At 42.2% G+C, this 72,089-nt stretch overlaps 1 long non-coding RNA gene across 1 annotated transcript; it reads left to right on the top strand.

Moving 5' to 3' along the window:
* The first annotated feature begins 42,272 nt into the window (after window positions 1-42,272).
* On the top strand, window positions 42,273-66,488 carry LOC127675337 (uncharacterized). Its single transcript, XR_007975471.1, has 2 exons — window positions 42,273-42,388; window positions 65,954-66,488. It is a non-coding gene; the product is annotated as an uncharacterized LOC127675337 (long non-coding RNA).
* Window positions 66,489-72,089: the final 5,601 nt, after the last annotated feature.

The following is a 72,089-nucleotide window of genomic DNA, read 5'->3' as shown; positions in this document are numbered from 1 at the left end:
TGCAGCAGGTCCTCTGCATATGTATTATGGCTTCCAGTTTAGTGTTTTTATGGATCCCTGAGTTGTTCTCTGATTCTTGTACCTTCTCCTGGGCCCTTTTTCCTTTTGTTGGTTTGTGTAGTCTAACTCTGAACTAATAGTTTTGTTTTTTCTTATTAAATGTTATTTTGTCATATTTTTCTAAAATTCATGAGGGAATGAATGAAAACCTAGCCACAAGGGTAAAGGTTAACAACTGGACTACCGTTATACCTCCTAGGAGAGGGAAAACCTTTTTTTTTTTTTCAATAGAGTGACATTGGATAAGTCAACCACTCTAGGACAGGCCTCATGTTCAGGAGTAGTTGACCAACATATAATGAACTCCAGTGTGTGTGTGTGTGTGTGTGTGCACTTACTTTTTTTGGTTACAGTTTGCTGTATTATGTATTTAGTTTTTTTGTCTTTAGCAAGGCATGTTTTTTTTTGTTTTCCTAGGGTTTGTTGTTGTATTTTTGTTTATTGAGAAAAATACTTGGGTGGATAGGGAAGGAGAGAGGATCTGGAGGGACTTGGGGGAGGGAAAGAACACAATTAAAATATATTCAAATTTAAAATCTGTTTTAAATAATAAAAAATATAATAGAAAACATGTCCATACAAAAACTTGTACACAAATGTTCACAGCAGCACTATTCATGTCAGAGATGATCAGCATATCAATAAAATGTGGTATTTTATATTTATACAATGGAGAATTATGAAATGGAAATAAAGAATAATGGAGCACAGCATGTAAAGACCACATTCTTTAGCAACAGGAGATTAGGATGTGCCTAAGCCACTTGGTGTAGAGAAAGAAACAATGAGGAGTGACTGTTGATGACTCCTGATTCCCTTTAGAGGAAACCGAAATATTCCCTAATTAGGTTATGATGGTGTTCACATAACTCTGTAAATACACTAAAAGGATGGATGGATGAGTTTTATGGCGTGTAGATTATATCTTACTAAAACCACTTTTAAAAGATTATGATGGCTTGAACTCGGATGGTAGAAGTACACTGTGAAAAGAATCCATATATATTTTTCAAAGGTAGAATGAGTAGGATTTTCTAACATATTGCGTGTGGGCTGAGGGAATGCAAGGACTCAAAGATTTTTGTTCTTAGCAACTGGAATTATGGAGTCAGGAACTGAGAGAAGACTGTGGGAAGCATAGTTTCAAATGATAAGTTAAAGAGTTCAGTTTGGGCATGTTGAGTTGAGATGTCAAGCTGGTAGAAGGGAAAAGTACAGCTATCTAGCTATTTCTTGACAGTGAGTTGGACTAGCATTATAAAACTGGGAGCTAATATATGGGTAAATTTTAAAACTACGAAATGAATAAGATCACCAAGGGGGTGTGTATAGCAGGAGAAGAGATCTCTAGAAACTGAGCTCTGAGATAGTCCCAAGTCAAAATGTTGGAGGAGAAATAAGAACTAGCAAAGAAGATGGAAAGAATTAAAAACAGACACAAAGAGGGAAAATGAAGAGTGTGCAGTTCTGGAAGCCAGGTGACAAAAGTGTTTCAAAGAGGAGGCTGTGGTCAGCTGTGTCACATGCTGCCGGGAAGTCAAGGAAGATAAGAACTGAAAATTGACAGTTGCACTAAGCAACAGAGAGTCACGGGGCCTGGGAGAATGTTAATAGAGCTAAATGGAAAAGTCTGATTGATACACATTTCAGAGAGACTGTAAGGAGATCAGAGTCATGTCTATACAGCAGCAGCAAGAATCAAAAATGCAATTAAAACTACGACAGCAGTAAAAATAGAAGGTGTCAAGAATAAATCAAACAAAATATGTGCCAGAGATCCTTTGTGGAGGAAATTATAAAACTTTATCAAGATAAAGAGCTGTGTCCTGTTCAGAGGTAGAGAGACTCAATATTGTAAAGCTATCCTTTACAATCAATAGATAGTCTAAAGCAATCAATATAGCTATTGTAATTCCTATCAAAAATCTTACAGAGCCTTTCATGGAATTTGATGAGTTGCTTCTAAATTTTATATAGGTATGCAAAGAAAAGCCAAGGCATTCTTGAAGAACAGTAAGATAGGACTTCCTCTATCAGATATTACATGTTACCATACAGCTCTAGTACTTAAAACAGTGTGGTGGGGTGAGGGTAGCTTGTGGGGGAGGGGTGCCTCAGTGTAGCTGGTCATATTTGGTTGACCCAGCTATGTATGGCAATGGTAAGTTTATAGCTACATATTATTAGGCACCACAATTTACATATATGTTAAGTTTATGTGTAGAAAATTACATACAAATATGATTTATGTATATGAGGTATTTTTGCATATCAATTATATTTAAAAATGAGAACTGGAGAGGAATTCTTTTCTTCTAAGGCTTTCAGATTGGAACCCGTAAAAAATATGATGAAAACATTTGAAATCTGCTCCTCTGGCAATTTCCAAGTATACAGCGGGTCAGTGTTAAGTTGATCGTGATGCTTCTTCCTCCTACCTGACATGTATGTCCTTTTGACTAATGTCTCCTCACCGTCTCCCAACCCAGAGGATATGTTCTTTAGCTTGGTTTCTTCACTTTTTAATAATGTATATATGAAAACACCACTTCATACACTAGAAATACATACAATGCACAGGGCGGGGAGTGAGGGCAGGTTGCTGCAGATACAACCTAGGCCTCCATGAATGCTAGCCATATTGATTACTAGTGAGCCATACCTGCAGCCATTATACAGCTTTTGTTGAAATTAAGATTTTATAAAGAAAGTTTTTAAAAAGTAAGAATCAGACTTTTTTTGTTGTTGTTGTTTTGGTTTTGGTTTTTCGAGATAGGGTTTCTCTGTGTAGCCCTGGCTGTCCTGGAACTCACTCTGTAGACCAGGCTGGCCTCGAACTCAGAAATCCACCTGCCCCTGCCTCCCAAGTGCTGGGGTTAAAGGCGTGCACCACTACTGCCTGGTTAAGAATCAGACTTTTAAGCAGCTGTGTACTTTCACAGCAACTGTGTTGGTCTGGGTGCGTGGTTCTCCTATTTCCCTTCCACTGTCTATAGAAACAGGGCAGATTTCAGGAAGTTCAGTAGTACAGGAATAAGTATGCCCTGTGTAGTGGCCAAGGATGTACTCAGGCACTGAGCTTCCCAATGTTGTCACAGAATAGTGATTGAAATGGACAGGCAAAATCAGACAGACTATGTATGACATGCTGGGCGGCTTTAGAGGTCTCTAAAGGTTCAGGGCTGGAGGAGAGGCAGAAACTTTAGGCCTAAAGCACCACAGACATAGTTTTGTTTTGTTTTACTTTGTTTTCTAATGGAATTTTCCACCAGCTCATGTGACCCAAGACAACATCCAATTCTTCCAGAGTTCTCTTCAGGGTTTATCTAGGATACCCTTTGTAGTCCCTTCCAGCCTCAACAGACAATAATTCTGAAGTCCACCTGAAGGGAAAACAGCTTGCACATTTACCCTCCTGGTCTCCAGGTTGGTGAGTAATTAACCTCCTCTCTATTGATTAGAGCTCTTCAGAGTATTGCTGAGTTGGCACTCAAGAAGTGTAGAAAAACAAAGCCATGCGCATCTCCAAATGGCCATTCTTTAATCAGGAACTCCCATTTACATATTTAGTTTTGAGACTATAAATAGAAGTGTAAGTGAAACTGTCCTGCAAACCAATGCAGCCTGTCCTCACCCTCCATGCTGCTTGTGACAAGTGGCTTCTGGGCACTGTGCAGAACCCTCCTGTGTGTTGTTCCTCCTGTGTACATTTCCAGAAAGGAACACCTGCAAACATCTTTACAGATGTGTGTGCCCATCTGACTTCGCTTATCTTTATGGGTTTTTTCCCTCTGTTTCATGGCAACCACAGCAATGACCAGAAGAGACCTCTATGTGTGCAAACTGAGCTTGGTCATTGAGGGATGGACTAACGGTGATGCTAAAGGGACAGCTGGATAGATGAGTAGCGTAGCACTAGACATCATTTGTGCCAGCTGCTTCTCGTTTTTCTTCCTTTCCAATTTGGGACTGCCTTCCCTCTGCCAGGGATGCCGAGCCATGTAACTGCTCGGAGCCCTTGGATTGTTAGACAGTGAGCAGGGCCTGGGTGAACTGACTTCCTCATGTCAAAGCTCCCCTTGGACAAACCAAGCCTCCACTTTAGAACTGGAGAGGAAATCTGAAAAGTGCGAACTACTTTCATCACTTGCAGCCCATCTTCCTCCTCTCTGTGGAAATCGGCTCGTGTTGCTTCAAGCGGCTTTTGCTTTTCACCCTTGAACTATGCTTGCTCTGTTTCCACAGCACCACTTTTGAGGAACTAATTTACAGAAGGCGACAGGGACTGTGTGTTACTATGGGGGAGTCACTGGCCTATAGTCCATGCTGGGGAAAGACTTAGAGATGAACAAAAACTGCCAAGGGTGGCTTCAGTCCAGCACCCAAACGTTCACATCATCCTCCCCTCCCCCCTTTCCATTTTAGGGTGAAAGTAATCAGGGACAAGAGGGGGAAGGGATTTATGGGAATAAATAAGATACTGTCTCACAGCCAAAGCAACATTCAGATTCTCAGCTGGCAGAGGAATTCCTGAACCTGATCTGTAGTGAGCGCATGAGCAATCTGCTAAATGGAATGCAAAGAGAACCCAACATAATCTCCAATCCAGACCATCTACAAGGAGTCTGTCCCGGGCAGCCAGTACTATTCCTGGAAGGCACAGCGCTCACCCCAGTGGCCCCGCCCTGGCGTGAGAAATCCAGGGCTCTGTCAGTGCCAACTCAGGCTCTTATTTCCAATTGCTTTGGTGAAATAGGAGTGAACACTGCCTATCCATGAAAGGGCAACTCTGAAAGCGATTTATAAACTGTAAAGTACTAGGGACCGTCAGGTGGCCCTGTCACTCATGCATTTCTGTTGTATACTGCACTCCTTCAGTTGTCTTTTCTCATTATGGGACAAAAACCACAGAATTTTGTGGTAAGAGGTCAGGCCCTGCATATAATCAATCATGCACAAGTCCTACAATATAGAAGCATAAATCGGCCTTAATTCTGTATTTTCCCGTCGACACATGGAGAGCATTTGCCAGTCAGCAACCTCACAAAGACGTCACAGAATGGTCAAGAAATGACCCCAGAAAAGCTGTTGGGGGAAAGCCGTAAAGCCTTTTGAAGGCAAAACTTTCAATTCCAAAGGGCGATTATTATTTCTGCATTGAAGTAAAAGCCCTTGTGTTTATACAGCCTTTGATTCTGATGTCAAATGTCCGATGACTCCTCAAACTCTGCTCCAAAAGAAAGAGAAGGCAGTCATGCTGGGGTCGCTGTAGCTAGTGGTGGGCTCTGCCCAGAGTGGCTGGCCGGTGAGATCAAAGAGCTGAGCCTTAGCTTTGCAGGGTGGGTCACCCTAGGGCTGTATGAAAGAGCTTCCCTCTCTGGCTCGCACCTCACCCAGACTGCACATTTAGTAAATAAAGGAACTTGACGTTTATGTTAAATAAAAAATTAAGATCTTCATCATTTTATTCGTCCCTCTGCCCATTGTTTATTTTGAATGTATATTTAATAGCACTTTCCAGAGCTGAGCAAGACAAAGGGGGCTGTGATCCCAAGCCTGGCAGGCAGGGAGGAGGCATTACATTCCTTCCCTCCCGATCCTCCTTTTCCCAGAGCCCATCCAGCTGACAGGTGCCAGAAGGGAAGAAATGTTAGTAAATGTTAGTTTCCAGCTCCAAAGAAGCTGTCACAAAAGGGAGACAGAACAAGAAAGCTCATAAAATCCTTCAACTGAGGGATGTAGCGAGACCTATCTAATTACACAAGATTAGAAACGGTTTAACTTGTTGAGAATGTGCTACATGTGGAGTGAAAGAAAATGACACCTCCATCGCCCTGTAATGATACTGTATTGGGAGGAAAGCACAAAGGGTTTGTTCACGCTATCAGTAACACCAGTTTTTCTCATCCAAACAGTTTAGCCACATCTGGTTTTAATACGGTGGTCTGAGTGGAGTCAGTTAGCTTTTCACCCACTGCTCTGGCCCTCCTTCTGCTTCCTTCGCATACAGTTCCATTTGTATTGGCATTGTCCTCCTCTCGCCCATGCCTCTGCAAGCTGACCAAGGCGGGGGGGGGGGGGGGGCGGATTATGCTCAGAAACTGTGCTTATCTCTGGACTCTGGAGGGTTTTACTGTCCAATAGCATGTTGTTTTGGAAGCAAGCCCTAGTCTTTGTTTCAGCTAAATGCAACAGAATTTAGATGTGTCCTTCTACCTAATTCATTAAGCTACCAATACTAAATAAGAACTCCCTCAGTTGTGTGTGAATTGTGAAACATCCTGGGTTGTTTTTTTTTTTTTTTTTTTTTTAACAAAAAGGCAAAGATCACCCTAATTACTTTTTTTATGGTGTTAGAGATCAAACCTGTGGCTTTGCACTCGCTGAGCAAGCACACACCACTGAACTGTACCCCCAGCCCCTCATCTCAGTAACTCCCAACTAGAAGGCTTTGGGAAGTTTGGTACCCATCTAATGGGTTTCTGGCAAATAAAGGATTGATTAAGCATTGTTATACCTGTATGGGGGAAAAGGATCTTTGGTGACTGTATACCAAGAGGGCGACAAGATAAGCATATTTCTTTATAAACAAAGCAGAACTTTCAAGCTATAAAATGCATTCCAGTAGACATCCATTTGTATACAAACTGCTAGAAAAGGGGGTTTAATTCCTCACATTGTAAAAACAGTAGGCTTTTACAAATGGCTCTGATGAAAGTCCATGATTCAAAAATGATTTAGTCCCATGATATTAAATAATATTCATAAATTTGCCTTATTTAAGTTTTTATCACATAGCACCTTCATGAACAGCAAATTCACAACCCTAAGCTGTTAGGAACTATCCACTCTGAGGACAAGGCACAATCTAAATTGTATTCCATTTCGTTCTTCCTAGGGCCTTTTGCTGTGTTCTGAGTCTTGCTGGAAAGAGAGTATAAGAATGACCACCAGGTCCTCTGAAAGTTATAAAATCTTTCAGGTCACTTCTGGAATATTTTTCTCACCTGAAAGTAATAGACAAGGCACTTCTGAAGCAAAATTCCTACCCAAAGAAGTGACTGTCAGTGGACCACTTTATACCCTCTGGTAAGGCCGAGGGGTGATACTTCTAGGCACATGTCTGTGCCTGGAACATTGCAAAGACATTCATATAAGGCTGGTGCCTGCTACCATGGTACCATAGAGAAGGGCCAGCCAGGAGTCTTGTGTCGCCTTGACTTAAGAGAAATGGCATATTTACTACACTCGAAGCCAGCAGCCTTTACTGAGCACATACTATGTGCAAGGCCATGTTAGCTTACTCTGGCATGCTCTGTAACATATTCATAGATATCTTTTTCATGTTGACCAGACAGCTTCAACAATCCTTTATAGACTACTACTACCCACAGGCATTGTGTTGGGGATCCCAAGATAAGTCAGAGGTTTGCCCTTATCTATAGACTCTAGCTCAGATAAAGGGTAAGAAACTACAGGTAGTATGTGAGTAGAGAATCCATGCGAGGAGCTTCCCGTTTAAAAGAGAATAATTAATTTTCTTAGAGGAGTGTCAGAAGGGTTCACAAAGGAAATGTTATTTGAACTCTATCTGAAAGGGGTAGGTAGGATTTCAAGAGGCAGACAGGAGAAAGGGAAAGGAATTCGAAGCCAGTGGAACAGTGTGGCAAATACTAAAGTGTGCACTTCTTTTTATCATCACTGGGAGAAGACAAATATAAGTTGCACTAGTGTCGAGTTTGGATTTGCTTGTCATGATTACATTGTCATTTTAAAATACACGACCTGATATTTTAAGGCAATGACAAGAAAAGGCCTGGTGGATTTGAAAGTTCTCCTTATTAAGCTGTGATGCTTATCTAGTGTCTTGCACATAGCAGGCCTCAATAAATGCTTGCTGAATGATGAGACCCATATCTCTTTCCATTTATAAATTACTGCTCTGTCAAGGATCAGCTTACAAAGCCAAACTTCCGCCTGGGAGGTAGGAACGGGTGTTCACAGTTCTGCTCTCTGTCACCCCTGCCTTCCCTGCTCTCAAGAAGAGTGACTGCCACTGGAGCCTAGCTGTGCTGTGAGAAGCAGGGGAAGCCGCCCATGCTCTCAGTCCTCACTGACACTTTCTATTTGGAGGGCCTGGAGATGCTTGGATTCTAAAAACAAAATGCCATTTGAGTGGGGCCAGTTGTAGTGTGGATGACATAAAGCTTGGTGCCCTAAGAATGTCAGTCATTTTAGCTAATATGGATAAGGAGAGCTCACATTTTAAGTTTTATAGTAGAGCCTAAATATGATTGATCAAACATTTTATATGGCAATAATAAAGATATGAGTTGTCTGCACTGAGCAGCCTTGACAGTGAAATGCAGTAATGCTTAGCCTCTTTTTAAGAAGAAGAAGATAAATTTTTATTATTTTTATAAATTATGCAATAACCTTTAGAGAAGTAATAAATTTTTTGCCTTGAAAATCACCAGGGAATAGATGACAGAGAATGTAATTTAACATAAACCATTTGCAAATGATATGCAGGTCCACTTGTAACCCTTTTATTGGGTGTCTGAATTGACTCTTTGGGAAAATTCCTATCAGAGAATCTTAACATTTCAGACTCTGAAATGTATTAAAAATGTACTTCTTCAGTTTCAAACCTTAGCAGCTCTGTGACTGGTGCTTTCAGGCCTAATCTCTATAGCTACACCTTTCTAGTGACCACAATACCAAGCCATAGAATAGAAGTTGTTCAGCCCTGGAGATACCCTGAGTAAGTTCATCCCACAGAGTCATTGGGTGCCTTCTGGAGTTGGGCATGGTGCAGATTGCTAAGAATGTAGCAATAAATAGTGATATATCCCTGCCCTCTATTGCACCCTTAGCCCAATGAAATAGTGTGTTGTCTCTTGGGTCAAGGTCCCCTCTAAAAAGCTTGTTCCAACTGGCCTTCCATTACTTAAGCATTAAGGCATTAGCTTCTTGTTTTCCCAAAGAAAGGCAAGAACTTTTGTCCCTGGTGCATGGAGACATCCTTTTAAGTTTCATATAGTGGGCTGGAAAGACGGCTCAGCGGTTAAGAGCACTGGTTGCTCTTCAGAGGTCCTGAGTTTAATTCCCAGCAGCCACATGGTTGCTCACAACTATCTGTAATGGGATCTGATACCTTCTTCTGATGTGTCTAAGGACAGCTACAATGTACTTGTACATAAAAAAAATAAATAAATGATTTTTTTTAAAAAAAAAGTTTCATATAGAAAGTTAATCTTTCTAGATCAGTGGTTCTCAACCTTCCTAATGCTGCAACCTTTTAATACAGTTCCTTGTGTTGTGATGACAACCCCTAACCAAAAAAATATTTTCATTTCTACCTCATAACTATAATTATGATACTGTTATGAATTGTAATATAGATACTTTAGAAGATGGGTCACGAGCCACAGGTTGAGAACCACTGTTCTAGATGCTAAGGTTTATACTCTTTGGGGGCCTGTGAATGGCCCAAGGAACATGAAGTTTTGTTAAAGCTGAATCATCTTGGGCTCTTTAACTAGCAAGATGACCTCGGGTCATTTCTCCAGACTCCTAGAAGCTCACTTTCTTCATTCTAAAGTCAATTCTCCTCAGAGTCACTTGGCAGGTGGTTATGATAAGCGTGTACACCATGCCAAGTCAGTGATGCCAAGTCAGTGAGGGCAACCAGGCTTAGGAAGTGACACATCTAGATTTTGAGCCCAGGTCCTTCTGAATCAAAATTGTCTAGGTAGCTTCTCTGCTTCCTTACAAAGGCTATGGAAGTCCTGGATTCCATTCTATCGTAGCTAAGACTCTATAAGGGATAAAGAAACAATGCAGCTGAAGAAACAAATGGACAGAAAGGAAGAAATGTGCTAATTTGTTTAGAGACACTTAGGACTTCTGTGACAGCTAGCACCAACTCCAGGCCCAGTACCCTTTTGTTACTGTGGACATTCATCATATTTCCTGTGAGGTTGCAGCTAGTTTTTCTGGAAGGGTTTGCTGACCACCACTGTGGCCTCAACTTGGACACAGGTGCTTCTTGTTAGCTAAAAGCCATGATCCATGACTTGGAGGAGCTTATGGCTTAGTAGAAAGTAGAAGCTGCACCAGACAACCAATTAGGGGAAATGGCACAATAGTACATAAACAACTATCCATAATGGAGCTAAAACTAAGTGTATTATCTCCAGCTGCCAAAACTAAACCCCATAAGATGCAAAGCCATAAACAACAGGAATTTGTTTTCTTGCAGTTCTGAGGACTGGTAGGCGAAGATGAAGGTGCCGGCATAGTGAGCTTGTTCAATGGCTCGCAGACGTGTTCCCATGGCCTCTTCTCAGTGCTATGTGACACAAAGTTTAGGAATCCTCTCTGGTCTCTCTTCTTATAAGGACACTCATTTGTTTTTTAAGACAGGGTCTTACCCATGCTGGCCCTGAACTCACAAATCCACCTGCCTTTTCCTATTGAATGCTGGGATTAAAGGTGTCTGGCATTCTCAAATCACACACCCCTTATTAACCCCATTAGCCCTCCTTACTTTCTTGCTCTAAATATAGACACAAAGGAATTAAGTCTCAACATGTCAGTTCAGCAGTCATGTACATGAGGCTACAAATACCAGGGTTTACACATGTACACATACACACATTCCCAAAGCTCACAGGTTCAGAATATTTCCAAAAATCAAACAAAAAAACACATCCTCTATATTTGTACACTATCTGTTTTTCCTGCTATACTAACCCTATGTCTGTCCTGAACCACAGTTCCAGACATGCCTTTAACCAAGACAATTCCTTCTGGGAACAGCCTTCCTTGTACTGGGTTGCTCAGTGAAATTCTACTCTTCCTTCCCTTTAGGCTCCAATTCCCACGTCCTCTGTAATATCCTTCCTGGACACCCAGCAAGTCAGTAGTCCATCACACTTTTCTCGGAGATCTTCCAGTTACTGACACAAAAAGAGACCTTGTCCTATTGCCATGTAATCCACATATTTACGTTTCTCCACAGTCATAGATGGAAAGACAATTGTCTGATACTTCCCTCCACCCCCAGCCCCAGCCCGTTCTTTCAGAGAGCAGTGTCTGAGAACAAGGAGGTTCTCTCCGGAAGCATCATGGAGGCATTGCTATATGCCTGGCATTCTTCGGGGCATTTTAAATAAATTTACTCATCTGGATCCTCATAGCAACTGTTGTTATCCCCATTTCACAGATGGCTTGCCCAAGTTAACAAAATAAATAAGTGGCACAGTCAGGATTCAAACTGGAAGAGCAGCCAGTGTTTTTAACTGCTGGGCCACCTCTCCTGCCTCTGGTGGTGTTTTTGAGATCTATTCATATCGATCTAGTTCTGTTTGTCCCACTGCTTGGTAATCTCTCATTATAAGCCTGTTCTGTGTTTTATTTTTCTCTTCTCATCTTTGTGGACCTTTGGACTAGTCCTGATTTTTGCCACTACAGTCCATCACAGTAAGCATTCATCTCTGTGCCACTCTTCGTGCATGCACATTTCTGAAGAGCACAGGTTTGCTAATGAATTGCAGAGGATCCATGTCTTTCCTGTTTTGCTAGAATCAAAACATTGGCAGGGGCAAGGGAGTACAGTGTGTAAGAGCAGGATTTGATATAACCAATTCAAATCCCTAGAGTGTTAGGACTCTAAAAACTTGTTTTGCCTTGTTTTCCCTACCTGTAAAATGAGAGGAGCAATAAATGCCTAATACGGTCAATTTGTGAATTAAATAGGATTAAATATTTCACATGAATAAGTATCCTAAATATGTTAAGATTCATTCATTCATTCATTCATTCATTCATTGAGATAATGTCTCACTATGTAGCCTTGGATAACACAACTTACTCTGTAGACCAGGCTAGTCTCAAACTTAGAGCCATCCACCTGCTTCTACCTCCCAAGTATGGAGATTAAAGATGCGTACTACCATGACTAGCCTATTTTTTTCACTATATTTTATTGCATAGTTCTCCCAGAAATGTAAAAATAGGCTGTATTCAAAATATAGATATATAAATATGAAAAAAATACCATGAGCAGTCACTAAACTGCTAACCATTGTTTGAAATGTAAATGATCATTTTTCCTTTGTATTTTTAAAATATTTCCCCAGTTCTTTACAAATGGAATGTATTACTTTTATAATTAGAAAACAAGAGTAATAAGTATAATTTTTAATAAAAAGAAAATAAAGAAACAGGTTTTCTAAAAGCAAAAAATAATGAATTTTCCTTCTGGTGGTCAGGGACACTACAAGAATAGTAAGAGGTTATTACAGCAGCATTATAAAAGTTTAAAAACAGCCTACATGCTTGTTCACTAGGAGAGGATTGATTAAATCAAATACATTGTGAAAGGATCTCCAAGATAATGTGGTGAAATGAAAAAGGCAAATACGGGATGCTGTAATAGAGCATGTTACAATATTGTGTTAAAATGTTATCTTTCTGCTTACATATACAGGCTATTTCTCCAAACGGGGTAGGGAGAAAGCTGCTAAAAAGAATTGGGTATCTAGGGCATAACAGACTCATTCCCTTACTAAATATCATTTTCTTCTATGGATTTTTTTTTACTTACATGACTATTTTAAATGAAGTAATTTTAAAGAATCTTATGCTAAAAAAATAATGGCTTTTTTATGACTGTCAATCGCTCTACAGTAATTAATCCGGCTTCTAAAGTCAGAGGAGGCAGGCTAACTTGGGGCCCTGACTCCCCCTGGCATCTGGACCTTGAGCCTGTGTGTGTCTCAGTTCTGCTGACCCCAGTCCCAGTGCAAGCATGACTCACATAGACCAGGCCCAGAAGGGTGGAAAATGATTCTAGGAGAGTATAATAACCCAAGTGGGGAAGTGTGTGTGGGTGTCCTTCTGTGCAACTGAAAACAATCTATCATCTGAAGACAGGTGGGTGGAGGGTGTGAAGGTCCAGCTAGAGTGTGTGTGGAAGCTGGCTGAGAAGCCAGCCTAGGATGAGTCATGCTAAGGAGCTTAGACCCTGCTGTCAAAGATGTGCTGTCACTAAGAGGTTTACTGGAGGAGAATGGCAAGCTCTAATTTGTAGTTTTGAGCATTTCCTCAGCTGCAGCATAAGGATGAATTGGAGAGGGAGGGAGGGAGGGACTAAAGACAGGAAGAGTTCCTCCAACACCGTTAGTAGATGGTCGCCTCAATCAAACATGTGAGCTAGGATTTGAGGTCAGGCCTGCCTAGCTCCAAAGATCAAATGTTATTTCTCTGTCCAACACACTGTCTGAAGAAATTAACAATGGATCTCCTGTGTACAGCTTTCCCCACAGTAATACTAGAAGTCCTACCAGCAGATATGTGTCTTCATCTGCACTGGGATGAAATGACACCTCCTAATAAAGCCTATGGATTCACAGACATGATGCCATTCTAAGGTATAGGCTCTTACCTTTCTGCTGTGGTTATTTTTGTCAAGAATTCTTGCTTGCAACACCTTGGGGAAGGAAGAGATTTGCATCTTTCCTTGCTCTTTAAATATTTATTGGTAGTATAAATTACCCAGTAGACTTTTTACTTTAAATATTCAAACATTTAGAAAACTATATGATCTATGAATTCCCAGTTTCAAAAAAAGATTTGGAATATGAGTAATACAAACATTATAATTCCTACCTTTCAACCTGGGAGGATCCAGCAGGCAATTCGTGTGTCAAGAATGTGTCAGAGTCAATGTTAAGAGCATTACATTCACAAGCTTCTAGTAGAAAGAGCAGAGTTTACTCACGCTGTTTTCGCCAGTAGCTACCCACAAATGGATGAACAGATGGGGTGCAAAAGACTATTGCAGAATTCCAGTTAGACTCTTCTGGTCCTGTGACATTCCTGGTACCAGCTTGCATGCTTGTCTTTCCCCTTTTTCTCCTATAAGTAACATCCAGAATAGCAAAGCTGAGGAGAGTGTTCTGTAAGTATGTCTCGGAGTTTTTTTTTTTTTTTTAAATCATTTAATGACCCTGTGTTTGGCTGTATTGGAAAGGAGTGCAGAGCTGGGATTGGAGCCTTGTGCTTGCTAGGCAAGCACTCTGTCACTAACCTACACCCCCTCTTTTAGTTTTTTTTTAACAGTATTATTAAGATACAATTCTTGTTCCATACAAGCAAATCATTGAAAATGTGAAATCACAAGGCATAATGGTACACGCCTCTAGTTCCAGCATTCAGGAGGATGAGGTAAGAGACTCAGGAAGCTAGCTTGGGTTACACAGCAAGTTCAAGGCCAGCCTCGGCTATAGAATGAGACCCTATATTGGGGTTGAGAAGAGAGAGAAACAGAATTTTCCACACAAAATTTTTGCAACCATTCCCACTACCTAATTTCAGTCCATTGCCCCCTAGAAGAAATCCCAACCCCCTAGCAGCTGAGCTCCTCTCATCCAACTAGTCTGTATGCTACCTCTCTAAACTTGTCTATTCAGAAGTTTACTATAAATGGAACTGCACAGTGGTCTTTTATTGCTGGTCATTTTCACTTAATATGTATGTGTGTGTATGTGTGTGTGTGTGTGTGTGTGTATGTGTGTGTGTGTGTGTAATCTGTGTTCATTCCTTTTATTATTGTATAGGAGCTTTTTGAACCAGTAATTCATGGTTTAGGTTATCACACTGTTTTGTATATTTTGGACAACTGAAGGAAGTCATCTGAAACTGAGAAGAAGCCAACATGAATGCAACCCAGAATGAATGATATCGTAGCCATTCTCATCTTTGGCACTCATATAATTACCCCAAGCCAAAGAACTGTCTTACTAGGATGCAAGCCCAGGTTGTATTCTGTGACCTTCTGTTGGCACTAGGCTCATCAAGAAGAGCTCGTGGGTGCTGGCATAACTGGGTGAGGCAAGTGTCCTGTAGCTTATGTCTCTGGCTCAGGCAGAGCTTGGGTGCAATTCCTCATCTTCAGACGTCTGAGAAAAGTATGTCGGGGATCTCCTGGTTCCATTTGTTCTGTTTGCCAGTGGGCAGAGCACACCACACTGTGCAGACAGGTTAGACAGTTTATTGTAGGCTGGTGAAAGCAGATTAAAAAACCATCAGCTTGGTGGGAACCTTGCTAAGAATCCAATCCAAATGTCAGATGAAATATTTACACAGCCAGGAGATAAACCAAGGGAAACAGTGTGCCCTTTGTGTGTGCCTCTGAGTGTTGCAGGCACACACAGAGCCACTGACCATTTGTCAACTTCCAAGATTTATTCTGCTGCTTCTGGCAAGGGGCAGCCTAATGATTTAATAGCTTGTCAACACCTACACAGAGAAACAAGGACTGGCACTTCCTCATTTCTTATTTTCTTTGCTTTAAATAGGAATTCCTATTCTAAGTCATTGGAACCTGGAAATCAGACTGTCAGGTTTCCCTTAACTTGAGTGCACAGTTCCTGAATATGAGCATGATGAATGTTATAACTTTCCTGTTATACAAACACAGGGTCGGCACCCTTTTAGAACAGCCATTGAGTTCATGTCCTAAAAGCTTGAGTGTTTGCTTCAGACCGTTGCCATGAGCCAGTTTCAAATGGAGTGCAACTATTTTGTTTCTGTCCCGTGAACCTCTTGAGTTGAAAGCTGCTTGATCTAAGTCTAGCGCCTGGTTGCCACATTCACATCTGAGATGCACCACTATGTAAAGAATTTTAGTAGGGAAGGAGACTAGATCTCATATACTGGGTAGTGTTCTCTAGGCATCCTTGAACCAAACGAAAGTTCCCTGAAAGCAGGGACCTCGGGGCTCTTTAGCTCAGCAGATCCCACTGTGTCTAGTTCAGCATATGGCCCACTGTCACTTTAATTCATGTTCTGACAATTCAGCTATTCTCTATGAAGAGAATGACAAATTAACCAAACAGTTATATATTCAAACAGTACCTTAGGTGCCCTTGGCCTTTATCCCCCAAACAGATACAACTGCATGTCTCAATATATGTGTGCTTTTAATATATACCCCATTGACTTATTTAATGTAAATTCTGATTCATTAAGGTTGGAACCTGAGATGGTATGCACAGGTTGGTAGATGGTAGATGGCTGATATTAAGCATTTGATATATGCCTAATGCACTTCAGATTTCAAAACCTTAGTAAAAATATCAAATACTCAATTTGTCATTTGTCACAATATATGTTAAATTGATAATAATTTTATTGTACTAAATAAGATATATTTTTGGTCAGGGGTGGTAGCACATGTCTTTAATCCTAGCATTTGGGAGGCAAAAGCAGGAGAATGAATATCAGAGTTCAAGGGCCAACCTGATCTACATAACAAGTTCCAAGCCAGCTACTTACATGGTGTGAAACCACTTTCACAGAAAAAGATATAGTCTTAAAATTAATTGCACTTGCACATTTTTTAATGTGGTTACCCAATACACTTTGATTACATATATAATTCACATTCTAATCCCGTGGAAGAGCTGGTGATGCACCTTGGTTTGGTAGAATGCTGCTGTCTTACATACATGAAGCCTTGGGATTGATTCACAACACCACATAAATAAGGTATCATGGCATGTGCCTTTAATTTTAGCACTCAGAAAGTAGAGAGGCAAGAGGATCACAAGTTCAAGGCCATCTTCAGCTACATATCAAGATGCAGGCCAGCCTGGGTTATATGAGACCTTGTCTCAAAAAAACAAATTGTACTAAACAGCACTGGCTTAGAGCAGGAGTAAGCACATGCTTTCAATAAAGGAACATATTACAAAAATAAGGATTTTCAAACCCTATGGTCTCTATTTTAACTACTCATCTCCAAGGTTATAGCACAAAAGCAGCTATAGAATACATGTATATGAATTATGGTTGTGTTCCAATAAAACTTTAATTACAAGAACAGGTAGAGGCTAGGAGTATTTGCAAGTTCCATAGTCCCAGCACTTAGGAGGCTGAAGCAGGGAATATCTTATGTCCAGGAGTTCTAGACTAGCATGAAGAACATAGAGAAACACTATCTAAAAAACAAAAGTGAGATTGTAACCTTAAAACTAAATGGCCTACAATCATGGTGAAAACCAATAGCCTTATAACTACCAGAAAGGGAAAAAAGCATGAGAATCCTTTGCAGCTTCATTCTCAAATAATTACTTGGCCTTTCTAGTGGTTCCTTCAAAGGCCTCAATTACGAGAATTTCTTTATTAGCCTAACTCAAAAGCACACAGAGTAGGAAAATGATTTGCTTGTAACAGTTGTCAAAACCAATGAGAGAAGGCATGTGAGATGGCTCATCAGGTAGACACCTGCTGCCAAACTTCATGACCTGAGTTCAAACCCCAAGATCCACATAATAGCAAAAGAGAACCAACTCCCAAAAGTCCTCTGACCTCCACACATGTACAGTAGAAAGCATACACACACATGTACAATTTCTAAATACTGAGACTCTTACTAATCCTAAGAATTACACACACACATGCATATATATGTATATATGTATATATGCGCGCACGTGTGTGTGTGTGTGTGTGTGTGTGTGTGTGTGTGTGTGTGTATACAGTGACTTCAAGCAATGACTTCAGCAAACACTAGAATTACGGCCATAAAAAAAAAAAAACTGTCCCAGTAAACATACAAACATTTAACTTAGTAGTCAAAACTTTAAATTGAATAATGTAAAGATTTATTCTTATTATTTTATATGTATGTAACTGAATATGTTTGTGTAGTGCATGCATGCAAATGACTCTTGAAACTAGAGGGTGTCAGATTCCATGGAGCTGGAGTTATAGGGAGATATGGGTGCTGTGAAATGAACCCAGGTCCTCTGCAAGAATAACAAGTGCACTTAACTTCTGAGCAATATCTCCAGCCCATAAATTAGGTATCTAAATATGTGCAAGAAAATGAAAGTATAAGAAATATGTCTTACTAAAAATAAGACTATCACCAGGGACAGAGATTGCTTTTTAAAATAACCACATAATAGCAATTCTACAGTCAAAAAATTCTACACTGTACTTGTAATCAAAATTCACTAGAATGACTCAGCAATTTTGAGCAGGCAGAAGCGAATCAGCAAACTGGAATGGGTCGGTTTACATTATTCAGTCTAAGTTACCTAAATAAAAAGCATAAAATATTAGGGACCCATAGGACAAACACAGCATTGAAATCCTGGGACAAAGGGAGAAGAGAAGGTAGAAAGAATATTTGGAGACATAATGGCCTAGAAGTCTCCAAAGCTAGTAAAACATGTGCAGATAATGAAAAAGCCGGTAATCTGAATATGAACATCTCAGAGATGTCCACATTAGACAGGTCATAAAGTGACAACACCAGAGAACTCAAAAGAAGAGGAAGAATCAGTGTGTGCATGCAGCTCTCAGTAAGATAGTGACTTCTGATAACAAACCTTGGGTGCCAGGAAGCTCTGAGATGACTTATTCAGAGTGCAAAAGCAAGGAAACACTATACAAAAACTCTTTATGTGGCAAACGTACTCATCAGTAATGAAAGAGAAATTAAAGCATCAACAGATCAACACTGGGAGATTCTGATGGTATAAGAAATACTAAAACTGCTCAATAAGAAAATACTAGGAGCCAGGCGTGGTGGTGCACACCTTTAATCCCAGCACTTGGGAGGCAGAGGCAGGAGTTCAAGGCCAGCCTGGTCTACAGAGTGAGTTACACAGAGCTACACAGAGAAACCCTGTCTCAAAATACAAACAAAAAAAAAAAGGAAGAAAGAAAGAAAAGACTAGGAGATGGGGCTGTAGCTTATTGGTAGAATGGATGTAGCATGTGTTAGATCAGAGGTTCCATCCACAATACCAAAGGTGAAGGCAGAATTAAAGCAATTTCTTATATCATTTCAGTCCTAATACTAAGCAGTCATTTGAATCCATGGGAGGAAATAAAGATGCCAGAAAAGATGAGTACATACATACATGCATACATACATGCATGCATACATACATGCATACATACATACAAACAAATGTAAACATGTAAGCGAGGCATGGTGGGATTATGAATTCAAGACTGGGCTACAGAGTGACACTCTGACTCAAGAAAAGAAAAGAAAAGAAAAGAAAAGAAAAGAAAAGAAAAGAAAATGGCATTTGCCTTTGTAGCTATTTTTGTCGTATAATTTAAAAGATAGATACCCAAATAAGAATTAAAATCTGAATTTTTAATCTTAGCCATTCTGACTGGTGTAAGATGAAATCTTAGGGTTGTTTTGATTTGCATTTCCCTAATGACTAATGAAGTTGAGCATTTTTTAAGATGCTTCTCCGCCATCCGAAGTTCTTCAGGTGAGAATTCTTTGTTTAACTCTGTACCCCATTTTTTAATAGGGTTGTTTGGTTTTCTGGAGTCTAACTTCTTGAGTTCTTTATATATATTGGATATTAGCCCTCTATCTGATGTAGGATTGGTGAAGATCTTTTCCCAATTTGTTGGTTGCCGATTTGTCCTCTTGATGGTGTCCTTTGCCTTACAGAAACTTTGTAATTTTATGAGGTCCCATTTGTCAATTCTTGCTCTTAGAGCATACGCTATTGGTGTTCTGTTCAGAAACTTTCTCCCTGTACCGATGTCCTCAAGGGTCTTCCCCAGTTTTTTTTCTATTAGCTTCAGAGTGTCTGGCTTTATGTGGAGGTCCTTGATCCATTTGGATTTGAGCTTAGTACAAGGAGACAAGGATGGATCAATTCGCATTCTTCTGCATGCTGACCTCCAGTTGAACCAGCACCATTTGTTGAAAAGGCTATCTTTTTTCCATTGGATGTTTTCAGCCTCTTTGTCGAGGATCAAGTGGCCATAGGTGTGTGGGTTCATTTCTGGATCTTCAATCCTGTTCCATTGATCCTCCTGTCTGTCACTGTACCAATACCATGCAGTTTTTAACACTATTGTGTTGGAGAGGGTGTGGAGAAAGAGGAACACTCCTCCACTGCTGGTGGGGTTGCAAATTGGTACAACCACTCTGGAAATCAGTCTGGCGGTTCCTCCGAAAACTGGGCACCTTACTTCCAGAAGATCCTGCTATACCACTCCTGGGCATATACCCAGAAGACTCCCCACCATGTAATAAGGATACATGTTCTACTATGTTCATAGCAGCCCTATTTGTAATTGCCAGATGCTGGAAAGAACCCAGGTATCCCTCAACAGAAGAGTGGATGCAAAAAATGTGGTATATCTACACAATGGAGTACTATTCAGCCATTAGAAACAATGAATTCATGAAATTCTTAGGCAAATGGATGGAGCTAGAGAATATCATACTAAGTGAGGTAACCCAGACTCAAAAGGTGAATCATGGTATGCACTCACTAATAAGTGGATATTAACCTAGAAAACTGGAATACCCAAAACATAATCCACACATCAAATGAGGTACAAGAAGAAAGGAGGAGTGGCCCCTGGTTCTGGAAAGACTCAGTGAAACAGTATTCAGCAAAACCAGAACGGGGAAGTGGGAAGGGGTGGGTGGGAGGACAGGGGAAGAGAAGGGGGCTTGCGGGACTTTCGGGGAGTGGGGGGGCTAGAAAAGGGGAAATCATTTGAAATGTAAATAAATTATATCGAATAATAAAAAAAAAAAGAAAAAAAAAAAGAATTAAAATCTGCTTTGATATATATAAAAGAAGTAAAGGTATGGTTTGTATGTCAATAGCAACACAAAGGAGGGGTGAGGAAGTGGAGCTATATAGGAGCAAAGTGTGTCCATGTTATTGAAATTAAACAACTAGCATGAATCCAAATGGTAATGATAAAAGTTAAGGTAAGCCAGAGCTACACAGTGAGACCCTATCTCAAGAACACAAGGTGGGGAGGTAAGGTACTAATTGTAATCCCTAGGCAATTGCTAAAACAATTAAACATGTGTATGTGTGTGTGTGTGTGTGTGTGTGTGTGGTGTGTGTACACATACAGTTGCACACTTACATATGTATAATACATATATTTCAATTAACAAGAGAACTTAAATGGTATGCTAGAAGATAACTAATTAAAAAGTAGACTGAAATGGGAGAATAGAGAAAAAACTCTAAACCTTAAGAAAATGAATTGTAACTATGGCTTATGTACGAGTAGTTAATATTAAGTACAAATGAGTAAGTATTATCTTTCAAACTAGAGACTGATGGGGCTAGGTTGGTAGCGTGCTTATCTAGACCCCATTAAATCCTGGGTTCAATGCCCAAAGCCTCATAACCTAGGTATGCTAGTTCACAGCTGCAATCCCAAGCATTGTTAAAAGATGCAGACAGGAGGATCATCCAAGGTCATCATCATAGTGAGTTCATGCTCACCACATACATAGTGAGTTCAAGGCTATACTTAGCTACATATGACCCAGTCTCGAAAGAAGAAGTCAGAGATTGGCAAGATGGGTTTTTAAGTGATCCAACTATGTACTGTTTTTAAGAAAAATGCTTTAGACTCAAAAATGCATATGAGTTAAAAGTAAAGGGATAGTGAAAGAAACATCAGGTGTAACCAAATCAATAACTATTATTAATATAGTTACATTGATAGTTACATTAATAAAAAAATCATGTCTATATGCACATAGCAACAAGACAACAAAATATATTAAATTGAAGCTAGAACTGAATAAATAAACAATACAGTAATAATAGCTGGAAATATCTATACCCTATTTTCAATAATGTATTGAATAACTAGACAGACAATAAGTAAGAAAATAGCTTTTTAGCAAAATGAGAAGACAACCAGGGAATTCTCTTTAAGTACATATAGACAATTTTCCAGGATATGACATTGTCAGACCACAAAACTAGATCTAAAAGGATTGAAATCATATAATTGTGCCTTGGAGTTAAATTATATAGAAAAGAATTAGATGTGGTGGACACAGTTTTAATCTCAGCATTTGAGGTGGGCAGTGGGTGGCGCATGCCTGTAATCCCAGCACTTGGGAGGCAGAGGCAGGCAGATTTCTGAGTTCGAGGCCAGCCTGGTCTACAGAGTGAGTTCCAGGGCTACACAGAGAAATCGTATCTCGGAAAAAAAAAAAACTCAGCATTTGGAGACAGAGGCAGGTAGAGCTGTGTGAGTTCTAGGCCAGCCTGCTCTATGTAGTGGGTTCCTTTCAAGCTAGCCAGAGCTACAGAGTAAGAGCCTGTCCATGAGTGAGTGAGTGAGTGAGTGAGTGAGTGAGTGAGTGAGATGAAAAAGGATAACATTAGAAATCCATAGATAAAAGGAAATCTGTGGAATTCATTCACAAATATGTATAAATTAAACATTATGCTTCTCAATAATACATAGACTGAATGGGGAAATTGTATTTGTTAAGGTCCTCCAGAAAGAGAAGACACTTGTATGTCTATGGTATGGATATATATTCCAGTCTGAGGACAGAAGAGGACTCATTTCACAGTGCAGCAGTCAGGCTATAGAAAAACAGGCAAATATGGTTAGAGAAGAAATCTCATAGAAAGTTGTAAAATAATTTGGTATTGAAGATAATTTGTCAAAGCTTATATAATACAACACATAATGCATAAAGAATTTATGGAATACAGTGAAATCAATAATTTGAGGGGAATTTATAGCTGCAAATGCCTATTTAACAACAACAACAAAAGGTGTACCCCAATTTGAAACCTAACCTTCCATCTTAAGAAAATGGAGTGCTGGGGTGCATCAAAAAAAAGCAAGCAAAAGAAATACTAAAAATTTTACCAAAAATAAATAAAATATGAGGGTGGACAGATTGCCCAGTGGTTAAGACTACTGACTGCTTTTCCAGGGAACCAGGTTCAATTCCCAACACCCACACGGCAGCTCACAATTGTATATAATGCCAGTTCCAGGGAATCTGAAACTTTTTTCCTGTTTGCATGTATGTTTGTCTTACAAGGACACTGGTCACATACACAGTACACAGACATAAATACAGGCAAAACACTTATACATAAAAATAAATAAATACAAAAACAAAAGGTATGGCAGCAGTGTAAGACGGGGTCTCCCCTGTAGCTCTGCCTGTCTGAGAACTCACTCTGTAGACCAGACTGACCTCAAACTGCAAGAGATCCGTCTGTCTCAGCCTCAGGACTGCTGGGATTAAAAGTATGTGCCACCACACACAGCTCCAGAAAAAATATTTTTTAATTAATAAAACCAAAAATTATTTGAAATTTTTATCAAAATTGATTGAAGTTTAAATAAACTCATCAAGGAAAACAGAAAATCAGGTGACTCAAATCAGGTGACTAGGTCACAAAAATGCCCAGGAACTTAGTTAAACATTTCTGGTTGTATCTGAAAACATTTTTTTGGTAAGAGATTAGCTTTTGGGTCAGTAGACTGAGAAAAGGGGATTTTCCTTGAGAAGAGTAAGTGAACATCATCCAGCTCGTTGGGGATCTGAATAAAAGAAAAATTCAAAGGAAGAACTCTCTCTCCCTTTCTAACCCTTGGCCTCTCCCTTTCCATCCTTACTGCTCAGCTAGGTTAGTCTCCTGCCCTCAGACTGAATATGCATGCTTATTTTTTTCATTTCTCTGTGGAAGTCTAACACATACAACGGGCCAACACATTCTGAGTCAAATATTACTCTGATACCAAACCCAGCTATGAACAACAGCAAAAATAACAAAAAAAAAGCATACACTATGGATGTAGCTTAGGTATAGAGCACCTGGTTAACATGAATCTACACCCCTGCATTTGATCCCTAGCATCACAAAAGACGAGAAAGCTTCTTCATAGCTGACTGTGGTAGCACACAATTGGAATCTCAGTGCTCTGGAGGTACACCCATATATATACAGGAACATGGATGTACACACATGTTATATACAATAGCAAATGTTCTCCTTAAGCCTGTTGCAAAAATAAAATCAGCATGGATTGCTAATGGGAACCTAAAATATTGCTGCCACTTTAGAAATTGGTCTGGAAGTCTCTTAAAAGTTAAAATTATCAAGTAACCTAGGAATTCTTCTCTAAGGTATATAACCACAAATGTTCCCATGAAAACTATACATAGATTTTCATAGCAACATTATTTTTTTAAGATTTACTTATTTTTTATTTATATGAGTACACTGTAGCTGTCTTCAGATACACCAGAAGAGGGCATCAGATCCCATTACAGACAGTTGTGAGCCACCGTGTGGTTGCTGGGAATTGAAGTCAGGACCTCCAGAAGAGCAGTCGGTGCTCTTAACTGCTGAGCCATCTTTCCAGCCTGCAACATTAGTCTTAATAGCTTAAAGCAAAATAACACAGCCAGGCAGTGGTGGAGCACTTCTGTAATCCCAGCACTCTGGGAGGCAGAGGCAGGCAGATTTCTGAGTTTGAGGCCAGCCTGGTCTACCGAGTGAGTTCCAGGATAGCCAGGGCTATACAGAGAAACCTTGTCTCGAAAAAAAACCAAATCCAAAAAACAAAAGAAAACAAAAAGCAAAATAGCACAAAATGCTCATCAACTAGTATGTAGACAAACAAAAAGTATATTTAAAGATGCATACACACATACAGGCACATCCCTTGCTATCCTTGGTGGATTGGTTCCAAGACCCTCAGGATACCAGAATCTTAGGATATTCAAGTCACCTCTATAAAATGGTTTAGTATTCAGATATAGCCTTTTGTACATCCTCCTGTATACTTTAAATAGTATCTATTTTACCAAAGCTAACAAAGTGTAAGCACTGTACAAACAGTTGTCATATAGTGTTTTATAGACAGTAGTAACAAAAGGCTATATGTGTTCATTGTAGTTTTTTTCTGAATATTTGTAATCCATTTAGTTGAAACTGCAGATGTAAAACCATTGGATGGATGGAAGGAAGGAAGGAAGAAGGAAGGAAAGATCTAGAGGACATTAAAAGGCAATTGTGGGGGTATAGATTTATCTATCATTTAAACTATCTTTGGGCTCTTATGAGCATAAACATAAACATAAATAAAATACTGATACAACATAGGTATCAGTAACTTAAATATGTATACCAAATGGGGAAATGGCACAAAAGGCATTTATATGACTTGTTCAGAATCTGCATATCCATAGAAACAAAAAGCAGATTCATGGTTGCCAGGAGCCAAGGAAGCGGAAGTGAAGGCCTGATGGGCATGGAGCTTCCTTCTGGAGTCATGAAAATGATATAGAACTAGATACGGGCTGCACAGCCATGTAAATAGACTTCTTGTAAACATACTAAATTGTGTACTGTAAAAAAAGTGAATTATATTTCAAAGAAAAGGGACAGAGGGAAAGATTCAACACATGGACTTTTATTTGCTGATGCTGGATCTAAAACACTGGCTTTCGAATCCCACAGACCAGAGATGGGAGTCTAACTTTCAACCTGCAAGCTCTGTGGCCTTGGACAAGTTACTTAATAGCTTTAAGCCTCACTGCTTTATATAATGGGACTATGTCCAGTACCTCCCTCTTATTGTGTGAGGATAAAGTTGAGTCAAATATAAACTCTATGAAGTTAGTCTTATCTCCAAGGCCTTGAGCTGGCAAGCTTTCAGTGCATGTGAGTGAATACAGGACCTAGCTCTGTCACTGATTCAGGAAAACAACAGCAGCAGGCTTTTTTAGACACACTTATTGTCTGTCTATCCATGCACTCATGTATTCATCAACATGTACAAGATGCCCTATCATGTGCAGAAATAGAAAGACACACTCTATCCTCCAAGAGCTTCATCTATCAGGTAGTGAATCATAATCCACAATGGTCTACACTTTAGTAGAGACTGTATGCAAAGGTGCTATGGAACATGACAAGACCCAGAGATGACATGCAGTTAGGAAGGAAGAAGGACCTGTCATCACTCCCTGGAGGAAGCAGCAGCTGGAGATTTCAAAAGAGCCATGTGAATTACTCAGGTCAGAATGAAATCAGGAATGAGGTTCAAGTATATATACACACTAAAAGGCTCAGGCTGGCTTGGTAAAATGCAGAGAATATGGCCCAAAACCTGGTTACAGGAGACAGAGGATGATATCTGAAAGCTCATAAAGGCCCAAGTATCATGCAAGTTTGGTCCTGAACAACTAATTCGACAGCAGTCCCTGTCCCTTGTCCCCTACTTATCGCTATCTGCTGTATGCTATACCTGTTTGCAATTTACTGCATGTCTCCTCCCACCAGAACAGTGTTTCTCAACCTGAGGGTCACAACCCCTTTGGGGGTTGAATGACCCTGTCACAAGGGTAGCCTAAGACCATCGGATAACACAGATATTTACATTACAGTTCATAACAGTAACAAATGACAGTTGTGAAATAGCAACGAAATAATTTTTTTTTTGGTTGAGGGCCACACACCATGAAGAACTGTGTTAAAGGGTCGCAGCATTAGGAAGGTTGAGAACCACTAGAATGGGAGTTCCCTGTGCTATACCCCATATGTACCCATTGGCCTTGCCAAGCTAAAGACACTTAATACATATTTTTTAGTAAATGAATGAGGAAATAAATACACTAATTCATATTTAGGAAATCTCAGAATAACAGAGTGAACAAACAGCCCAATGTCTGGGAGCCTACAGGCCAACAACAGACCAAGAGGACTGACAGGGACACCTATTCTGTGCTCTCTCCTCTCCTTGGTCACTTTCTGACTTCTCTTCCAGAACTTTTGCACTGTCTTGTAACCATTGAAAATCCCCCCATTTACTTACACATATTTCTCTATGCCAGGCAAGGTTACGGCTTTCTAAAAGTGCTTCATGTTCCAACATACACCTACCCACCTACCCAAGTCTCCCCAAGCAAAAACCCATTCTCAGAATCTCCTGTATGTACTAGATAATAGTAACATGACCACATTAATTTTTGCAATGTGTGAATCCATGCCAGAGAAGACTGTGATGTATAATTTTTAGATTTTATTATGTAAATGTTTAAGCATATATAAAGGAGAGGACAAAACAAACAGTGGACTACTATGTAACCACCTCCTCCCAGCTTCAGCAATTATTAACACCCACCATTTTTATTCTGTCCTCCATTGTTTCTGAAAGGGGCCAGTAAATATGTGTTTCTAGTAGATAAGGGACTAAGGTATGCTAGGAATTGAACCCAGGTCCTCAAGAGTGCTAAACATGCACTGTACCACCAAGCTACATTCGCATCCCAATAATGACCTTTCCTTAATATAATCACAATAAAATTATCAAACAGCCAAATTAATTTCATCATCTAATATTAGTGTCTGTCACATTTTACCCAATCACCTAAAACAACATTTTAATATAGATTTGTTCTAATTGGAATATAAACAAGACCAAAATATTCAGGTTCAAGGATGGTTGGTAGAATTTCAGGCCTCATGGAAAATGACACTATTCATTTTGAAGCCTCTGTGAACATTCCAGATTCTCTAGCCCCAGGGGACAGCCACCCCTTGGCCAGAGAAAACAGCAATTCAAGATCCACACTCCTGTTCAAATATATCTTCTATTCCCTAATAAGGGGTAAAGGAATAGTCTGAGGAGAGAAAAGGGAGCCAGAGGAACACCATGCCTCGTGTGCACCCAACCTCAGTCCCGACCCCCAACCGGCTGGCCTCAGACATCTCTGGTTTAGCTATATAAAAATAAATTATAATCACACTCATCCCCAAGAGTTGTTTACCATTATGCCTAATTACACTATAGCACAATAATAATTATGCATATCATTAAATATGTGTCAGATTGACTTTGTCATGAGTTTTATTCAATTTCAATATTAAAGTGCTCTGGGAGGCACAGCTTTCAGAACTTGTAGTTTGTGGTCTCTCTTGGGAAGCAGGAGACACAGCTGAGCATCTCTTTCTGTATTTTGAGTCTAGTTGCCTGCTATGTGTGCCCACTTTGGGCAGCCTGGGTCAGAGGTGCTGGTCTGTCCTTCCTCCCCAGAGACTGTCCATCTGGGCTTGAGGCATAGTGACCCACACAGACAGCAATGGCCAGAATAGCAAAAACCTACAGATTCCACCAACATCAACTGTGGTTTCTCTTATCCACAGGACTGGAAATCAAGTTTTTTATTTGTCCCATGCCACAATTTCATATTCTTCTCATTTTGGAATGTGATATGAACTAGTAAGTCCAAAGCCATCGAGTTCATAGTTAGCAGAGGCAGAGGAAGAAGCCAAAGTCGAGGGGGATGATCCACAGGCCAGTCAGACTCCATCCACAAAGCATTCCTCTGTGGTAATAGATAACATTTTCAATTTTCAAATTCAAGTCTTAAGAAGCTAGCATGGGAGAGTTGAGCTGAGGGCTGGAGTGGGGAGCAGTGCCTTCCAGCTCACATTTGTTAACTTGGAAAACTTCAGTTGAGGCCTGCACCAGGAGGAGGTCCAAGACTGAACCTCCTCACATATTTCCCAGCCACTCTGGCAAAAGACATTTCACTGTGTACTGGCACTGAGGTAGTTACTAATCAGGTACCTCCAGTTTTAAAGCAGGAAGCCTGAAGAGACATCCCCCTGGGCTATGTGCAAACTCAGTGAGCCAGTTCAGGCTATCTCTGTGTCCTGCTCTGTGCTAAGAGAGCATCTTTGGGCCATGTGGTTCTGGCTCCTAAGAGCAGTGCTCCTGGCCCAGTGGGGAAGAAATGCCACGAAACCCCTTGTGGGGCCCCCAAAGGAGTGAAGAAGGAATTCTGCCTATGGAGACTCAGTGAAGTCTTCAAGGAGGTTACATTTGAGCTAGGTCTTTAAAAATGAGTGGTGATGGTTTAGGTTGAGAAGGGAGGTCTGAGAATTCTTTGCAAAGGTGATGGCAAGCTAAAAGGCAGGAAGGTGGGATGAAGCACGGAGGGACCCAGGATCCTTTTGTAGTTGTAGAGTAAAAAAGTGGTCATTAATGCATCTCGTGGCCTTAAAGTAGCTGAAAGTCAGATTTAAAGGTAGACTGATCTCTCCTGTTATCTATGACCTTTGCTCCCCACCACACACTTTGCTTTTTGTGACTGTTGTCATTTTAGCAGTAAATGTAACTCCAAACGGTAATCTAAAAGATCCATTTCATCGTGATGACCCTAAATTGTGTGACATTATACTGGCCCCCTGAATGGCTTAGCTCTGTGCTAGTCCAGCTTCTTGAAGCAGCTAAAGGACTTGTCCCCCTGAGAGTCAAACCCAAGAAATCCCAGCCTGCTGTGGAAAACAAAGGAACAAAATCTCTGTAGCCCCTGGACTCTGAGCTAGGACTCTGGCTGCCTGTGTCTGTTGACCAAATGCTGTATTTGTTTAGCTGCTAACTGTCATCTTCATTTGAAGGATGTTAAAACTCTGTTGGTTTGAGTGTGACAAGGCAATGAATCATCCTTGTGTCGACTCTTAAATAAACCTAGGGAACAAAACTAAATGTACCTTTGCTAATCAGTGGATGAGCAGTGGTACAGAACCTTGAAGGGGCTGGACAGCCAGACCTATGTTAGAGCTTTTTGTCATGGAAGCCAAAGCCCTTCATTCAGTTAACCCCTAGAGCTTTGCTCTAGGTCTCTTCCTTTGATTTTCAGAAACAGCTCTTGAAGGATGACAGGGGTAGAGATTCTTGTCCCCATTTTATCAGTGAAGAGACCAACCCTTGAAGGATTAGGTGATAGCGAGTAGCTCCCCTTTGGAAACCAAGCTCTTGGTGACAGTGCTGAGGGGCTTTCCAGCAATGGGTGGGCCACGGCTGTACTGACACCTTTACAGGACAACCTGCCTCATGAAGGCAACATCTGTGGACCCAATTCTGCATGCTCTTCACAGGGAGCTCTTCTTAAGTGGTACCTCCAGATGTTTGCCATGTTTGTCCCTAAGCAAGGAGACAAGGAGTGATGAAGAGCCGCCTTGGCAAGCAAATCCCCCTCCAAGACATGAGCCACTCACTCCCTTCTCACCAGCGCGATCAAGTTCAACCTGTATAAATCTATTTTAGTGTGTTTTAATTGCTTGTAAACCGAGTGTTTCCTGGATATGCCACTGACCATGAATAATTAGAGTCATTTCCATGACTGGGTTTTCAAAAGTGGATGGGCCAGCAGACAAAAACGGCTGCTCAGAAGTGAGAGTCGCTTGGTACAGCCTGAGTGGGGGCATTTGTCCCAGCCTTCTCTGGTTTTGTTTTGTTTTTGTCATGATGTCACTAGAGCCGCATGCTTTTCAGCTACGCTGGCTGCCCTTTCTTTCTTTCTTTCTTTCTTTCTTTCTTTCTTTCTTTCTTTCTTTCTTTCTTTCTTTCTTTCTTGCTTGCTTTCTTTTATGCAGCTCTCATGTTAAGTAATGCCAGCTGTTGACAACAGCCAGGCCCAACTGGCCACATGTCAGAGTCATTCATTCACCCAGCAAAACTGTATGGAGAACCAGACTGGTACAGATGTCAGAAATAAGAAAAAAGATAGGGCCCAGCCCCCACTGTATGTTTGACACTGTCCAGTAAAAGAAAGATACACATAAACAATTGTTGCACTCAATGTGATAAGTATAGAACGCTGGCCAGTCAACTGTGGGGTTATGGGAGGAACTTGGTCTATCTTGGAACCTGGAACCATGTAGCAGAGATCCAACCTTCAGCAAAGGCTCAGGGGAGATAGTGTTGTTGACCAGATAAAAGAGTGGGGGAGATGCTACAGCTCAATGGGTCCACAGAGAGAGGGCCTCAGACTAGCCTTGGTATAAGATAAGGCTGGAAAAGTCTGTTGGCTGGAACTGACTGAAAGCCTTTGTGTTTCTTGCTTTTGCACTGGACTTGACCTTGAAAAAGTTGGGGAGCCTACCACAGTTCTTAAGCAAGGGGAATGACATGGGCAGTTCTGAATTTCTGACAGAAAACTCAAAGCTGGTAGGAAAATAGAGGCTAACTCCAAGTGTATGACTTTATTTGGCTTCATCTTCCCTATGGCCTACAGGAGCCCTTTGCTGGCACCCCTGTGGTGGCACTTCTTAGACTACAGCAATTGATCATTTCCAGAGCTGGCTCTCCATTCACTCAAGAGAACAAGAACTGAGTCTCTCATTCATCTATTCCAGGCCATGTCTGGCATGCAGACATGCTCAGGAATCATGTGTATCAACTGAATCAGTAAGCAAATGAATCAATAGGTCCTAGAAAGTGCAAGCCCAGTTTGTGCTGAAGTAATCTATCTGATGGATGTGTCAGTGAGAAATCCCACGATGATGGAGTATCTGGTCCATCCACTGCTTTGCCCTCTCTCTACCACACCAGTCAATCTGTCAGCAGTCAGCACAAAAGGAAAATGTGCTATTTGGAGAAGAAAGTTACCCAGAGGTCTGTACTGGTACTGATTTTGACCCAGTCATCTGTCCTTGCTCTGTAATGAATTTCTTGGAGATAGTATCTCATGATGTAACCTAGGCTGATGCTAAACCCATGATCCACTCACCATCTTCCTGTTGTAGCCTCCTGAGTCTGTGAATTAATGTTTGTTAACATGTTTGACTATGTTTCCATTGTCATCACTATTTCTTCTACCCTTCTTACCTTCTCTTCCTTCTATTTAGACTTTCTCATCCTTTACGACAGCCCTATTGCTTCCCATCATCTCTTGAAGCCTTATCTATTGTCCATCCTGTACCCTCACAATCCCCAATTCCTACTTCAGAATTCCCATCATCCCAGACAGTCAAGTACTCTTTGCTTTGCCATTCTCTTCATGTAGGTATTCCTGCCCATGTCTATATTCCCTACTAGATAAGCCCGTCAAGGCCTGAGGCCTTCACCATTGTCTCATAGCACCTAGCACACTGCACCCTGCCAAGAGATAAAGCATCCAGTGCTTTTATACTTTACAAAATACCTCAAGAGAGAGTGCCCTGGACCTCATTCTATCTCATTGCACATAGTAAGATAAAAGAGATTTATTATATTTGGCTTTTGAAAAAAGTCATTGCTCATCAAACAATGGGAAGATCTTCTGAATGCACAAAACCTACTGCCTCCAAACAAGGCACAAGGACACTAACCTGGTCAGAGTCATAAATTCAGATCTTTACTAAGGGGCTTTATTGTATGGTGGGACTCACCCATGGTACAGAGAAAACAAAGGTGTGCATTCTCTATGAAGGAAGTCACACTGGATTAGGTCTACTTGGAACACATGAAGCTTTGAAGGCCAAGAATTCAAGTTTTCCAGGTGGGAATGTTCTGCAGATGATTTGAAATGCAAGTCAAAGAAGGGGACAAATTTCATCGGGGTCCATACGTGCAGGGCCCCTGCAGAGATTAATCAAAATGGTAACAGAAAATGTGTGCTCTTGCAGAGAGAAAGAGAGGCTGAAGATGTGACAGAGAATTGTACTTCAGACACAGATGAAATGGGAGGGTCCGTCCTAAGAAGGATTGGGGAAGCAATGGTAGAATGGGAATTGGGAAGATATAAGGGGGACCAGAGCTTGGCATGTGATGATAGATGATCAAATATGATGAATGGTAACTGAGTAGAAAACATTATATTGGGCAATCCGGGGGTCGATATTGGTCCTTGATCTCTCCGTGTACCCTACCCCACCCCTGGCAGAAGAACTAGAGCCCATGCTCATGCTAGGAAAGCACTTTACCACTGAGCTACACTCCCAGTCCTTTTAAACATGATTTTGAGATAGGATCTCACTAAGTTGTCCAGGCTAACCTGGACCTCATTCTGTAGCCCAGGAAAATGCTGAACTTGCAGTCATCTTGCCTCAGCATCCTGAGATTACAAGCTTTCCCTACCAGGCCTGGCTAACTTTTAGTTTCCTAATACGGCAATAGCAAATAAAGATCAAACACAGCTGACTTAAGCTCTGCCCTCCCTGCCACCCAAGTACTCTCCGTACACTGGAAATTGAGTATGATACATTTTCTTGCTGAGTCTAGAACCCAGCCTCGGAAACTTCCTTAACATAGTGCCCCCAGCAGTTACTTCCAAGGAAATGAGAGCTGTCACTAAACTGAAGTTTCTTGGGGTGTGGGGCAGAAGCAAAACTGCATTGTGATGAAGTGTCTGAGAAATGAAGGGATCAAGGCGATGAAGACAGCATGCCAGGCAGCTTAGGGGTCTAGAAAGGGCAGTTGCTTGGCATAGTATAAGGATCCACCAAGGTAATGGTTACTTCTCCTCCAGCAGAATACATTTCCAAAATCATCTTAATACTTGTCCAGCAAACAAGCCGGATAAAGCAATACCCCTGTATAATCCCATCCTTTATCCCCATCCTTGGCCAAAGAAAAGCTGAATGTTTAAAAAAAAAAAAAAAACCTTCATGTGTAGGCTTGTTTCCAAATTTTCATTTCATCAACAGAGACATATGGTATAACCAGAGTTGGCCCAGCATGTATTTATGAAGAAATTCTCTCTAATAGTGGAAACTTGAGTATCCATAGTGATGTGGGGGAAGGTATTGGTCTTGGCCAGGGCTCTTCCACTAAAACCCCACCCTGAAGGAAAATTTTGGTTTTCAGGGAAAACCCTAGAGAGGTGGAAACTCTGACCCTTGTCTTTCCTGCCTCTTCCTCGAGGTCCTGAGCATTTGCTGTAGGCCAAGCACTGTCCACGCTTTATATGAATTAACTCGTTGTCCTCCTTTCCTCCCACCACTTCCAGCTCTGCACCCCTCCTGCCCATTTTTCTTAGCCATTTCCACTTGATCCTTCTCTTGCTCTGCCACTCTTTCTGATTTCAGAGTTCTTAGAGACAGACAAAGTTCTCCTAAACTCACCACCCACTTTGATGAGACTAGACATCTGTACAGAAATTGATTTTACTCACTGTCCATTACATTCAGAGTCCTATTTCTTTGTATAGTTGATAAAGCCTAAGAAGAAGGAAGAGTATTTAGCACTAAATAATGATGTTTGTTGAGCACTTACTATAAGACAGGTACTATCCCAAGTACTTCCTGTGAGCTGCCACATTTATATTGTTGCAACAACCTTATAAACTAGGTTCTGTTATTTTTCCCCCTTTACAAACAAGAAAGCCAAGAGATTAATAGCGAAGATTTTTCTAAGGTCACACAGCTAGTAAAGGGCATAATTGCGGTTAAAGGTTCATCACACATGACTCCAGAAGTCCTTGTCTTTAGCTAATTCATGACTTAGTGAAAAACCCACCCCGTTCAAATGCACAGCTGTGATGATTTTAATAGTATTATCATTAGGATATTGGACAAGCCACCTAACTGGTCGAGTGATGCACACACACTGAACCAATACATTTATTATATTTTTGCAGTTTTTCCTGCTTCTAGTATATTGTTCTCTATGTTTTTATCCTGGGAACTTTTACTAAACCTGTTTTGTTTTTGTTTATCCCACTTTTCTAGGGGGTCTAAAATGATACTTAGCACCCAACAGAATGTATGCTCATGTGTATATGTAGTGCTATGCATTGACTAGTTCAGGAACCTCACTAAATAGGTTAATTAGGTAAACAGGCTATAGATATATGCACAAGTTACTTCTAAGTTCATTGGCTAATGAAATAAGACTTGTTAATATTGGGCACATTCTCCGATTAAATGTAATTGGTGCTCAAGTAAGATAACATTTCTGGATTTACCTTGTTATTTTGCTTAATAGACTTTTTTCAATAGCAAATGTTTTAAAAATTATAATAAAAAAAGAAAAATGACTGTAAACCATCAATCAGAATAAGGGCTGGAGTTCAGCTCAGGGTAGAAGGCATATTTTGCATGTGCATGGTTCTGGGTTCCATCCTTAGCAGCATAAGAAAAAGTGCCTAATAATAAAACTATGTCCATAACTTATTCATTCATTCATTCATTCAAACACACAGTTCTTGGTTTAGTTATACTCTTGGGTATGGGCCTCCCCCATTAAGCAGTTCATATATACTGAGGAGTGCAGGTAGGATATACCTGAAGTTGAGACAGTAGCCAGGTTTCTATTCTAGCAACTAACAATCTGCCTTTTCTTCTACCCTCTTGTCCACCTAACATCTTCTCTACAATAGCATATATCACCCTGCCCTCTGGGTCATGCTCTGGCCTAGTCCTACCTTCCATCCTCTGCCTGCCAGCAACTGCCTTTGATGTTCTGTTTCCTGCTGGTTCAGTCCAGCAACTAATGGAGTTATTATTTTTGTTTGTTTATGTTGTAAAGCCATGGCAATAAAATTTACTCCCAATAATACCACTGCAATTTTATGTCCTTAAAATGTACCATCAATGACATATGTAATAACTGAATTTCCTGTAGACAGAAATGTTTTTCTGGGAAAAAAGAGGGCTTTTTCGTTTCCATCATGGTTGGACCAAGGTTCTTTGATGGAATAATTGGAGATACGGGAAAGTTTGAGATGCATCATGTGAGATGATATTAGGGTTCAGAGTGCTGGTATTATGTTATTCTGGTTATGATGAGTTCTGCTCACAAGGTGATTGGAGGACAAGAAGTGCTCTTCCTGGCCAGGGCCCAGGTTACAGTCAGAGACACAATGTTCCCAAATAGCCACAGAGAAAAGCCTCAGGTCTGTAAGAAAGATTGGCACTAACCTTGGACTTGTCCTGGTAGAATTAAATGTAATTTTTAGAAAAGGGAGGAATTTGAGTTAACAATGAGAAGTTTGAGAGTCACTCAGAGTATTCCAGGAAGAGAGCTGGACAGAAGCAGTACCATTATATCCCCAGCAAGATGGGAGATGGGGAGGCAGCTCTACCCCAGGGATGAGTTGGCGGCATGAGAAGCTATAGCCCTCTAAGTATCTTTATTGATTCTCATCTGAGATGACAAGAAGCTTCTGTTCACTGTCCCCCTCTTTTTTGTCCTACTGTTTGCTGCAATTCTTATCCCCCAAATATCCTTCCAACTATCATCCTTTTTCCAGTGGTATACCTTGGTCCTTTGTCATGACTTCATTCATGACACAGATGCCCTATTGTCATGCCAAATCCAACTGACAGCAAGCCCATCTTCCATTGGTCAGTCTCACACCATCTAATTTACCTCAGTAAATCCATTCCTAGTGGTGGCCCTGAGATCCTCCAACTCATCCTGATTCAAAATCCCTTTTGTTCACAGCTAACAACAAACTGCCAAATCCTGTTGAGTTTCCCTTTAGGGTATCCTGTCTACTCTACTCTACTGTATGGTTCAAGTCCTCACTGCTTCTCCCTGAATACCACTGTGTTAGCCTTCACATTAGTCACTAGCCTTTCTGTGCTTGAGCCTGCCCCGATGCCTACCATGGAAAGTCTGTCTCCTCAACCTGAAGCCAAGGCTCTCCTTTTCCAGCTCTGGCTACCTCATTAGCACTTGGTAGTCTCCACATACATCTTGATTCCAATTAACAAACCCCTACCAAGCCGGGCAGTGGTGGCACACGCCTTTAATTCCAGCACTTGGGAAGCAGAGGCAGGTGGATTTCTGAGTTCAAGGCCAGCATGGTCTACTGAGTGAGTTCCAGGACAGCTGGGGCTATACTGAGAAATCCTGTCTCGAAAAACAAAAACAAAAACAAACAAAAACAAAAACAAAACAAAAACAAAACCCCTACCACATACAACTCACCACTGCCTGTCTGCCATCGCCCCCATCCTTCAAGATCCTAATTTTTCCACTGGATGTGGACCACTGTGAAATCCCAATCACACTTTATCTTCTTCATGCACCAAATATGAATTGAGCACCTGTTTTCCAGGCCTTGTACTAAGAACCATGGGTAATATAAAGATGCATAAAACATTACTTTGGTTCTGCGAGTCTTTCTCAGGCTGTTCTTACCTCCATGTTGTAGACTCCTTCCCCAGTGCCTGTAAATATACTCACGACGCTCCCATTTGAAATCCTCCCTACAGCCCCATACCAGACCAAACTCCTTTAAAATAAGGTACTGTTATCTGAATTCTCCTCTCTACTTCTTCCTGGCTAAATCCTTGCCCTTCTCTGAGCAAGCCTCTGTTCACACCCTCCTTCCTGTGGGTACAGGAGGGAGACAGTTTAGACCTCATCTCACTTAAAGTCTCTAGAAGGGTCTGGAGAGATGGTTCAGCAATTAAGAGCTCTTGATGCTCTTGCAGAGGACCCAGGTTCAATTTCCAGCACACACATGGAAGATCAAAACTGTCTGTAACTCCAGTATTCCTCGGGATCCAGTGCCCTCATCTGGCCTCCGAGAGTACTAGGCACACATGTGGTGCACAGACACACATGCAGGCAAAACGCACATGTACATAAAATCAAAGTGAAATCCTTAAACTCTCTGAGAGATTTCAACTTAGTTGTCAGAACTGCTTCCACTCCCTCTGCCCAGCCCAGAAGTGTTCTGGTTCTCCATGATTTCTTCCCATGACTCTCCTCCCCCCCCCGCCCCCCCCCCCCCCCCCCCGTCGCAGGCCCTCCACCCTGCTGACCAAGGCTCTTATCTGCTTCCTTAGCTTTGTTGTCATTGGTAATTCCCAAATCTATAACACATGTGCTGTGAGAGGCCCCGCCTCCCCTTTCACAGGGCCTACTCTCACATAAACCATTGCCACTAGGATCCTGACTTTGTGTGTGCTCCCCATTAGAATCGTCCCCATACCTGGGTCCACAGGCTGGATCCTCTCACTGTTCCTCCTGCAAGGCGAGCCATCTTTACTCTTTCCCTTATTCCCCCATCCAAGTTATTGCACCATCCTGTCGATACTATCTTTTGCAGGTTTTCCTTTTCCATTACGCCCGCAATTGTCCCTTTCCCAGTTCTGTGAGTAGCCCTCAGGGCTGTAGCACCAGCTTCCTAACAGGTTACCCTATTCACATTCATTCCTCAAATTCCAACCGACTCCACATGGGAGCCAGCGATCACTCTCTTATACAGAGATAGCCCATTCACTTCCTGTATCTCCTCCAAGCTTCGCTTCCACTCATTATCCCACAAGTATTTACCACCTACGAAGAGCAAGTATGTTTTGAGAAACAGCAATATGGCAGTGAACAAAATAGTGTTCTGCCTTTATGGGAACAAAGGTAAGGCATGCCTGCGGTAAAGGCATGCTTTGGCAGGGCCCAGCACAAACTTCTTGCTTTCCCCCCCACAGTCTGCTCAGCTACAGCTACTTATCCCTAACTTGGTACTCTCCTGCTTCAGGCACTTCCTTGCCTTTGCCTGGGCTCTTCTGGAAATGCCTTTCCCCACCTCCCTCCTCCCTTGGCCAGACCTCTACATTCAGTTCCTCTGGTGTACTTTACAGAACTGATCTCTAGGATAACATAGTTTTAGGGTTTAGCTTTGTGCCTAATCTATGCTTCAGATCCCCACCTTCAAATGGAAACAATGATACGCACCATAGAGGTTGGTTGTGAGAATTAAGTTCAATCCATAAAATATGCTTGGATACTTTAGGTACATGACAACTAATAAGCCTGTAATAAACGTTAGCAGTCACCGCTTTTAGTTTAGCACTGTCACCTTTATAATGTTACTGTGCAGCTCACCTCACTGCCCGGCAGTTGTCTAGGCTATTAAGCATACCGTATTGTCTTTGTACCCTTGTGACTAATCTAGTCCAGCACATAGTAGGGGGTTATTAAGTGTTGGGGGAAAGAGAAAAATCCGCTGATTTAGGTCTCTGCCTGGGCTCTACCCTGACTAAGCAGGATGATGGAGAAATAACAACAACCTCAAAGGCTTCCCCTGCTATCTTTTTGACCAGGTATCCAATTGTGTGCTGTTTTCATTGTGTGCACAAGAGCTGCAAAGGATTGAGCAAGAATGGAGAATTAAGTTAGGCTGAACTAAACTGGAGACAACTATTTACATTCCTTTATTCATTGACTCGTGGGGTCAAGACTCGGACCCTGCAATGACTACCCCAAAGCAGCCATTACCTTCAACCCCCAGCCCTTTGCCCCACTGCATACCTTCCATTTGCCCTGCCCCACAGGACTGTGTTCCCCTAAAAAGTGTTTCAACTGAAGCCCAGGAAGCAAAAGGAGTGCTGCAGAGAAAGGGGAAGGGGTGGAGAGGGGTTAGCACCTCCCTTCTTCCTTTGCTGAGATCAAAGCCAGTATGTTCCCTTGAAGGCCGGCTAGCCCCTTTCATCTCCTGCCCCACCTGCCTGGATGGGACTGCAGTGTGCCCATTTCCTTTCCTCCTGGAGCTGGAGGGCAGTTCCAGGGTGGAGCCATGGGCTATTTCTAGTGCTAGAAAAATCCCTCCACCTCAACATCTTCTTTGCATACCATGGACCATGATCATGTTTCCTCTCCACCTCAATGATCACTAACAGGTCTCAAGACCCTAGGATCAGAAACTATGAGAAAAGTCAATTTCTCAGCTGGCCCTAAGCTCACCAAAGGTCAGAAGGCTTCGTCTGGAAGAAGGAACATGCTCTTCTTTCTACATCTCAGTCCTGAGCACTCACCCAACATTCCTCATAATAGAGAGGGGACAGGGTTAAGCAAGGGCCTCTTGCCCTCAGGAGAGAAGAATTCACATCTCTCAGAATCCTACCATATCCCAGGCTCCACATTAGGTTCTTTGATAGATATTATCTCCTGGCATCCCAAACAGGTCAGCATTTATCATGCCTGGGGTGGAAATGGTGAAACCAAGATTACCAAGCTTATCCCAGGCACACAGCTAAATCCAGGTGCCAAATTCCAGCTTTCCCTGACACCAGTGCTCTTTTCACTCTGCCTCCAAAGCTCAGGAAAGCTGTTTGTGCTGAGGGACCCTGAATTACTCCACACAATTTACCAGACACCTAGCTAAACCCTTAGCACATTAACTTCATTCAACATATATTTAAGGGAAAACTGTGACGACTTCGGTTGGACTCTGTGCAGAGAGAACATGACAGAATTTGTGGTTTAACAGAGTGGATATACCTGCTATGCATTACTGGCTTCCAATATAGGGACTTTTCTTAAACATTTGAGTGCCTCTCCACCCCCCACCCCTGCCACCACCCAGGACTTGAGAAAAAGAGTATTTGATTGGCAAAGGTGGAGAGAAGCTTGGGAGCCCAGACTTGGCTGTTACTTGTAGTCAGTCTGCTTCAGCAAAGAATGGGTCATCAATGACTTTGCCCAATGTGTGGCTCAATCAGTTAAAGCCAGGTGCAAATGAAGCCAGGATAAGAGGCTTAATCCTTGTAGAGCCACTAGGCCACATTCTGGCCCCAACTGACCAATGTGCTTAGCACCTTGTACTTATTGTCAAAAGGGGACTAAAGTAGGAAAGTGTAGGTAACCACATAGTAGGCAGTCAAGTGAGAACATGCTGTTCCAAACTCTTGGCCCCAGACAAGCTGCTTATAGCATGCCTTGATGACCAAGGACCCACAGTGTCAGCTCAGCACGTGGAGACATCAGTCACTCCTTTTATATCTCGGCTAGGCACCCTGCCTCATATTTTTATAGAACTCTAATTCCAAGGGTGTGGGTCTCCCCCAAAGAGCTACTTTGATGCAGCTGCCTGTGTTCTATAGCTCTAAGCATGTCTTTCCATTCCCATGAGATGAATATGTCAGTTGACACATCTCAGGAGAAGAGGCCGCCACACCTGTTTGAAGCCTTCTCTTCTACCACTTGAACTGATGGGCCCTCCTCAGCTAAAAATAATTGCTTCTCAAGTTACTCCAGCCATGATGGCGAGGTAGTTTATAGATGTGTGCCCCACCCCAGGTAACCTTGCTTTTCTGCTTGATATAGGGATTTGGTAATCTTTACTCAAGGTAACTTCCATTTCCAAAATTTGGAGTACCAAGAATCACAAAGTGATATCTCTGGCGATGACTAAGTACCCCTCCCTTTCTAGGTCATTTCACATACATAGCATGAGAAACACTGGCACAATCTTGGATAATTAAATGTGTAGGATTTTCTTTTATGGTACACAAAAGCTATCTCTCCATGAAATTAATCTCATGGATTCTGCAAAAACACTGTTAAAACCTCTAGAAATTGTTCTAAAGCATCCTCCATGGGCCCAGATGTGCATCCAGACTCCCAATAAGGATACTGTAAGTGACAGTGGCAATAACTTAGGATTCTTTGGCATCAGAGTCACGGCATAGCAAGATCCCTGTTTTCATGCATGCAATAGTGTTTGAGGTTTTGTTTTTATTTTGTTTTGGGGGAATTTGGATTCCCTGGTTTACTTACCACCTAACAATGTCACTATTGAAACACATCACATTAAAGACCATATGCTCTGTCTCCAGAGAGCACACACAAATACTATTTCTGTTTTTTTTTTAAAAAAAAAAAAAACTAAACAGAAATCGTAGCTTTGCATATTTCTCATTCAAAGACTGATCCCATTTGAATGATTCCTTTGTCGCAGAAAGCTTTTCCCCAAGTGGACCCTCACAGAAGCTAAATTAGATATCATGGCTTACAAAAGATCACGAGGAGTCATCTAGTGAACTAGAAATAGAATCCACAAGCCTTTATTTTGAGTCCTCAAATTTAAAAACAGAAACTTTACTATAGAGAAAGAAAAACTGAAGTGGTCTTAGTAGACTCACTTGCCATTCCTGGAGCAGGGACTCCAAGACAACAAAAGCTAATGGACTGTGAGGCCAGGAGATAAATAAAGCGCAGGAACTGCCTGCCTTCAGAGAGCTCCTGTCCAGTGGGGAAAGGAGATGGTAGTCACTGTTGAGAATTTCTATCCAGTGCTCATGCACACCAAGAGGACCCTCAAGAGATGCTAACGCATCTTCACACCCTCCACACAACTGGTACTATGACCTGCATGTCATTCAGAAGCAAGCACTCTCTATCTGAATAGTGGTCATAAGAGAGGCACCAGCATAGTGCTGTGGAGGTTGGCAGAGGACGAAGGACAGCTTTGTGAAGGAGGTGACATTTGAGCTGTGTCTGGAAGATGGGGAGGTTCCCTCCCCCCCCCCCCCCGCAGGCAGCATGAATTGGGGGGGAGGGTGCAAGAAAGCAATGAGTTCTAAGGAAGAACAGTGTCGAGAGCACAGTGGGCCAGCATGCTAGAGCACAGGGAGCAGGAAGAGCTATGACCCAAGCAGAGGGACCCTTGACAGCAAGCTCCCAAATTTCACAGTGGCTGTCACTGAAGGACTGAACAAGTGTGCATAGTGATGCCACCAGGGTAGAGCTTCCTGCCACTTCATGCCACTCTGTCCTTTGAGGCTGCCCTGGCCCTGTCAGGAATGGTGAACTTCTTTTGATTGCCCTGTTTGTATGTGGTTTGGTTTGGAGGTTTTATGTGGTTTTGTTTGTTTTTTGGCCTTTCCCTTTTCCTTACAGTTTTTCACAGCATATGGTCCTGATTATGTGCTGGAAATCACGCCAAGCTGCCGGCCAGACCGCAATGAGCCCCACCGAATCCAGCAAATCCTCAACTACATCAAAGGTGAGCGCCACCCTCCAGCCCTGCCCTCCTTATTCCACCCAGTGTGTGGTGGCCTGCCGCTGGGGGCTTCCTCAAATACCATTTGTCTTTTGGCAGCTAATCATTCCACTGACTTGGAAAGGAAGCCTCGTTTCAGCCTGACATCTCATAGCCGGAATTCTACACAAGCCACTCTGGTTGAGATTGTCACTTGGCTGGCTAATGTCACCTTCAAAAGAACAAAAGGTTCAGCTTTAAGGCACTTCCAAGGGAAAATGAGTTATAAAATATTCTGAGAGCCTTTTTCTTTGAAAAGGCCAACAGTAAAACCATCTTTAAGGGTTAGGGTATGTGTCTCAGTGGTAGAGCATTTGCCTACCACTCCATCTCCAATGCTGTGAAAAAGCAAAACAGAAAAACTCCTTTTTAAATTGAAGGAAGTTCAAGGGAATTTAGACCTGAGGCATTACGATATGGAAGGAACTCCTCCCCAAACACTCTTGAAGCATGGTCTAAGAGAGAGCCCTGCAAATCTATGGAGGTCTGGTGAGCCATCAGGGAATTTGATGTTCTTGGAGGGGGTTCCAGCCTTGCTCTTAGAACCTAAGAGTACAGCTACTGCCCTCTACCCCTCCCCCCAAGTTATTTTGTCCCCAGGATAGAGAGGAATAGTAGTTATGGCAATATAGTCCACTAGATTATTGGGAAGGTCTTTGCTCTTAGCTTTCCATTAGAACTACCCCCAAAAAACCTCTCAGCTGCTCCCCCCTTTTTAAAAGACTTATCTATCATTTAGGTGTTTAAAACAATCATTTTCCTGGTGTGTGTGTGTGTGTGTGTGTGTGTGTGTGTGTGTGTACATGCACTTGAATCCTATTTGCAGAGTTCTGAGGCCCTAAGATATCATATTCCCTGCCCCAAAGAGTGAAATTCTCTTGTTAATTCATAAAATGACACAGAGTGCCAATACCTACTTTTGACTCCTTCCCTGGAGTGCAATCCTGTGTGAAAAGAGGCCTGCTCAAAGCTGGGGTTCATCTAAGGGGACATGCAGTATTCTGAGGGTCTTTGCTGAAAGCTGTGCTCAGAAGCAGAGTGAGCTCGATGCCCAGGGCAAAGCCCTTGGTAAGGACCATGCTTCTGGGGCTCCTTTGACCTGAGAAGATTTTCTGTGCTAATGAGTCTCAGAGTTCACAGGTCTACTCACAGCTCATCGCCCCTTGTAAGGTCCTGTAACCCAGAGCTTCTTCTGCCCCTAAAGTTTCAAATCACCTTCCTCTGATCTCCTAGTCGCTTCCCACTCTACAAGTCCTCACTTTCTAACATGTCTTCCTCCCGTCTCAAATCTTTAAGACCTTCATAATCCTTCTGTTGCTGGCCCTTCTTGCTGTGCTACAATCTGAACAAACACTAGAGATTTGCACCCTTCCCCCAGCTTCCCTCCACTCCTCTCTGCTCTAAAACACAGTCCCTTTTTTCCTTGAGATTGATTCTAAACCAGTTTCACTGGTTCATGCTCATCACTCCTTCTCCTTCCTTGCCATTTTCCCTCCCGGGCTCTAAATTCTGGTGGTGCCCAAAGCACTAAAACCAGACAGCAGGCACACACCTCTGCAGGACCCTGCTCATACCTCTTGTGTGCACAAGCATGGATGCCCTTGCCTCTCTGTACACATTCCCAGGCCCATCACTCCAGACAGTGGCGCCTTTTGCTCTTGGGGAAATGAAATGGTGAAGAGGGGAAGCTGTGAGGGAGATGATGCAGAGAGGTGAGCTAGAAGAGAAACCTAAGGGAGGAGCAAGCAAGGGTGACTCAAGGTAAAAGGCAGTGCTGAAGGTTAGTTACAACAAAAAGAGGACACCCCAGAAGACATGGCAGTCAAACTTTTTGAAGTGTATTAGCAGATAGAGGCACTATTCAGATAGTAACACAATGAATTTGAGCAGGGAGAAAAACATATGAACCAGGAACTGGATTCTCGAAAGAGACTTCTACAAAGCAAAATGAGATGTGGCTTAACAGCATTTCTTCTAAAAGAGAATTAGAGATGGTAGTTGACACAAAGTTCAGTATGAGTCACCGGGTCGAGGTGGCCTCCAGAGATGCTAATGCAGTATCGACCTCACTATTTAAAAGGGCTCTAGACAAATAGGAACATGTTGCAGGAGGTCAGCCAGTCTGGGGAAAGCACTGGAGCCCAAGCTCCAAGAGGTCTGCTTAGAAGAGCTGGGGCTTTCTGGGGAAGAGAAAACTCAGGCTGGGGTGGGGGGAAGGGAGGGAGGACATGAGCTCTGCCTCTTTTCTCTGGGAGGCTGTCAGAGAGCAGGTGAACAGGGTCTATGTGTAGCTATAGGGCACAGGGGTGGAATTTCGGATGGGTGTCATAAAAGGACTGATTTCTATTCACTAGGAGGAATTTATAACAATTAGAGCTATCTGAAGTGGAACAGGGTGGCCAGAAGACAATGAGGACTGTCACTAGAGTCGGAAGGTGAGGAGGAGAAGGTCACTTGATTAGAAGAGCTCCTGCCTGGGGAGAGGATTCCTTCCAACTCTGAGATTCCAGACATTATACACAGCAGGGAGAACACAGGGAGAATGAGAAGGATCTGGTGAGAGCTTAGGTTGGCTGATGAGTCACCCTGTGTTGGGTGGGGACGCACTGCTGAGTAAAGGAAAGAACTGATATGGAGACAAAGGGAAGCGAAGTCAATGAGAATAGGTGACAAGAAGCCAGGAGGGTGGGCGGCAAGGACAGTAAGTAGGGACTAGGAGAAATGTTCGGATTTTCCATTAACTGCCTCGTTTACAGAGTCTTTGTGCCCCTAGCCAAGCAAACTAACAAAGCACCTGAGTCCGGAACTGAAAAAAGAAAACTCAGAGCAGCCTAGAAGATTTGAGGCTAGAAAGAAGTCCAAACGCTGCTCAAAATGGCCAAGCTAACCTGCTATACTGAAACTGTGCCCCTCAGCCTAGTGACGCAGGCTGCCATCAGATAGTGTGTTGCCATGACAATGGTCAGTGTGGAAAGGCTTTTTGAGGTTTCTGTATTCTGAAAGATGTCCTTAACCAGTCTTCAAGACTGTCATTTGCTCTTGTATATAAAAACCTCCGTGACACTGGCTGCTCCACACCATGTGTGCCCATACTATCAAAACCTAGAGCAGGGCACAGGTCACAGGTTGTTTAGGGAAAGTGAGGTGGCATGGAGAGGAGAGATGGACTCAGCCCCTGTGCAAGGGAGTTTATCCCCAGTATGTCTATCCACTTGAGTTTGTTCAGCCTTGGAGTTTTGGGGTTTTGTGATTTTGTTTCTGTTTTAGGTTTTGTTTTTTGCTTTAGTTGTTGTTTGTTTGTTTCTGTTTTCTCACCAAACACCTTAGAAACATAAACAATAAAATTTTAGCCTATTGGAAATGAAACCCCAGAAGGTTTGTCTTATAGAGATGCAGGTACTTGCCCCAGGACAACTAAAGGCAGAGGCGAATGTAAACTGCACCTAACCCATCTGTTCTGCCCATCAGTCTTTTTTAAAAAGAGACAAAATTTAAAACACAGAGAGTCAGGCAGAGAGATGTTCAAGTCACAGCACCCACATGGCAGCTCACAACTGTCTGTAACTCCTGTTCCAGAGGATCTAATGTCCTCACACAGACATATATACAGGCAGGCAAAACACCCATGCACATAAAATAGAAAACAAAAACAACACCACCAAAACCCACAAAGACTTAACTAAAGCTACTCACTTCAGACACAGATAAGGTCTGTTTTCTTTTTCACAAACTGTCCTTCTTGTCCCAGTAAGCTACCCTAAGTGTACACTTCATTGCCCCCAAGAAAGTCCACATTTCAGAGTGCATGACTGAACACAGCTCATGACTACAAATGTGAAGTCATCCCTGCCCCATCTCCACATGCTTGGAGTTGTTTGCCTTTCCTCTGGTTAACATACTCCAGAGGAATTAGCTCATAGTGAACCTTCCAGACTTGGAACAGTGCTGATGTGATCAATCCCCAGAGGGGCCCTGCTAGCTCTGCGTAGGGAAATGGGGTAGAGGTGGGAGGTTTGCTGCTCTGCAGTACCTATGGCATTTAAAGCAAGTAGGGGTCACCTGGGGCTCCGAGCTTCATGTTTCAGCCAAACCTAACCCTCTGAAAAGAGGGGAGGGTGCACTATGAGGTTGTGACTATGTGGTAGAATTAACACTGGAGATTTCAACACATGCTTAAGGGTTCCCATAACTATATTCCAAACTTGTCTTGGGATACAGAAAGAAGACCATAGGATAAAGAGAAAAGGAGAAAGAAGGGGAGAGGAAGAGGGTGCAAGAGGGAAGAAAGAGGCCCTAGGGGGTACACCTGCCTTTCCAGTCCATGCTAAAGAAAGCTGACTGTGTAGCATCCTGTACTGGGCAGGCTAAGGAGAGACCAACAGATTGCTGTTATCATGGGGAGAGAAAGCACTGGTGAAGAAAGAGGAATAGCTACTATGTCTCTTCTAAACAAAGAAACTAAGGCTCAGAAAGAATAAGTGACTTAACCAAAGTCCTCTTCCTTCGTTCAGCAAGTACTTACTAACCACTTCCAGTGTGATTGACAGTATGCTGTGAGGGGTAGTGCAGACATTTGAACCCAGGTCTGTCTCGGTGGGAACTTTACAGTCAGGCTCTTTGGCCTTTTTGGTTCCCCCACCTCTCCTTGGCAGCAAGCATTGCCTGTCAAATCTACTCACCATCTCTATGTGCTTTATCCAACAGCCCCGCCCCCAGTAAGCCCATCTTACCCCCACACTGTACACTCTGCTCCTTCCATGTAGCTGATCCAAAGCACCTGAAATCCTGGAAACCCCTGGAAACAAGAGGAAAATGTCCATGAGCAACTCCTAAAGTTCTGGCCCCAAGCCATGCCTTTTAGTGCTCTGTCAGCTCCCACACAGCTGAAACCTGGAGCTTTGAACTCCTCCATTCAGAGCTAAGACACTAAGAACAAGGGAACAAGGGGCTAGCTCCATAGCTCCTGCCACCTCCAGTGTGCTATGGCCACCAGCTCCAGCCTGCTGTTTACAGTTCCGCAGCCCCATGCTGAGACCCTTTGCACATCTGCTGCTAATATTCTTGAGAGAACTGTTGTGTGGGGGATGGGGAAAGAAGCACCCCCCCCCCCACCAATTGCAGCCTGAAGTCTGAAGGTAGTATCATTCTAGAGGTTGGCAGTGGGGCTCAGACTTCAAGGGCTGCTGGAGCCTTAAACTCAAAGCAGTTCTGCCTGAAGAGACACTACTCCAAAGAATTGAGGTTTACCCGCCCCCCCCCACACACACACACCCTCTTACTGTCTTGAGAAGCATGAAAAGGAGTTAGGAAGCGGGGTTGACCCCAAGGACAAACCAACCATTTGCTTTCCGATTTCTTGGAAGGACTTTGGAGCAGGATTGTGGTGAAAATCCCGAACTAGTTTGCTCGGCTTTAAGTAAAGATCTCTATGACGTCTCTCCCTTATCTCCCCTTCCTGTTCTCTGCCCTCTCAGCATCCCTCCCCCACCCCCCAGCAAACCCCAGGAGCCGGCCGGCCACCTGCTTGCACTTTCCCACTGATCAGACTCCTGTCTTTGCTTCACTAAAAGCATAAGGAATGGAAAGGTTTGTTGTGGTTATTGTTGCCAAATAAGTTACAAAAATGGCACGCTACAGTTTTTACAAATTCGAAAAAAAAACATTTGGGGGCTTGTTCCCCTAAAGTTGTGATAAATCAATCGGTAGCTTAAATTTAATATACCATGAGATGAAGGCCATTGACAGATCACTTATGAAAACTAGATTATTCTTCCTAAAACTATGAGGTAAAAACTAACCGCAAGTGTACCACACAGTCATTGTGCTCAGGCCTTCACATAAACTATCTCATGTATGTCCTTATGCGGTAGGAGAGTGGTAACCACAGGCACAGCGCACCGCACTTACAGTCACGTAACACCAAATAGTGAACTACAGATTTGAATTCAGGCCTGGTAGCTAGCCTCTACATGGTAGCACTGACTTGCATGTGTCTACTAATCATCTCTCACCTGTTTTACCCCATCACTCTTTGTATTCCATTCCTGCCCTTCATAGGCTCCCAAAAATGCATTCTGAATCAGTTACATTTTAAAAGGTATGGTCCTGTCTTCTTGTTAAATATCAACTCAATCAAGTTGTTTTTGAACCTCCAATGTGTTTGTGGTCATGAGCACTAAAAGTGGCTGAAGACATGACCTCTGCCTCTAGGGAATAATTGAAGTGAGCCCCTGTGGATGGAGGGGGATATCACAGGGACTGACGCTGCACAGAGCCTGAGGGAGATTACTTTCCGAAGGTTGGAGGATCTGAAGAGAGCAGAGTACAGATGTGACAGACAGAAAGGAAATCTCAGAAGCATAGGGACAAAGCTGGCTGACTGGATTGAATTTCAAGTTGAATAGTCCAGATCACATACCAAAAAAAAAAAAAAAAAAAAAAAAAAAGTGGAAGCCATTCTCGGTTCTACAGTGAGGAATGACATGATAGAGCAGTGCTTGGGGTGGATTATGACAGTGTAGTCTGGATGCATCTGGACTAAAGCTGAGAAAGAAATAGTGTGTAAAGAGTGTCACCAGGCCTTGCGGGTAGGTCATTTATAGAGATTCAAGGATAAGGGAAGAAGGAAGGTCAGTCTGGGGTTTCCTGGATGGGTACCAGTGGGACTGGGAAGCTACCAGTGGAGGCGGCCTCGCTTTACACACTCATGCTTAAAATACCTTATTCTGTTCATATTCTGTTTTGATATACTGGGTTTAAGACATAATGATAATTCCATCTAGTATTTTTATATGAAAAAATTTGTTGCAGCCAACTACAAAGATTTTTGGAAATACTCGGGTGAGACAAGTATTATATGATAAGTAAAAAAAAAAATCACAAAATGGTTTAATGCCATCAACTCTCAATTTTCTAAATGTATATATGTGTGAATATGTGGCTATGCACAGAAAAACATTCAAAAGAAATGATAGCAGTGGTATCTTCTGTGATAATGGTTGTTTGAGGCAGTGTTTCACTGCATAGCCCTGGCTAACCTCAAACTCATGATCCTCCTGCCTCAGCCTCTCCAAAGCTAGGATTGTAGGCAAGTGCCACCATATCCATCTATCTTCAATAATACTTTGCCAAAGTACTTTAACAGTTGTCATCTATATTAAAATTATGAGTAATTTTTCTTTCCTCTTTTATATATTTTTTAAAGTTTCTAGCATGAATATATATTGTTTCACAGAAAAAAAACTAATGTATGTTTTTTGTTTAAAGAAAAAGTCAGTAAGAACTAATGTTGTAGCTCAATAGTAGAGCAGCTATAGAGCCTAGCGAAAAGACCTAAGCTTTAATCCTTAGTTTTAAATCTTATTTTACACTTATACATCATAAATATGACCACCAGACCTACAGACCATTTCAAAAATGGATTTGGAGTGAGTATTTTAAAAGTTTCAGGTGCCATTTCCTCTAGATACCTTAGCGATACTAGGGTATTCCATTTATCTTGAAATTTAGATAATACTTTGTTGAAAATATAAACCCTCTTTTGTCCTACAAAAGGGCAGAAAGTCCAAATGTTTCCTTTTCCACATGCCCATACATTCTAAGGTAACTCTTTCAGTCTCTCTAGGTTTTGTCTTCTGCTCCACTGATCTATAAATCTGTCCATTCCTTCATGGTCATTAGTACCGTGGCTATATAATAAATCCTAGAATGAGAATGATTCCTCATAGTTTACTTTTTTCAAAATCATTTTAGGTAAAGGATGCTGAAATCCCAGCATTCGTGAGGCTGAGGCAGGAGTATTGACAATACAGTGCCAGCCATGTGCTACAGAGTAAGACCCTGTCTCAAAAAAGAAGTTAGTTAGGGCTGCTCAAGTGTTTCAGCAGGTTAAGATTCTTGCCACTAAGCCTAATGACCTAAGTTCAATCCCTGTGACCCATGTGGTCTCGTGGTACAAAGGGAGGACCCATTCTTCAAGTAATTCTCTGACCTACATGCACACAAACATACACATGAATACGCATACTAGATAAATACATGTAAAACAAAATTAAACTGAACAGCTTCTTTGTCTTTCCATATGAACTTTAGAATAGCGTTGTCTAGTACTATAAAGTAATTTTGATGTAATTTAGAAAGGACTTGTGTTAAGCCTATACTTGTTTTGGATATAATTGTTATCTTTATTATACTGAGTCTTCCAGCCTATAAATATGGCAATATTCAACTTTTAGATTTAAATACTATTGATGTTGTTGTTGTTAATTTTACTAGGGCTTTATGTGTGCTAGAGCAACCACTATACCCACGAGCTACATTTTCAGCCATTTTCACTTTTATTTTGAGACAGATTCTTGCTAGGTTGTCCAAGCAGGTCTTAAGCTTCAATCCCCCTGCCTCAGTCTCCCACATACCTGGGATTACAGGCTTAAGCTACAATACACAACTAGATTTTTAGTTTCTTCATTAACATATTTAACATGTAATAAAAGTATCACTCTACAAAGATACAGCAATCCAAAAAATGTGTATGCCTCACACATCAGTGTCTTGAAATACATGAAGAAAAGGAAATAGAAGATCTGTCATTAAGGCTGGGCAGATAGCCCAGCAGCCAAGTGCTTGCCTAGCCCATGTAAGGTCTTGGTTCAACCCACATTTCAGAAAAGAAAATAAAGAAAATCCATGATCAGAGTTAGAGACTTCAGCATTCCCTTCTCATCAACCAGTTTAGCAGACAGAAAAGAGCCAGGGTGCAGAAGAACTCAGCAGTGCTATCCATTAATAGGCTCAAACTGACATTTATAGGTTATTCCAAACAACAATACAATACATATTTTTTAAGTTCTAAAGGAACATATACCAAGATAGGAACAATACTGATCCATAAAACTAATTTCAAAGAATTGAAAATAACTGAGATTATACAGAATATCTTTTCTAATCATAATAGCATCAACATAGAAATTACAAACCTCTTGCAAAAGAAAACTCAAGGCCCAGATAGCTTCACTAGAGAATTCTAATTCTACTGAAATAATTAGCATCAAATTTATATTATCTCTTACATAAAATAGAATAGAAAATGTTTGCTGTTGCCACTGTTGTTGTTTGTGCTCTTTATGGAAAGTGCTTTGTCTCTCTCACACACACACATAGACGGAGTCTTGTGTACATGGTTATGTATGTGACGACAGGCACATATGCAGCAGTATACATATGGAGGTCAGGGGACGCCTTGAGTAGTCCTAGCCTTCCTTCTTGTTTGAGAGAGGGTTCCTGGTGTGCACTTCCACCTATGCCAGTCTATCTGGCCTTTGAGTTTCCAGGAATTGTGTCTCTATTTCCCATCTCACAGTAGGGGTCCTAAGATCACAGATGTATAGTGTGCAGATTCCAGGAATCTGAATTGGAGTTCTCATAAGTTGTAAGTGCTTTTCCACACTGAGCCTTCTCTCCAGCCCAAAACAGGTTCTTGCCATGTAGTCTTGGCTGCCCTAGAACTCTTCCTACAGTTTAGACTGACCTGGAATTTGTGGTAATCATAATGCTTCTCATGAGCATTTAGATTACAGGCATTAATACCACTGTATCTCTCTGCCTCTACCTGACAGAAGAAAATGTTTAAAAAAGAGAACAAAAACAAACAAAACTTGCATCTACAAAAAAAAAAATGTACTGCTATGTGATACTGAATGATGAAATAGATGCTTTCCCTTCTAAGTTCTAGAGCAAGACAAGGATATCTAATCTTGCCACTCTTATTCAAGATAGTACTGGCATTCCTAGCCAATGCAATAAGGCAAGAAAAGGAACTTAAAAATAGAGAGATCAGAAAGGGAAAAAAACATTGCCTCTATTTTGTTATGAATTATTTTTATGCCAAAAATCTAAAGGAATTTATATAAAAAATAGAACTAAAAAATTAGTTCAAGAGCTAGGAATAAAACCCCATGGCAGAGCGCCTGTCCAGTACGCATGAAGCTTAGTTGCAATAACAAGTCCTACCACGGAAATTAACAGAAAAAATGTCCAACAAGGTTATTAAAAATGCTTAAAATCAATTATATTCTCTATACTAACATGTGGAAACAAAATTAAGTTAAAAAATATAACTCTAATCAGTCACTTGAATCAGAAAAAAAAAATAAAGAAGAAGAAAATCTGAGCCAACCATGGTGGCTCACCCTTGTAAGCCCAGACACTAAAGCAGGATTCCTGGTTTGAGGCTTGCCTAGATAGCTTAGTGAAACTCTCAGTATTTAAAAAAAAAAAAAGGCAGGGGGTGGAGGATGGGCATCAAGATGGCTTTGCCACCAAGCCTGATAATTTGAGTTTAATTCCCCAGATTCCACATTGTAGAAGGAGAATCGTTGACTCCTGAAAGTTGTCCTCTGGCCTACACACACACACTTTCTCTCTCTCCCCCCCCTGCTCTCCCCCCCCCCCTCTCTCTCTCTCTCTCTCACTCTCTCTCTCTCTCTCTCTCACACACACACACACACACAATGTATAAGGAAATGTTAAAAGAAGCAAAAGAAAACCTTCTAAAAATGAAAAGGAGGCCATTAATTATTTTATATGGCACTAAAGGCTGAAGCTAAGGCTTCATGTTATGCAATTGATCTACCACTGAGTGAGCTATAGCTCCAGACTTTCTTTTCACTTTTTTTAAAAATAGGATCTGTATTAGAGTTCCCTAGAGGAACAGAACTTATAGAATGATTATATATACATAATTATATAATATGTATTATATAACATATAAATTAATGTATATACCCACATTATGTCTATAGTAAAGGGATTATTAGAATGGCTTAGAGGCTATGGTCCAACTAGTGCAACAATGGCTGTCTACCAATGGAAAGTCAAACAGTCTAACAGTTCAGTCCAAGCAGGCAAAGCTTCTGTCTTCTCTATCATTTATATAGGCTGCCAGCAGAAGGTGTGATCCAGATTAATGGTGGATCTTCTTACCTCAAAATACCTGGATTAAAGGTGTATCTTCCCACCTCAAAAGATCCACATTAGAAGGGGGTCTTCACATTTCAAAAGATGTAATTAAAAAAAATTCCTAACAGGTGTGTTCAGTCATTTGACTTTTAGTTAATTCCAGGTATAGTCAAGTCAATAACCAAGAATGACCATCACAGGGCCATGTTAAATTGCCCAAGCTAATCTTGAACTTCCTATGTAGCCCTAGCAGGCCTTGATTTTACAGTCCCTGCCTCAACCTGCACCAGTACTAGGATTACAGCCCTGTGCCACCAAAGCATAGCTTCTACTGAAATATGTTTAGGTCTATTTCCCTAAAAATAAAACATCTGGGCTCCATAGTGGGACAACGGCATTGGTAATTTAAGAACAAAAGGGAAGCAGCTCATTGCTGCTTAGCAGGAGTACAAACTCATGCTCCCATTAGACCTCCATTGGTAGTACACTTTGGCAGGGATGGAAGTGGTGCGCTTTTTTAGACAGTGCCTCCCTGTGTAGCCCAGGCTGGCCTCAAACTCACAACTTTTCGCCTCTGCCTCTGCCTCTTCAGTTCTTAGGATTACAGACATACCTGCACCACCACATTTAACTTTATGGTAGGTCTTTTTTTTTAACTGTTACCCATAGGACCTCTACTGATGTAGCAGTGGGTGGGTCTACTTGGTATTCAATAGAAGTGAAAGAGGAGCAGGATATTGCTACACTAATTTTCTATTTCAACCTTTCATTTATCAGTAAATATATATTAGGTGTTAATCTGTGCCAAAAGCTGCCCTAGGCACTAGAGATATGGGCTAGGAAAAATTCTTTGCCTATCCTAGAACTTGTAGTTTATTGAAACAGATAAGCTATGAACAAATAAACAAATACTTAGTGCTGATTACTGATTCATTCAAAAGAGTACCATTTTAGACAGTAGTCAGTAAAAAGTCTTCCTAAGGAAATAATGTTTGAGAATCTGCAAGTTTTAATAAAGTGAGTGAAGTTTTACAAGAACCAGGTAAAGACTATTCTAGAAGAAAGACAAAGCATGGTTAAAGACCCATGGAAGAAATGGTTTTACTGTGTCTATTGTGTGTGTGTTTTAATGTATATTAGAAGTACACATGCCACATGAAACTTTCAAGAAAAAACTTTTATGTTTTATTTAATTGTGCGCGCGCATGCGCGCGCGCGCACACACACACACACACACACGTATCACAGTGCATATATGTAGTTCCAAGGACAACTTTAGGGAATCAGTTCTCTCTTCCCATCATTATGGGTCCTGGAGATCAAAATCAGGTTGTCTTATTGAGCCATCTCACCAGCTTCAAACTTTAGAATTGCACAAATATTGTTGCTTATGATGAACTGTTTAAAAATAAGTTTACATAAGAAAGGTTTCTGTGGGTAAATATGGTAAAACTCTTAGAAGTATTGAAGTTTTTAGGATGCACAACTGAAGTATTTATTAGTTCCCTTTAATAGGCTACGAAAGCAAGGCTTTCAGGGGTTAATAGCTTTGTAAAGGCCACATAAGTGGAAAGTGTGGGGGGGGGGCAGGGGTTAGGATTCCACCTGGGAAGGTGAAGATTGCACTCAAACTTAGATGAGGAAATACACATCTTTTTTTTCTTCTGCCTGGCGAAGCTGATTATTGCACAAAACAAATGAAAAAATTTCCAAGAGCAGCCGGCAGCCCCAATATGTTTAAACATTCTCTGTTTGTTTTCCTCACCATGCCTAAAGCAATGGTACCTCACTCATCTTCCTTCAGCTCTTAGTGTGAAAATGATTGAGGGTAAGAGGAAGGTAGGCAATTATTAGGGGAAATAAGGTAAGTGTCTCAGGGTTCTGGAATGTCTAAACTGTTGATGCCTTTTGGGCTACACAGAGACTCTTTAACCATCTGAGGTTGGGAGCTCTGTAGAGTCCAGCAGCAGCACTGAGGGTCTTTGATTGCAAAGGAAGCAGGCCACTAACACACACACACACACACACCTCCACTTTACCTAGATGGTGACATTCCCACACCACAGTCACCAAAATGTCCCAACCTTTCAAGAAAGGGAAGTGTGTTCATGGCCCCTCCTTTGCCCACGCCCTTCTGCCCCTTTACAGATCCAAGCATTATTTTGGAGGGGGGATTTCATAAAGATTTCTAAATTGAGTTAGAATTTCAAGTCTATTGTGACATGCAAATTAGTCCTGCTTGCCTGTTGGCAGCAAAGCCGCTGAAGTGCCTAGAGACGGCCGTAAAATGAAAACACCAAAGTGATTAAATGTGCCCGAAGAGCATAATTGAGTGCATGAATAAGAGAAAATAAAACAAATTGATTTTCTCCAGTGCCAGAAAAACAGAATAATTGAGAACAAAATAATAGACTTTGAAGTAATCAAAGTGAGGAATGCACCATGGTGACACAGAAACAGCCAGTTGTGGGAGAGATTTATTGTGTTTCTGTTATCATTTTTACAGCTTTAATTTCATTAGCTAATAAATACAAATCAATTGAAAAATCAGTCAACCAGAGAGGAAGCCGTCCCAAGCCAAGGTTTTTATTCACACCTCTAAAACAGACTAAGGTGGTGATCCTTAATCCACTCTCTCGCATGTGTGCGCTGCGCATGCTCACGTGGGCACATGCCACCGCCGCTACACAATACACAGGAATGTGCGCATGTACGCGCGCGCACTACAAGCAGGACAAGTTCTAGAAAGCCTCATTTGGAGATGGTGACCAGCAGCTGCCTAATCTGCTGGTCACTTGCCACATACAGTTTACTGATTCAGCCATCAAAGTGGTAACTTTTATATTCCACTGAGATCTCCATCAGAAAAAAATTGCCTGAGTATAAGCATCCTGGTTAACAAAGATGACACTGACCACATCTGTGAGCTTGCCCTGGATCCTGTAACTTCATCGGTTGATGGTGACGGCAGTGGTGGCAGCTATGAACACAACAGCGGGAACACCTGCCACTCTTGTAGTACTGCTGAGACTATGTGGCTTGCTCCATTCTCCCCCTCCCCCCAAAAATAGTGACACTGAACTATAATCTAAAATTGAGAGGACCAGGCAAGACTATTGCCACCCCTTTGGCATCCAGTTCGGTGTCTCTGATGCTAGGCAAAGACCAAGGCTGGAAAGCGAGATTGGAGGTAAGACTTCTCATGTTGAATCTGACAGTAGAGCATCAGGGACAGCAAGTCATGCTGGAACCAGGTGCTAGAAGATCACAGAGTAAACATGAGACTGCTTGGAAACTATTTTTATGGCTCCTCCAAGAAAAGAATCCCTCCACCCCACTCCTCAGCTGTTCATAGCTCAGTGGCCCTTCCCTTCAAGGTCCACAGCACTGGCTAATGGGACCTGAATGGAGGATTTTCCTTAATAGAGGCCTTTGAGCTACTCTGGCAGTAGGTGGGACTTCCAGATGTTCATGACACACCCTATCTTCAGGGCTCCATAGTTGTGGCCTTGCCTTTGGCTGTAGTAAAGGTTTTGGGACCGCTGGGACTGTAAAGCAGGGTGTACAAAAAGAGCTGGCAATGCTGAGACTGGCACTACTTGCTGGCTCCTTGGGATGGCACAGATAAGAAACTGTGTCTGCCAGACCATTTTTGTCCCCTTGAATCCATCTTCTAAGAAGCACCAAGATGGTGAGGGCAGTCTCAGACCTTCTAGTGACATGCAAGGCCCAACTGAAATATGCCTTGAAATGAATAGTAGATATTAATATTTTGTACAAAACAACAAGAGTTTGTCTCTAGTTCAAGCTGAAGTTCTCAGCTTCCATTTCCCACTGGTGTTTGGGTGGAGCAAATCATTTTGAAACTCTAAAGCATTATACAGATGTAAAACTGAATTATCCTCCCTGCCTCTGCTATTCCCATTATCCTTGGTTTCCCAGCACAGAATTTTTGTCTGAAAAAGCAATGTGGAGCAGGAACATTGACAAAAAGAACCTGAGAGCTGTGACTCCCAAATGCCTGGAGGCGATCACCCAACCCAAAAGATCGCCAACCGCTGCGGCCAGCTCCACTGGCTGCCCGGCGGGCACACAGCCCACTCCTGTGATGTCACCTCTACACTTACTTATGCCTATCCCTCCACAAGGAGCCAGCAGATTTAGGCACCGAGGGGGGAGAAAAAATGAATCATAGGCTATTTTAGAAATTGCTTCGATTCCATTTGAGCCTGCAGCGGTGCCTTGGAAGCTGAGCAGAGCACCCTAAGTCACGGGGTAATGTGTTTTAAGTGCTGATAGCCTGGAAGTGCCAGAAGCCTGGTGGGGTTAATCCACAACCCCAGGTTCTAATTCAGGTGAGAGGAAGATAAATGTTAATTAGAGGCTCTTCAGAATTGTCACTGAAAGGCTTTTTGAAGACGGCAAAGATTGACATTCTGAAGCAAGCAATACAGTTGGCAATCGCCAGCTAAAAATTAAATCAGCCATCTATGTCAGCAACATGCCCAGGGCTGGAGAGAATTCCTTTGGACTGAGCCAGGTGTGGTGGCTCTCATCCCAGCACTCAGGAGGCTGAGACAAGAAGATTACGCAAATTCAAGGCCAGTCTCAATACTCTGTAGTCCAGGGCAGCTTGGGCTGAGAGAGATGGTGTATCAGAAGAGGTCTGGAGAGATGACAGCAGTAATAAATAATTTTCTTTTATTTTTTTAAAAGAACGGTTAGACTGCCATTGCCCCCAGTTAAAAGGGGGACCCTTAGAGAGTCAGCTATTAGAGCGCTCATTCTATATCATACAAGGTCCCCTCTTGCCCCCAAAATCCCAGCTACCTCAGTCCTCCCTGCCCCTCATCCTGACTTCTGGTCACAAAACCCTTGTGGCTGTCTTTATACTTAGTACTATATCCCTGATGCCTGCAACCGTTTCCCCTTCAAGATGCCACGTGCTATGAAGCCTTCTGTGCCCTTTCTACCCTTAGCACTATAGCTACAGGTATTGGGTAGCCCAGCTGCGTGGATGTCCTACCCACATGTGTTGTCTTCACACGTCTTCCTCACTGCACCAGAGCTTCTAAAAGGCAAGAAATGTGCCTTGTTTTTCTCTCTGTGACCCTGAAACTGATCACAGAGCAGTGGTCCACAGTGGCCTGAGGGAGCTGTGGGTAAGGCTAGGAGATTCCCAGTGGCTGCACAACAGCCTGGATAGCAACTCCCCTGGAAGCATCTATAGGATTTCTCCCAGGTGCCTTGTGCTCCTCTATAGGAGGGATGAGCGCCAAGACATTTTTTGTCATCATCTTTTAATGTATGCCTAAGATGTAATACACACAGCAAGTCTGTTTCTGTTTTTATACTTTTGTTGCCCCTTTGAATAGATAACACCAAAATAGCTATTAAAGTTTTAAAAGTGAACGGAGATACAGAAAAATACTAGACGGCTATTGGTAGAGAGGTTAAGTGGAGCTCTGGATGTGGTGGTGCCTGCAGGGCATCCCAGCAGGGGGGGGGAGGGCTGAAGTGGGAGGAACTGCAGTTTGACCCTGCCTCAAAGTGAAAGAGGTGTTAGATAGATAGAGCACATTCCTGAGGGACTGCTCATCTGGCAGCAGTTGGAGAAACAATCCTAAATTCACTTTCCTATTTCTCTGAGGAACCATTGAATGTCCAGGGCTTCCAGGGTCACTCTGGCACTCCTCCAACCTGCTATGATACTGTCTTCAGAACTCATTCGTTGCGGGAGGGAGCAGAAAAGGGCAATGAGTGTGAATGCAATCCCAGTCCATTCTATTCACATGTGAGTGTGTCACAATGAAGCTGGGAACAACAGTGTACACCTTTAGTGCCAGCCCCAGGAGGCAGAAACAGGTGGGTCTTTGACAGTTCAGGCCAGCCTGATCTACATAGTGAGTTCCATGGCTACAAAGTAAAAGTTCCTGAAGCCCCCCCAAACAGAAAAAGTGTCACAATGAAACCCATTCTTTTGTACAGTTAATATGTACTAATTTGAAGGGGGGGGGACTAAAATCCCATTGGTCATTTCTTGGCATGCGTTAGTTTCCCTCAAGGAATGGGCCAAGTTTCTACTCCTGGGTTGAGCAAGTAAGTACTCAGTCAGAGGCAGGTATTGGTTCCTTTAGTGACTGGATCTTGAGCCCCTGTTGTGTGCCAGGCTCTGTGAAGGATGCTGATGACAGAACAGTAAGAATGATGACCATGGCCTGTGAGGAGAGACAGGATAGCAGGAAGTGAAAAAGCCCTGATGCTTCCAGTGTGCTGAGTGCATCAATGAAAGTACAAAAGGATCATAGGGCAAAAAAAGTGACCAGGGTGGCTGTTTAACTCCAGTGTTCCTAAAGCCTCTCAGAAGCACTTTTGATTTGAAACCTGTAGACTCAAGGTGACAAAAGTAATGAAATGAGTCAAAAATTAGACTATCCAAGGGCAGAGTCATCCAGGGAAGAATGGGTGGCAAGTCTGTAGGAAGGGGACACCTAACAAGGGGAAAGAGACTCCTGTTCACACCACACAAAGGAGCCCCGTGTGGCTGAAGTCAGGGAACAGGCCAGAGGCAAGAATTCCGAGATTTGATTCTAGTTATGAGCAGCAGATCCTCTGATGACAGGAGGGATGAGGTCTGGCCTGAGCACCAACACGCCCTGCCTGATACATAGTTGAATATAAGGGACCAGGAAAGATTCAAGGAGCCAACTTCCAAGTTATGAGAGTGTCGCATGCAAAGAGCTATAGTGATGGGACAGTAGTGAGTGGGGGGAGGGGCATGGATTTGTCATCTGTTTTGGAATTAGAACTCATGGGACTCGAGAGTGGATTAAAGAGGAGGATTGTAAACAGAAGAAGAAGTAGGCCCCCCTGGTCAGCACCATGACAGAAAGACAAAAGGACCAGGGATCTGTTTTATATCCTAAGTGCTCACGCCTCATTGAGTGGCACAGATGCAGAACAGTTCCCCTTCCGAGAAAGCTCTTTTCAACAGCACTAGTCTATATATATTAAAAAGACTAAATAATCATAGAAGAAAAGTCTCAGACTGGAGAAATATCCACACTCTATGAAGAATTAGCTCAACACTAAGAAAAGAAAAGAACCCAACTTGGGAATGTCAAAAGATAAGAAAAGAGCTCATGAAACATATACAGATGACAAGAAATTGTATGGATAGATGTCCAACATCGTATGCCACAAAGAAACTGCAAATTAGCCAGGCGTTGGTGGCACACACCTGTAATCCCAGCACTTGGGAGGCAGTGGCAGGCAGATTTCTGAGTTTGAGGCCAGCCTGGTCTACAGAGTGAGTTCCAGGACAGCCAGGGCTACACAGAGAAACCCCGACTCGGGGAAAAAAAAAAAAGAAGAAGAAGAAAGAAACTGCAAATTGAAGTAACAGGATAGCACTACACATCTACTAGAACAGATGCTTCCAACACCAAGTACTAGAGGGGACATGGAATAATGGAACGAACTCTCAGTCTCTGTTGGTGGGAATGTAAAATTGAACAGCCATTTGGGAAGACAGTTTACCAGTTTGTGCCAAAGCTAAGCAGTCTGACTATATGATCCAGCAGTTGCTTTCCTTAGTCTCTACCCAAATGAGTTAAAACTCATGCCCATGAGCTTTATTATATGTATTTATTATGAGCTTTATTCATAATTGTCCAAACATGGAAGTAACCAAGTTGACTTAGGTGAGTGGATCAGCTGTGTTATTAGGAAGTACAGAAAGCACTAATATATTCCTTTCCTCCTCTAAACATCTTACATTAGTTGAGTACTTCCTGCTCAGTCTTTCTGCCAACCTGAAACTTCTCTAAGTCTATTAATTGAAAAAAAGAAAGACTAAGGTAAATGTTCATTGGCACCTAGCAAGGCACATAACACAAGGGAACTACTACATAAATGTTAGTCAAAAAACTGGATAAGTGATAAGTCCATCGGTGGCAGTACATCCTGTAATCAATCCCAAGACCCCAGAGCCTGAGGTAGGAAGATCATCGGTTTGAGGCCAATCTGGGCTACATGGCAAGACTTTGTCTCAAAAGAGCAAAAGGAGTCAACCAGTGAATTCAAAGAACTCAGGCTTCCTGAGTGCTGGTTCAGAAGGTCTTGTATATCAGAAGTGAAGTCTTGGTGCAATTAATTACCCAAAGCAGAATGCTGAGAAGAAAATGGGGTGTCCTGTATGTAAACTAGAAGTTATAGAGAGGCCACAAGCTACAGTTTGCTTCTAAAAGTGATTTGCCTATTCATATTCTTTAAACTTTTCAGTCTCCGGCATTTAACACTGGAAACTTTGCATTCAAATATATATATATATATTTTACTTCATTTGGGAAATGAGAAAAATAGACACATGCAGGGCCTATATGCCTTCTAGTGGTGAATGGCTAGATCCATTTGGCAAACATGTGCATCTTGTTTGCCACAAACTCTATGCATTTTACTCTAGTCAAACATGGCTTTCCATTCACACTGTTTTAAACAGTGTCTTTACTTTTACAGTAGTTGAATAAAAAGGAAACTTTGCAAAATGGTCTAGTTGCCCTGGAACTCACTATGTAGACCAGGCTAGCCTCAAATGGGAAGGTCTGCCTGCATTTGATCCCAAGTGTTAGGGTGAAAGGTGTGTACCACCACAACCACTGAGAATCTATTTATTATACTAGTCATGATTCAAGGTGGTAAAAAGATAAAAGAAACGGGAGATCCATGTCTTGCCCTAGTTGGATTCTGCTCACATGGATTCTTTGGCTCTCTTGGCATTTATGTTGGCCCCCTCTGACCTGAAGCCTAAGTACAAGATGTCTAAGTTCTGTTTGCTCCTTTCTCTTGCACTGTCTCCCAAGCCTCAGACTGTGTTGGCCTTTAGAATTTTCTCAGGCTACCACCCACTGCTAGAAAAGCTGGACATCAGAAGAGAAACAATGGGCATTATTTAAGCTTACATGTTTATGGTTACCCAGATTCAACATTGCTCACCATCAGCTTTTGGTGGAAATTATTCCTGTTGTTTTGGTTAATTGCCTCCAAATGTAACTATAGAGTAAGTCAGGCGCAACAGAATCCAGCACCCACCTTTCCTCTCTGTGGTCATATGTCACTAAACCATAATGACACAGAGTCTTATTCTTGCACATATTCATTTCTTCCCCAAGCACTGGCCGTGCTTACAGATGATTGTTGCTTCAGGACATCAGCCTGTGGGCTACCCTCAGCGGGGGCCCATGGACAGGGCCCTGTCTAGGAGAAAGCTTAAGGCTTTACTTCCAGATGGTCAGGGGAGACTGGAATTTCTTGGCTCAGGGAAGAGTGTGACCAGAGCTGGCAGTGACCAAGAAGTGGCCCTATGGTCAAAAGCACCAGTGAAGAGGCTAAGCCACGCAAGAGATGTAATAAAGGTTAAGAAAGTACCAAGAGAAAGAAGACGGAACACAGAGACATCTTGAAGTTAAATTCCGGAACCCATAAGAAATAAAGGGGCATGAAGAATCAGGCATGGCCCAAGAAGCATTTTGAGTTTGTTTCAAACACCAAAAGCATGATCCAAAACAGATGAAAAAAAAAAAAACCTGCTAAATTTGGCCTCATCAAAATTAACTTTTGCTTTGCAAAAGATGTGTTAGTAGAATGAAGAGATAACAAATGTACTGAGATAAAATATTTGCAAGTCATATACCCAACAACAGATTTGTATCTAAAACATACAAAGAGCTCTCCAAACTCAACAGTAGAAAAAAATCAAATTAAAAAATGGGCATAAGGCATAAAAAAGAATATACTGATAGCAAATTTAGCGCATAAAAGATGTTTAACAGCATTCGCTATTTAGGCGAGCTGAGCACTGGCAAAGATGTGGGAAAAGCAGCTTCCTACCACATCCCTGGTACGAGTGTAAGTGCCACAGAAACACTGGAAAACACGTCAGCAGTTTCTTATAAAAACTAAATGTATACTGCGTTCACAGGAAACCTTGTATGAGTGTGTTCATAGAAGCTTTATTCATAATAACCAAAAGCTCAGTTGTCCTTTAGTGTGTATTAGGTAGATAGACCATGCCACATACCCCAGTATTTCATGCATACAACAACTTGGATGGGTGTTTTTTTTTTACATTAATGTATATTAATTGTACAAAATAATGTGTTCCATTGGCATTTTCATACATGTGTATCATATATACTGATCATATTCACCCTTATCACCTTCTCTCTCCCCCTTTTGGATCTTAAGAGCAGTACACTGAATGAAAATGCCAGTTGCAAACGTTTACATAGTCCACATATATAACATTCTAAATGGGAAACTGTTTTAGAGATGAAAAACATTAATGGTTGTCAGATCATAGAGAAGGTAAAGGGGGAGGGGTGGCAGTGATTAGATTTTCACAATTGGAATAAAGATTACATGAATCTACACTTATGATAAAATTGCATAGAGCTGGATACTTATTAACACACAAGTACATGTCAGACTCGTGAAATACAAATAATATCTATGAATGATGGCAATGTCGACTTCCTAGTTGTGATATGAATACCAATCATACAAAATGCTAATTGGAAAAAGCTGCTGAAGGCCCAAGGGGCTGTACCAACCTGGGTTTTGCTGTTGCTGTTATTTGCAACTTCCTACAGCTCCTCACTGTGTGATTCCATTTATATAGCATTTTTGAAAAGACACCACTGTAGTGACAAACAACAGATTAGTAGCTGTCAGGCAAGCCAGAGGATACAGTCGCTAAAGGTTTGGGGGATTAGGAAACAATTCTGTGTCCTGAACGTGTTTACGTGTTTGTGGTGTGTGTGCGTGTGCGTGTGCGTGTGCGTGTGCGTGTGCGTGTGCGTGTGCGTGTGCGTGTGCGTGTGCGTGTGCGTGTGCGTGTGCGTGTGCGTGTGTGTGTGTGTGAGGAGGTCTGTGCATAAAAGAAAGTCAGTTTTACTATAGATTAATTTTAAAATTACAGAAGCAGGACTAAATCGTAGACTATTTTTCTAGCACACACAAGGATCAGGATTTGATTCCTAGCACCAAAAGCCAAATAAGACTTTCTTTTAATTTACAATAGAATAGCAACTGCTCAGTTCGGATCCCCTCCTACTTCCCCTGCTTCTCTCTCTACTCAGCCATCACGTTCCATCTACTGTATGCCTGCTAGTGGGAGGCGCCGTGCTACATGCTGGAACTTTTTCTTTTATTCGATGTATTCTTTATTTACATATCAAATGATTTCCCCTTTTCTGGGTCCCCACTCCCCACAAGTCCCATGAGCCCCCTTCCCTCCCCCTGTTTTCCCACCCACCCCTTCCCACTTCCCTGTTCTGGTTTTGCCCTATACTGCTACACTGAGTCTTTCCAGAACCAGGGGCCACTCCTCCGTTCTTCTTGTACCTCATTTGATGTGTGGATTATGTCTTGGGTATTCCAGTTTTCCAGGCTAATATCCACTTATCAGTGAGTGCATACCATGATTGATCTTTTGAGTCTGGGTTACCTCACTTAGTATGATGTTCTCCAGCTCCATCCATTTGTCTAAGAATTTCATGAATTCATTGTTTCTAATGGCTGAATAGTACTCCATTGTGTATATATACCACATTTTTTGTATCCATTCCTCCGTTGAGGGACTCCTGGGTTCTTTCCAACTTCTGGCTACTACAAATAGGGCTGCTATGAACATAGTGGAGTATGTGTTGGAACTTAAAATACAACAGTATTCTTCCTACTCTAGAGGACAGTCAGGCAGTGGAGCTTAGACTGATTTTATCTTCTTGTTCAAAGCTCAGGGCCAAGTAGATCAAGGATCTACACTTAAACCAGACACTCTGAAGCTTATAGAAGAGAAAATGGGGACAAATCTTGAACACAGGACACAGGGGGAAAGTTCCTAAACAGAACACCAATGGCTTATGCTCTAAGAACAAGAATCAACAAATGGGACCTCGTTTCAACCCAAAGAAATGGAGCAGAGAGAAGACTGACCAGGGACCAAGTGAAGGAACTGATCCCTTTTAAAGCCTGGCCCTGTATAGTGCTTTCCCAACAGAAGTCTAGGGTCCTTTACTCCATTCTACACAGGTTAAGAGAAAGTGCCAGAAGGGCTGTACCCTGCTACAGGGGCAGAAAGGTTGGGGTTAAAGGACGATTTGATGCAGCTAACTGTGACCTCTGAAAAAGTGTTACCTGGATGTACACATGAGTATATGTATAATGAGTGTGTGTGTGTCTAAAAACCATTTGTTTTGTTCATAACTCTTGACTGGTGTTGGAGCTGCAATCAGCTGTGTAGTTCTTCTGGCTTGGCCTGGACCCACCCAATATCCGCAGTCCACTGCCCTGGTGGTCAAAAAACTTGCTCACTTACATAATACTTTCTAAGATAACAGGGGTGTCTAGGCCCTTTGTCCCTCATCACTTAGGCCTTATCCCCAGAAAAAGTCACCCCATTCTCACTCTCAACCCCAACATGTAAATGCTTATTTTCTTCTTCACAGCCCTATTGAGATCTGTAATTCATACATGTTACCTGAATCTGACTTGTGTTTTCTCTCCTGTTTGCAGGGAATCTGAAGCATGTGGTCTAGTTGACAAAAAGAGATCAGGTTTCCAGAGCTGGGCAGCAGTGCCTGTAATGAAGACAGTGTGTTGATGCAAGCAGTTTGTGGAATTTGTGACTGCAGGGGGAAATTTGGAAGAAATTACTTCCTGAAAATTTCTAAGGGGCACCAAGTAGCAGCTGGCCTCCGGGGGTGAGGAGGCAGGCACCCTGGAGCCAGGCCTAGGGGGAAAAGGAAGACACCCAGTGTCTAAAGTGTTTATTTTAAAACACAAATGCAGTTTTTAATGTTTCAAAATTATTTTTAAGCAAGTTTGGAGGGAAGAATTTTATCTTCATAAAGGGGACAAATCAGGAGCTACAGGAGAATGGGGTTGGGTAGGGGGCAGCAGACGGGCATGTTTGGACCTCAGGGCCATTTAGATAGAGACCCGTGGGGGAGGGGTATCAGCCTACTGGGAGGTAAAGAGGAAGGAGCCTGCCACTTTTGTTTTAGTACTATGCACTCAAGTTGTTCTTAATAAAATTTTTGAAAATCTAGCTCGTCCCACCGTTCTGTTACTGCTGCTGACAGCACACACAGTTCTGAACTTTTCTTGCCACCAAAGGTCAGAAATGGCCCTCTTGTTCCCATACTCTGCCCTAGGCAGCCTGGGACTCTCACCTTAAATTTTGGACCCTCCTAGGGGAACGAGTGTATCACCGGTCCAGATGACAAGCTCTATCCCAGGCTGGGGCCTACCCATGAAAAAGGAGGTGTGGAGTTATACACTCCACATCCATGAAAAGGGGCCTGTTTGTTACATTCTCGAGAGGAGCTTGCTGTGTCAAGGATTCATGGGTTGAGTAAGGCCGGGCCTCAAAGTGCATTTCCATGGGTAAACAGGACACTTCCAGCTCAAGTGTAGACAGATGATACATATGACAGTTAGCTGATGTAACCAGGAAAGATGCCAAAATAGGGCATTTAGCAGGATTTTATAACCTGATTGACCAAATGTTTATTAAGTTCTTTCAACCACTGTGATAAGTCTAAGAGACATGGGCACAGCCCAGTCCTGGCCTGGAACAAGGGGAAGAGAAAGCAAATATATGCACGGAGCTGGGGATCTCTGAATTGAAAGCAACTGGTTGTGTCCAAGCAGCCCAGAAGCCTCTGAAGGGATGGGTAACCTGAATGTCCCCCCAGGCAAGCAAGAGCATTCCACAGAAGGGAGTGAGAAAGCCTCAAGTCTGTCCTTGGCTGGGAATAGCCATGCTTTTATTAAACAGTGAGAGTGTCTGGTGGACTAGAAGTACCAGTCGCTTCAAATGTCCACTATTCTAATTATACACTCTAGGCTTAAGGCACTTTGGCTTGTGCTGAAAAGAATGGGGATTTCAAAGAATTGGAGAGTGGGGAATGGCTGGCTGAAGGCGCAGGTGCCAAGGTTTGCCCTCTCAAAGGTTTGCTTATCCCACTTCGGTTTCCCAATGCAGTCCTTTCCAATCTATCTGCAGGGTCCCTATGAAGGCCTCCATCCTGCGAGGCAGCCACCTGGTGAGAACAATGGCTGGTTAGTGCCCTGTGGCCCTTTGGGGGGAACGGCCCTGGTCAAGGATATTCCCCCCCCACACACACACACACACATATACCCGCACTATGGAGGGAGCAGCAGAAGGTGCTGGGAATACCAGCAAAAGGTTGCCTTTTGCCATGGGACCTGATCTCCTGGCCCAAGCTGGCACTGCCTGAGAACTACCTCTGCCTGAGTCCTGGCCTAACAGGATCCATAAAAGCTACTGAGCTGATGACCTTGGGCCTAGCCTCAGAGGGCACCAGTGCAGGGGCCTCCAAACTGTCAATCATTGCATTCCTATAGGACACGCTGGCCTGGAGTGCAGTTCGGTGGCAGGGTACTTGCCCAGCATACACAGCCCTGGATTCTGTCCCTTAGCACTTCAAAAATAGAGGAGGTGAGACAAGAGAGAAGGGAGAGAGAAGAGGAGAAAGAAGATACTAAACAGGACACAAAAAAGAGCAACAGGTAAAGGTAGGGATCACTTTTTTAAAATTTACCAAGTAAAATTGAAATACTCAAAGGCAGAGCCAGCATCCACAAAACCAACACGGCAGGTTAAGAACGGCTCTGTCCATCGCTTCTCTGCCTTTTGGCTAAGATCAAGTGAAGAACAGCTCTGTCCACAGTTATAAAGGCAGTAACAGCAACAAAGAAAAGCACCAAACAGGAACGGAGTTAGATTTCGGTGGACCAGGAAATTATAAGATGCTTTGTTTTGCTTTTGGAGCCTTTTTTTTTTCCAGATTCCCTCTAGCGAAGCACATTTTATTTTCACAGTGGAAAAGCAGGCTGGGGTAGACAGCTCAGTGTGCAGTGCCTGCCTGTCTGCCTGCTATCCATGAGGCCCTAGGCTGCACCCTTAGTCCCACAAATAAAGTAATAAGCTAAAAAGGAGTTGCTTGGTTGAACAACTCTAAACTCAAGTCGCACACACACAAAAAGAACTGTGTTTGGGAGAAGGGGTTCAGCTGGAGGAGATGGGGAGTAAAAGTATAATGGGGTGACTGTGACCAAAATGCATTGTGTCTGTGTGTAATTGTCAGAATAAATGCTGGAGACTGTAAATGGTCATTATATCTGCTCTGAGATAAAGATCAGAGTCAGTTGGAGCCTCCCACTGTGCAGACCCATGCTCAGCCTCAGGGCTGTTCTTACTGCCCAGGAGACTCTGAGCACAGCCCCAGGAAAAATGGGCTCCCGGGCAAGGTAAGTGGATACTGGTGTGAGCTTGCCTTCCTTTCAGTCAAATGCTACTGTCCACCTACCCACTGTCGTACTAAGTTCAAGCCCAGTGACTCTGATGACAGACATGAGGCAAACGTTAGAATGAATCCCTTTTTATAGGTCATCCCTACTTAAAGTGGGCCATTATCTTTCCTGCTGGATAGGTAGTATCATACCCACTCTAGAGATGAGTAAACTGAGTCTACAAACTGAAATAACTTGCCCAGGAGTGTGCACGCACGCGCACGTGTACACACACACACACATACACACAACCAGACTTCCCCACTCTCCAGGGTTAGATGCATCTTCTCTGATGAGTCCACACCAGGCAGTCCTCTGCTATATATGTGTTGGGGGCCTCATAGCAGCTGGTGTATGCTGCCTGGTTGGTGTCTCAGTGTCTTGAGAGCTCCGGAAGGTACAGGTTAGAATGTCCTTTAAACTATGTGACTTTGGAGTAAAAGCTTTTCTTCTTACTTACAAAGTCCAAACTGGATCAAGCCACACACTACTCGTAGGCCCTCACCCTACAATAAACAGACAAATCAGTCATGTGCTTTTTCAGCAAGGTGCTTGGCCTTGCTGAGTGTGTTTCCTCACATAGAAAGCAGGGTAAATACTTTCTGTACTTCCTTGGCTCTTGTGAGAGTCTACTGACTTATCAATGATGGGGCATCTGAAATGAGCCTTAGAAACTGTGTGGTTGCACATGCGAATATACGATTATTCGTAGCATGAGAGGTTCAAGGCCAGCCTGGGCTACATGACAGCCTGTGTCGGAGAAAAAAAGCCTAAATATTGTACATATAAGAGCATGTACCAGGACTAGAGAAACTATAGGTAAACTTTAGGCTGTGTCTATAACTTAAGGGTTAAGAAAAATAGCCATCTTATAAAGAATATATGTATGCAAAACCCTGAAATCAATCCCTATCACTGAAGACAAAGAATGTGTGTGTGTGTGTATGTGTGTGTGTGTGTGTGTGTGTGTGTGTGTGTGTTGGATATACATGTATTTGCATAAAATATCTCTGAAAAATACACAAACTGGGACACTTCAGTTGCCTCCAGGCAGTGAAGCCAGGTGGCAAATGGCTGGGGAAGTGAGGGAAACTTGCACTGTTTCTTTTTGTACCTTCTGATTTTTTTAACCATGTAGATGTATTACCTAGTCCCTGAAAAAGTAAATAAATAAAATTTAAAAATAAGAAGAAAGCCAACGGAAAATTCCCAAGCTGGTTTACCTTCGGGGAGAGTGGTTGCACCTCCACTGCATTCATTGTGAGCTGTCACAGAGAGAGCAGTATATTTCCAATTCTATATTTAAAAGACTCTCAGGCAGAAGGATTTCTTTATTAGCAAGTGAAATATTGTCGATCAACAGAGAAGGGGAGACAGAAGAAGAGGAAGATGAGGAAAACTGAGGAAGAGGAATGGAAGCAGCCATCAGACAGAACCTCTTCCTATAGCCATTCCCCTGCTGCATTTACCAGGGGCAGGTCCTGTAGCCCAGGCTCATGGCTGGGCCCACAGCTGCCCAGTAGAGCCTTGGCAAGCACTACAGCCGCTTTCACCTTATGCTGCCTAAATCTGAACCTCTGGCACTCAATTGCTCTGGGACCTTGTCCAAGTAAGCCAGTCTCTCTAAGCCTTAGTGTTATCATCTATCAAGTATACTCCCCGGTCCTCTCTCCAGGGAGAAAGCTGCTATGAGGTACACCACACACACACACACACACACTGATATATCAATGAGAAACCCAGGTGCATGCCATAGTCCCACTTACTAAAGAGACTGAAGCAGGAGAGTCACTTGAGCGTGGGAATTCCAGCCAGTCTAGACAATACCACAGGACTGTGATGACAGCATGCGTGCCAAGCATGTGTGAGGCCCTGGGTTCACTCCCCAGCACTGCACCCAGCAGGAACTCAAAGTCACCTTTGGGGATATATTGAGTTTGAGGACAATGTGAAGTAGAGACTATCTCAAAAAGAAAAAGGCAAAAAATGAGAATGGGGACGAAAGAAGACAGAAGAAAGACAGAAGGAAGGACTAAAGGAAGGAAAGAAGGAAGAAAGGAAGGAAGGAAGGAAGGAAGGAAGGAAGGAAGGAAGGAAGGAAGGAAGGAAGGACTAAAGGAAGGAAAGAAGAAAGGAAGGAAGGAAGGACTAAAGGAAGGAAAGAAGGAAGGAAGGAAGGAAGGAAGGAAGGAAGGAAGGAAGGAAGGAAGGAAGGAAGGAAGGAAGGAAGGAAAAAAGAAAGGAAGGAAGGAAGGAAGGAAGGAAGGAAGGAAGGAAGGAAGGACTAAAGGAAGGAAAGAAGAAAGAAAGGAAGGAAGGAAGGAAGGAAGCCAACAAACAGAAGCCAGAGACAGGAGGCTCCTAAAGACTCACAGGCTAGCAAGCATTATCAAAATGGCAAGCTTCTGTCTCAGGAGAAGACCCCCTACTCAAAAAATTAGAAAAGTGGAAGAAGACATTCCAGCACCAGCCTTAAGCCTCCATGTGCAGATATGTGTCAAGTGTGCATGCACACACACACACACACCACAACAACAACAATAAAAAATACAGACCACCACATTTATTACTGTGCTTCACAGATTATTGATAGTTTTTCAAAGAATTTTAAGGCAAAGTAAGTATTCTCTTCAGAGAGGCAATGCAATCCTAAGCAAAAATATACATTGGAGGCAAAACAGCCTTATCTTAGTGACTTTTCAGTTGCTGAGATAAGATAACTGACAAAAGAGACCAAAGGGGGAATGGGTTTATTTTGGCTCACAGTTCAAGATTATAGCTCATCATTTTGGGAAAATCACAGTAGCAGGAGTTTGAGACAGCTGGTCACATTACATGCTCAAAAACCTATCTCCCAAGTGGCTCTAAATCTCATCAAGTTGACAATTGAGATTATCCATCCTTTTCAAAAAACTGTGCTAGAAAAACGATATTTAAATGTAGAAGGTTGAAATGAGATCCCTGTCTCTCGTTCAAAATCAACTCAAAATGGGCCAAACACCAAAATGTAAGATCTAAACCTTTAAAGCCAATAGAAAAAACACTTCAAGATATGGTGGTCATAAGCAAGGAAATTTCTGAATAGGATTCCAGTCACTCAGGTCAAGATTGACAACTGAGAAATAGGACCTCCTGAAATTAAAAAGCTTCTGCACAGCAAAGGACATAATCAAATGAAGAGATGACCTACAGAATGGGAGAGACATCTTTGCTAGCTATACTTCCAACATGAGATTAGTATCTACTCTATACAAGGAACACAAAGAATTAAACAACAAGAAATCAAACAATGCAACAATAAATAGGCTAATAAAATGAGCAAAACAGTTCT

This window comes from Apodemus sylvaticus, chromosome X, assembly GCF_947179515.1.
Source record: "Apodemus sylvaticus chromosome X, mApoSyl1.1, whole genome shotgun sequence".
Classification (NCBI taxonomy): Eukaryota; Metazoa; Chordata; class Mammalia; order Rodentia; family Muridae; genus Apodemus; species Apodemus sylvaticus.
This window is presented reverse-complemented; position numbering and strand designations above follow the sequence as displayed.